The following is a 72,089-nucleotide window of genomic DNA, read 5'->3' as shown; positions in this document are numbered from 1 at the left end:
TTTTTGAATGGCATTGAATTCTTACATCAACTATATCCATACCGGGTACTGGTCCAGAATCTATGTTTTTGTCTCTTGTGACTCACAAGAAGTTAAAACAGAAAAAAAGAGAGCAACATCTGTGTGGTTATTTCCAGAACTATAGATATTTCAGGAAGTCTTATAAGAAGCCTAAAGATACACTGGTGTAATGCTTTTCTTTCTCTTACTGTGCCTGAAAAGTCAATAAATGCTTTTTAAATTATGTAAACTTTTAACTAAGTTACCAGCTGAGACAGCATCTTGAAGATTGTGATGATCTAGCCTCTAAACCAGAGGCAGGAACCACAAGGTGAAGATGGGTGGGGAGACGCAGGAGGCTGTGACACATCTCATGTTTTTACCTAATGATCCACTCACAAATGTTTCCTGTCCTCACACCGTTAAGCTCCACTGATCTCAAGGTTTTAGCGCCCAAGTGACCCAAAAAAGTTCTTAAGGAAACTGAGAATGCCACCTGACCCCACTGTCATTTCCTTACACAATTAGAGAAATGGTGAACAAAAGAAAGAATTTTTTAAAAAATACATACAAATATATATATTCTGGAAGAGTATATATCACATATGAAACGTAGGGGAATGTTTTATGCATCACCTTATACTGTTATACCCAAAAGTAGGAATTAACAGAAACTACCCCAGTCCTATACAGACAGATCTGTGGATGTCTCAAGGGACTGAGGAATGACAGACTGGGCCACCTCAAAGGACTCCATCCATGCAGGTGGTGGCCACAGGAAAGGGAACCTGAAATAGTAGTGGAGGACGGGGGTCTTAAAAACCAGCTGCAAAAATATGTATTGTCCCTGCCTGTAGTTCTCGTCCCTCTTTACTTCTCCCAGTATTGTGTATGAGTTACATTGGTTATGGTTAAGTTTAACATTTGGTTCATAGGTTACAGATTATCAGTTGGGCTTAAGCGAAACCCCAATAGAAACTCACATCACTGGGAGAGCACAGGCTTGGATGACAGTGAACTCAAGTACTCATTTCTAGATGCAGCAGTTGTTGATCACTTTAGGCTCTTCTCCAAAACACACATTAACATACATAATTTTACATTTGTGGGATCATATTATACATGCACATCTGAGGGTATCTTTTTCTTTGTAGTACAGATTTTTGTTTCTCTCCTTTTTTTCCTAAGATGGTCTTTCCATCTCCACTCTTTCCTCTTCTGATATCCCCCAAGTCTCACAAATGACCCATGGTTTCTGTCCTAATGTACCATATCCATACACAGTTGTTTGGGTTTTTCTTTTTTTGCCATTGTTTACAATACACAGTACACTGTTCTTTGCATCTTACTTTTGAATCCCATAATACTTTGTGGAAATTCTTCCTAATCAGCCAGTTTGGCTCTAATTCCTTCTTTTTAATTGCATAATAATATTCTAGGGCACGGATAGGCCATAATTTATTGAACCTTTCTAGTATTCAGAATTAATGGCTTTTCAAAATTTTTCTTTTTTACTTACATATCCTTACATGCCAGTCACTGGTACTTTTATTTCTATGGCATTGGTTCCCAGGCATGGGATTGGTGGGGCACAAGATATGTGTTTTAAATTTGAAAGAACCTGGCAGATTATTTTATAAAACAGTAACAGTAATTTACTTTTTCATAGACAGCATATGAGGAAACCTCTCACTCCTCCTTACTCTTCAACTCATTATACCAGGCACTTCCACTCTTCCTAATGTGTTCTGTATGGTGGACGTAAAGTGATTTTTCACTTTGAGTGTAATTTCTGTGTTTGTGCATATTTGTATATTTTTCAGTCACTTGGATTTGCTCTTCTATGAGCTGCACATTCATTAGATAAGAGAGGAGACACACTCACAAAGACGGGAGGGATGAACAATTATAGATGAATTCTACATACAGCACTATGGCAACTCACTGGAAAACCTTGAAGAAATGGGAGGATGCCTAGAAAATTTTTATGTATCAAAATTCACCCAAAAAGAAGTAGAAAATACAAATGGGCTGATTAACGCAGAAAAATTAGAAAGGTAAATTAATATCTACTTTTTAAAAGATACCAGAACCGGATATTTTCATAGCTAAGTTCTACCTAAACTTTAAAGAAGAGATAATTTCTATGATATTTAAATTATTGTAGCTCATAGAAAACTATGGAAAAATTCCCATTTAATTTTGTGAAGTCAGTCTATTTTTAAAGATAGAGTGCAATTCTCACTTATAAATATATCAATCTCACTTATACATTTGTAAGTAAAAGTCAAAATATTGGGGAATAAAATCTAGCAGTACATCAAAAGAATAATAAACTGTGGTCAAGTGATGGTATCTAAACATGAAAAGATGGTCTGAATCAGGAAATCTATTCTCTTAATGCATTAGATTAACAAATGGCAAAAACCAAATGACTGCATTAATAGATACTGAAAAATTATTTGATAAAAGCTCAGCAATTGGACTTCCCTGGTGGTGTGGTGGTTAAGAATCCGCCTGCCAATGCCAGGGACACGGGTTCAATCCTTGGTCCAGGAAGATCCCACATGCCACAGAGCAACTAAGCCCATGCGCCACAAGTACTGAGCCTGCGCTCTACAGCCCATAAGCCACAACTACTGAGCCCATGTGCCACAACTACTAAAGCCCACGTGCCTAGGGCCCATGCTCTGCAACAAGAGAAGCCACCGCAATGAGAAGCCCGTGCACCGCAACGAAGAGTAGCCCCTGCTCTCTGCAACTAGAGAAAGCCCGCATGCAGCAGTGAAGACCCAACGCAGCCAAAAATAAATAAATAATAAATTTTTTAAAAAAGAAAAAAGCTCAGCAATTATCTCCAAAATGAGGGAAACTGTCATGAAATCTGTTACCAGAAATCCTCAAAAAAAAAAAAAAATCACCCCAAATAGTGAAATATTAAAACTAAGCCAAGGGGGCTTCCCTGGTGGCGCAGTGGTTGAGAATCTGCCTGCCAATGCAGGGGACACGGGTTCGAGCCCTGGTCTGGGAAGATCCCACATGCCGCGGAGCAACTGGGCCCGTGAGCCACAATTACTGAGCCTGCGCATCTGGAGCCTGTGCTCCACAACAAGAGAGGCCGCGATAGTGAGAGGCCTGCGCACCGTGATGAAGAGTGGCCCCCGCTTGCCACAACTAGAGAAAGCCCTCGCACAGAAACGAGGACCAAACACAGCCATAAATAAATAAATTAATAAAAAAATTAAAAGAAAAAAAAACTAAGCCAAGGGCTTCCTGGTGGCGCAGTGGTTGAGAGTCCGCCTGCCGATGCAGGGGACACAGGTTCGTGCCCCGGTCTGGGAGGATCCCACATGCCGGGGAGTGGCTGGGCCCGTGAGCCATGGCCGCTGAGCCTGCACGTCCGGAGCCTGTGCTCCGCAACGGGAGAGGCCACAGCAGTGAGAGGCCCGTGTAACGCAAAAAAAAAAAAAAAAAAAAAAAACCTAAGCCAAATAAGTCAGGCATCATGTATCAATGCCTGCCACCACCATTATAATTTAATATTTTTCAGAGGGTCTAAAAAAACACGAAGAAAAAAGTTGATAAAACTTTGCATGTTCATATACCTAGAAAATCAAAGAGAAAGAAACTTCTGGAACACACAAAAATCAATAGCTTTTCCTTATATTAGTGATATGGCACAAGAATCCAGAAGCTATAAAAGAACAGGTAAACAGGTCTTCCCTGGTGGCGCAGTGGTTGAGAGTCCGCCTGCCGATGCAGGGGACACGGGTTCGTGCCCCGGTCCGGGAAGATCCCACATGCCGCGGAGCGGCTCGGCCCGCGAGCCATGGCCGCTGAGCCTGCGTGTCCGGAGCCTGTGCCCCGCAGCGGGAGAGGCCACAACAGTGAGAGGCCCGCGTACCGCAAAAAAAAAAAAAATTGTTTGGAGAAAATACGTTTGCAACAAAGATGATCAATAAAGTATTGATATCTATAATACACAGAGTTCTTACACATTTGCAAGAAAAAGACAAACAACCCACTAGAAACAAGTGTTGAAAGTCACACCTTGATGAGATAAGGAACTAGACATTATACCACAGAGAGCAGGTTTCCCCTCAAAACTGTTGCTTCTAGCAAAGCAAAGCGTGCCAGGTTAACAATCAGATTGCAACTCTGCTTTCAGCACACTTTAAAAAATAATAATATAAAGGAGAAAGCATATGTACCACCTTTCAAATCCCCTCGCACCACCACCACCTAAAATCGTATGCCCTCAAAATCTAGTCTTATACTTCCTACCAGTCTGTCTTGGTTGTGGAGGAAATAGAAACACAGGCACCCTTTAAGTCTCTGGAGGTGATTTCTGACTCTGGCTTAATAGTACCCCTGTGAATTCCAGTTCACATATGTGGGGACCTGAAATCCTGCTGAGCTGCAGAAGAGGTTCCCCCTGGCCCTGGATGTCCTCAGCACTCTTTATACTCCCGATCTGTAGTGTAGCCCTGAAGGACAGATCACCTGCATTTTGGATGCAGATTTAGGTGGTGTCTGTAGTTTTACCACCAGGCCCCACCCACTAGACTGGGCTGTTTGGATGGAATCAGGACCCTGGGTCAGGACACCCCATTATACCCTGTGTAGAATGCACCACAGGACACTTCTTCAGGTGCAAAACAGCAGCCCAGCCACTCCCCTGTCCAGGCCACTCGCCACTCCCTCCTGTTATGAGTTGATCCACATGTGTTATGACAACTTGGACATTGCCCAGTGACCTGGGCTGAGGTGAACAGCACTGAGTGAAATGTTCAGAGCCCACCAGTTTCTGAGCTGCCTCTTGGTCCCAGCCCATGTATACAGCCTCCATGACCTGTGACTCATACCCTTTCTCCCGGAGGTTGTGTGTGTCTTCTACAGAAAGCACAGCAATCCAAGAGCGACAGTGGAGGGAATGTGTGGAAACAACCAAGAAGCGTTGGTGTGGATGGCTGAGGCATCAACAGTGTCTCTGCCCCAGAGAGAAGGTGGATGTGACAAAAGCAAGGTGGGGAGTCTCTCAGGGAAACTGACAAAGCAACTGTGACACATCCCAGGAGTGAGTGGGCTTGGACGTTAGCAGGGGACAGGGAGATGCAGACTTTCAAAAAGCATGGGGAGAGATGAGCCATGCAGATAATTCAAAACCTGCAAGAAGGAAACTACACTAAACACTTAAAATCAAAGGTTGTTAGTTTCAATCCTTCTATACAAGTTAAGACAAAAAGGCAAAAAAAAAAAAAAAAAAAGGAACAGGTAAGGAGAGGGGATTTCAACACAGGAATCAAAACTGAGGCAGCCGGGGGCTGAGAGAAGGGCAAAGATGTTTTCTGCTAATGGTGCATGATCCTAGCTCCAATCCATGAAGAATCAGGTGGGTTTTTGCGATTTTCTCATAGCTCTCATGGTGCCCACACCAAACATTTAGGAAGCAGTGCTCATGGATGGAGTGCTGAGCTAAGCATCATGGTAGGTACAGGCGAAATGTAAGACCTACTCTCTGCATGAACTACTGGAAGGCACTAAACAGCAGTGCTGACTGGTTTTATGTAGGACCTTTGCTCTTCAGCATGGTGGTCCAGCAACATCCACATCACCTGGGAGTTTATCAGAAAGGCCCAATCTCAAGTCCCACTCCATTCCTTACTGACTCAGAATTTGCATTTTTAGCAAGATTGAGTATGGATGCCGAGTGGACTGAGAAGTGCTGGGGTGGAAGAACTGAAGGTATCCTCAGGGCCCATTTCAAATGCTTCACACATATGAACTCAGGAGGATACATCCACCCTGCCTGTCCTCTCCCCAGCAAACTTCCCTGGGATGTTTTAACTCAGGAAATGGCCCTGGTTGTCAGGTGTGAACTGACCCAGTCAAAGAAACTGGCCTGGGCTACCAAGGCCATTCTGCCATTCAGCTTTTTGGCTGCACTCCAGAAGTGGGCCTGGGGTTTCTGCAAGGGGCCCCAGAATGACCTCACCACACCAGGCCTTTCTTTCCCTTACTCACGTGACCTTCCTGTTGGGGTAAGTATGTGTTTAGGTACAAGTAACATACTTCCCATTAAAGTGCCTGGGACTGTTACTTTTGCTTTTAGGAAACCCATAAAAGGGAAACTTCAACTCAATCCAAAAGAAAGGAATAGCTCATATGTTAAGAATGGCCCTAATCCCTCAGCAAGGGGCTGTTCTCTATGTCCAGAAAGGGGAGATTAATCCATGCACACTTACTGGATGCTCTGTATGAGGCAGATGCAGCCCTCCACACCCCACTCCTCCCACCACCACCCCCGCCCCCAAGAACACCTCTTCCTGAACTTTGCTTCTGCAACTGACCTACACTGAAGAGTGTTTCACTTTAAAATGGCTCTTTGAAGCGCTCTGCTGTATCTAGTCCATGGATCTTATTAAAGAAATTGATTACATTGCCCTAGTAGCTGCCATCATGAGCTCCATGATACACCAGTCAACAGCTACAAAAGAAAATTAGGAGCAAGAGGAAGAAGAAGTTGAAGATACTCTTCTGTGCTCCAGAAGCTCTGGAAGCCAGTCTGTCCACTGTGAAATTTACAGGGACTTTAATTCACTGATGTGGGACTCTCCAAGAAGGAGGTCTGATAGATGGGGCTTTCCAAACTTATTTAACCACCTTTTTCAAGATGGTTTTGTGTAAAACATTTTAGTACAGACTTCACCATGTCCATGTCTTCTCAAATAAGACCTGTGGAAGATACTTCTCTCCTCGAATCCAATACCAAGAATGGCTATGTGTCTCCTGTGGAACTACCCTGCCTGAGAATTTGAAATGAAATGTGTTTTACTCTTCATTGGCTGCTGGGGCTGAGGGCAAGATGTCGGAAGGCCTCCAGCAAGTGTACCGAAACTTGGAGCATACCCTCTGTGGCCTGACTCACTGGTGTCCACTTGTTTTCCTCCATTTCCTCAACAATTTATCTGAAATGTTTCTCTTGGCCTAGCTCCATTTGTAAGTTGCATTAAATCTTTTTCCAAACAAAAATTCAGAGAGGCTAAGCGACTTGCACAAGGTCACACAGCTTATCAGAGAGGAATCCAAGGTTCAGTCTCAGTTCCGCCTATCTTTGAGGCCTAAGCTCTCCTAGGCCACCTTCCTAGTCCTGTGTGGGCCCATTAAAGTTCTGGGTGTGTTGGTGACACTGGGGGCTGGTAGGAAATGACCGTTATTGAACAGCAATGATTTGGCTTAATCTTTCCTTCTGCCTTTGCTTGTTTCTTACTGCCTAGCCTCCTCCACACCCACCCTTTAGGACCCCTTCCCTACTTTCCAAGACTTTTCATCAGCTCCCCAAGTCCAAGACCCCTAATCTATGACTCACAGCTCCAGCCCACGTACTTCTAGATAACCAGATATAGGAGAACAATGTACTGAGTGGTCAGCACAGACACCAGCCATAATAACAGGGTGACCATTCCAGCTAAGTCTCCCCCACCTTGCACACAACAGAAACCCAGCCACAGGGGTGGCTTGACTAATTATGGCCTTGTCTGACTCACACAAACACCCCAGCTGCTTCATCCAGCTCTCTACTCTGCATCCCTGGAGTGACGTTTTCATCCCCCTGGTTGCCACATGGGCTCCAGATGGCTGGCCTACTGCCAGCCTCATATTTGCATTCTAAACAGGAAGAGAAAAGAAGAATAAATTAAGAGGAGGGGGAAGGGACAGCAAGAATATGAAGGAAGAACAATTTCCCAGGAATCCCTAGCAGATTTCCCCTTTAGTTTCATTGGCCAGGATGGTGCCACACGATCACCTCTAGCTAGAAGGGAGGCTGACCTGAACGTAATCACAGTTAGAAAGGAAGGAAGAGCATGAGGTTGGGGCAGTCAGCTGGTGTGATCTTCCACACCAGAGGCCCCCCCAAATGCTTGAGCTGAGTACAAGATGCAGAAAGCAGGCAGCAGGAACTAGAAGGGGAACCCCAGGGCTGAGAGGGTTGGCAGAGTCATCTAGGGGGTGCATCCAGGGTCACTGTGCTGCACCCCAGGCTCCCCTTCAGATCTGAAGGGCTCATTCCCCCTGGTGCTGGGAGTGCTGCTAACACAGCCACAGCTGTCAGCCTCCTTTGGGCATCACCTCTGCTGAAAAGAGTCACATTCCCTTTCCAGGACAGCCTTCACCCATTGCCTCATCTCTTCATATCTATGAAGGGTCCTTCCAGCTCCAGAGCTCCCCAGGGAGTCAGCTGAGGCCTTTGTTGAGATTGCCCTCTTCTCATCCTACTTCCTGCCTTTCCCTCCCACCTGAGTTATTCCTAGGCACTCCTAATAAACATGTGGCAGGCTAATTTCCCAGGGGCACAGCCTGCACCAGGGAATAAGCCACTTCTTTCTTTTTCAAGTTCAACCTAACAGGTGTGTCTAACAGGTGTGTCTGGTGAATGTGAGTATGGCTGAAGCCCTGAGCCAGGTGCTGGGAATACAGGGGGGCAGTGAATCCAAACAGGAAAAAGCATCAGTCCCCGCCTTTAAGGAGCTCACAGGCTTGTGCAATGGAGCTGGGAAAACAAGCAGCTAAGACACAGGACAAAACAGAGTAAGGCAAATATAAAGTACAATGGATGTTCAGAGGAGGAAGATGTTATCAACGGTCTGGACCGGAGTAGTAAGCGACTAGGAAATCTGTAGGAGCTGCACAGGAGAGGGAGCCTTTGAAATGACCTCTGAGGATGACAGGGCAGAGCCCATGGCAGAGAAGCACTCCAGGCAGGGCCAGCATAAGCAAATGTCCAGAGGGTAGTAACACATCCAGTTTGGCCAGAATGAGAAGTGAAATTGAGCACTAGTTCCAAGTCAGACAGCCGGGACTTGACTCCCAGGTCTGCCTTCTCTGAAAGAGGGGATCAGGCATATTGCTTAACCTCTCACAACCCCGACTTTCTCATCTGCACAATAGTAATTATACATCCCCTTTCCCCAAAGGGCTTTCATGGGGATTGAGTAGCTAAGACATGTAGACCACTACACAGACACCTGGAGAAGCCGGAGGCTCAACTGATACTCTAGTTGTTATCACACAAGCAGAGATATTGAGGAGGCTGTTGTTTAAGCCAGTGGTGCTCAAAGTTAGGTCCCCAGACCAGCAGCATCAGTAACGTATTGTTAGAAAAGCAGTCTGGGGCCCCACTCACCCCAGGCCTACTGAGCCAGAAACTCTCTTGGTGGGCCTGTCAATCTGTGCTTCAGCAAGGACGAGTTGGAGAACCACTGTCAGGAAGGGCTTGGAAACAATGCAAAAAGCCCATTTGGTGAGAGAGACGAATCATTTCCGTAACCTTGCCTTTCACTCCACTTCCTCAGATTCATAATGACATATGCAAAAGAGACACCAGAAGAAGAAACATCCAGGGCAGTGGCCCCCCTTTACTCTTCGTCCCTTAATGTGCAGTACAGAGCAAGAGACAACTTCCCAAATTCCACAGACCGTTAGATCTGGGATGGAGCCCGACATTCTTTTCTTTACTTTTGGAGAAACTGAGGTCCTGAAGGGTCACAAGCCATGGCCAGTGTCTCAGATTCATTGGCAGAGTCAGGACTGAAGCTCAGGCTTCCCAGCTTCAAACTATGATGGTGAAAAAATGGAACTGTTCTGGTCAAAGAGGAAAGTAAATGAGAAAGTAGATCAAAATGATGCCATAGGAGACCTGGGTGAATAATCAAGAGCAACTCAAAACCAGCTAGTGGAGTTAGGAAGCAAAAGGGTTGCATCTACAGTATCATTTTGCAGAATCCCCAACCAAAATTATCAACCCAACATCCACTGTTAAGCCCCATATTCCACCATTATAATTAAGAGCTTTTCATACACGACAAACCAGGCAAGCCAAACCCACTGCTACCTCAAAATAAGAATACATCCATAAGGCTTTAATTATAAAAGGAAGGAAGAGGAGGAGAGGGAAGAAAGAAGCAAGAGACATTTTACAGAGCCATTCAAAAGAAAACTACAGCTCCTAAGTTCTTATATTTAAATGGATCTGTGATGGGGGAAATAACTAAATTGCATAGAGTTGTAAAAACTATCTACTATAAGTTTGAACTTTGTGAAACTACAAAAAAGAAAGATATTCTTGGCAGTTAATGTGTCAGCCTTAATGAAAGGAAGTGGCGAGTCCAGCCTGAGTTAGGGTGGGTCAATGTGCCCTCACTATGTGGCATGCAGAAAGAAGTGAGCAGACAACAACAAAAAATTAAGAATTTAAAAAGAGGAGCCAGACTGAATCAAAGAGATCTTTGGTTGCTCTTAGCTCTGGGTTTTACCAAGATGTGACTGGAGGAGGGGTGAGCAAGGACAGTTTTGTATCTTGTGCCCTAAACAAGCCTGCTGCTCCTACCCACGGGGCAGGCGACAACTGAAATCCACGTGGTGCTCTGCTCACCCAGCCATGATCAGACCAGCACAGGGTGGCACATGTTCTTAACCTCATAAGACCAAATGACAGAATCATGCTGCTGGGTTGCCTTTTAATATTTGTAATTAAGTCTGTTCAAAGTAACTGCTTGGCAACCCATACCTTTAAACAAATGATGGGTTATTTTCAGATAATTTCCTTATTTTCTTTGTAAAGTCCCAAACTCAGAGATCCAACCAACCATTCAGAGTCCCTATCTTGGCGTTGAGACAGAGCAAAGTGAGAATCTCCCCTCGGAGAACAACGTGAGCAGATCTACTTTCAGGAAGAGGCACCAACTACAGTGCAGTCCTTCATAACTCCCCTCATTATTTTTAAAATTTTTATCTTGTTTGTTTCTGCAGCGACTCTTCTCAAGATCTTAGTGATTTTGATGATATATTTGGGGATCTGCTTTCTTGCTTCATTCCATGACACCTCCATGCTCTACGTGACTAGAAACTGTCAGACCGATTCACTTATAGAAACCCTTCCCCAACACTCTTTAAAGGGTGAGCTCTTTAAAGGGTCAAAATTAAACAAGGAGGAATAGTAGTGGCCTCCTCACTTTCACAAGGAATGGGAAAGAAGTGCTGCTCTCTGGGGGAGGAACTGGATTCTAAGAAGTACTAACGAAAGGGAGTTGACTTGTTTGCTGCTGGAAGATTTCTAACCCACACAACTGGACAGTGTGTGGGGGTGAGGCCGGTGCTACATGTGTGCTCAGCATCAGTCACATGGCCCCGGGCTATTCAGGATCTGACCATTCATCTCCACCCCCACTGCTCCCATCCTTAACAAGCCTCGTCATCGTGGGAACTTCGCCTAACTTGTTTCCCTGCCTGTGTCTGCCTTAACAAGCTGTGCTCAATGCAGCGCCAGAGTGATGTGATCCTGTTGAAACATCTGTCCCTCTGCCACCCAGGGCCCTCCAACAGCTCCCCAGCTGATGCCCACTAAAGGGCAAAGCCACACCCCGCCAAGGCCTGCCAGCCCTACACAACATGGCTCCCAACTGTCTCTCTGCCATGGGTCCCTACACACTGCCCTCCCCCTCCCTCTGCTCCAGCTACTCTGGTCCCCTTGCTGTTCCTTTGTGCAAAAGTACTGAAATTTCTTCAGGTCGGACATATATCTAAAAATGGAACTGCTGAATCAGAGCATCTCTACATTTTCTAGATATTGCCAAATTGCTCTACAAATTGGTTTGCCAATTTACATTCCAACCCACATTATGGAAGAGGGCTGGTTTCTCCACATCCTCAGCAACATTGGCATTTTCATCTTTACTAATCAGATAGGTGGGAACGGTTAGCCCAATACTGTTTCAGTTTGCATTTTCTTGATTAGGATGGAAATTTAGCATATTTTCCTGTTTACTGGCCATTTGTATTTCTTATTCTGAAAAGCTGATGGGGGAGACAGGAGATTTTAATAACTCAATTTCTTAGAAAAGTTTATTCGGTTTTTCTATTTTTCATGAGTCAATTTCACCAATGTATAATTTCGAGGAAATTATGCATTTTGTCCAAATTTCCAAATGTATTGGCATAAAGTTGCTCCAGGAGTTCTCTTATGACGGTTATTCTCTGTTCTACTTAGTTTAGTCTTTTGTTGCTGTTGTTGCTAATATTGCTTATTTGTGCCTCTTCTCGTTTTTTTTCCTTCATCCATTTTGCTGGAGGTGGGATCACTTGAGACTGTGAATGGTCTCAGGTCAGGTTTTGCCACCAAATGAGTTATGAACAAAAGTTTTCAGTTTTCAGAATCTTTCGGATTTCAGACCTGTGGACTACAGATTATGGATTGATGCTTTCATTTTCATTCAGCTCTAATTTCTTTGTAATCTTTGTTCTGCTTTCATAATTAACTCATAAGGCATTTAGAAAAGTATTTTTGGTTTTCAAAAACTTGTTTTTTATAATTTATGCAAAGACGGTTTTTAATTTAACAAATTGTGGTCAGAGAATGTGGTCTGTGTGATACCATTTCGTTCTTATTTGCTAATAACTCTATTATGAACTTGGATCTGGTCAGTGTTTATCAAAGTTCTCTATATAGTCTCAGTTCCAGAGCTTCTCTGCTGGTGACTCATGAATGGACTGTGGGTGTTGTAACATATTGATTTCTTCAGCCCTCACGACAGTTGAGCAGGGCCTTCTCATAAGCAACCTTATCTGGGTTTCCTGGAGGGCAGCCCCTTGCCCAGGAAGCTCACGCAGTAGCCTCCACGGGCAGTAAACTCATGACCTCCTTCCAGCCCTTGTGCTCTATGGTAATGTGCTAAGAGCCCAGACAAGGTGACATTCACATCACCAGCCAGCTGCAGAGCTCATGGCTGCCCAGCAAGGACAAGGGGTCTGTGGAACTGATGTTCATATTCCAGGTGCCCAGGAGATGGAGCACAGCCAAGGCCTCTGGTAGAGACTGGGGCCCGGGGAGGCTCAGTGGGGCTCCCAGCTGATGTAGCTGCAGGCAGCAGCGTCAACTCTCTGCTTTACGTATTTCAGTCACTTCTGGCCATTTGTGCCTGATGTACCCTTTTAGTGGCATCCAAACCAGCTGCAGGGGTGACTGTTTTAACAACGTTATGTGTGCTTTGTAAAGTAGAGCTACATCATCTTTTAAACTCTTTACATAACACATTTGATTGCCTTTGATATTCATTTGTATTCCAACATTATAAGAAATTTCAACATTACATTTGTTAATGAAAGAGAACTATTAGATTCTTCACATATAATTAAAACTGTTGCAAAATTTTGTATGGTTGTAAATATTGTGTTTTAATTTTGACTAAAAAATTATTATTTATGTGAATAAAGTTTCTCATTTATTGTGATTATCAAGAATTTGAAATTATTGTCATCAGAAATCTTGATCTGGAATGTGTCCAGCAGTTTCACACATAAAATATGATAATGGCTTATGTTTGTGGGAGCAACTTTATTTCTTATTTAAAAAATGGGAAAATAGGGCTTCCCTGGTGGCGCAGTGGTTGAGAGTCCGCCTGCTGATGCAGGGGATACGGGTTCGTGCCCTGGTCCGGGAAGATCCCATATGCCGCGGAGCGGCTGGGCCCGTGAGCCATGGCCGCTGAGCCTGCACGTCCGGAGCCTGTGCTCCGCAACGGGAGAGGCCACAACAGTGAGAGGCCCGCGTACCGCAAAAAAAAAAAAAAAAGGGAAAATATTTTATTTGTAAAATTTATTTAAAAACCAATGTTAATATTATATATTATGAATTTTACACCTTATTATAATTATAATACTAATAAAATGAAAGTTACTTTCTTAATAGATCATTCCTTTAATAGTATGTAGTCTTCTTCTTTCCCAAATTGAGGATTTTGCCTTAAATTCTATTTTGATATTATATCTCAGTGTTCTTTTGACTAACTGTTTTACAGAATAACTCTTTCCAACCCCTTTATTTTCAGTCTACATGGTGTTCTTATAGGAGTTCTTGTATAAGCAGTGAGTGATAATTTGCTTTCAACAAATGATCTTAATCCATTTACTTTTTACTTCTTTTGCGGCTACTGATATAATCTGACTTACTTTAGCCATTCTGCTTTATTTTCTCTTTACCAACTTTCTTCCTTTATTTCTTTCTTAAATCTCTTTCCCTGTCTTTAGTCCCCTGCTACTTTGGAGCCTATAGATTATAGTCAATTCTCTTCACAGTTACTCTTTATTTTTTTAAGCATCCATATTTAATTATAGATTTTTCTAACAGATTCTGAAGTTATTTAATATTTCTATCTTCCTCCTAAACACAACGTGGAGTTTTGCTCGCTTTACCCATTGGACATCACCTCCCTACTACCTAGTCATTCCTGCTTGGAGGCTTGTTTTTGGTTTTTTCACATTTTTAAACAACAAAAACAAAAACTTTTCTTCCATCAGTCTTGAAATTTACCAATATATTTTTATCAGTTTCTATCTTACAGCAGTTTTTTTATATCCCATGGTTTCCTTCCAAGTTCACTTCTCTTCTTGTTAGAGCATATTTTGGGGAGATAGTTCTTTTATTGAGTGTCTATAGACAATGGAATTCCCTAATCCTTGTATGTCTTAAGATCTTTTTCATTTGTCTTCATTCTTGAATGACAAATTAGCAGGCTATAAAATCTCTAGGTTGACAGTCATTTTCCTTAAATACTTTGATGACAGTACTTTGTCATCTGGCATAAAAACAGTCTTTTCTCTTTGACATCTTTGAAGTTTCTCTGTAACACTGATGTGCTGCAGTTTCACAATAATATATTTAAGCATATCTTGGCTCCATCTCCATTCAAGATATGCCTAGCCATATGACTGTGAACCACTTAATATATTTATTTTAAAGTACTTTTTCAATTAATTAATAATTAATTTCATCTGGAGTAAATTTGAATCAGTATGATTCAGGACACAACTAACAGAAAAGACAGCCAAAAGAATGGCTTAAACAATTAGGAGAGTTATTATTTCACATAACAAGAGGTCGAGAGGTAAGATAATGTCATGACAATGATCAGTCATACACAATGTTTTAAGATAAAAAATCTACCTGCATCATTAGTTTATTTTACCTTATTCATTCTTATAGCTAATTAAGAAATCATACATGCCCTTTTCATCACAAGTATTTACACTTGCAGAAATCAGAAAAAAAAAGGCTTATTATTACCAAGGGCAACAAATTATCAAGCAAGAGAACCAATTTCACAAACCAGACTTTGATACCTAAAGTTGCATTTCACAGCAGTTATAGTAACATCAAAAGTCCAAGTGTCTTGAAAATCTGTTACAAATGTACTGCAAGGATTATTTTGTATGATAAAAGAAAAAGGTGCTCACAGTTAACAAATTTTCTCACCCTGTTCCTTAACAGACAAAGGAGTAAGACCAATATTCTTAACATATTAAGTGAACGTTTTCAGCTTAATATGTTATTAGAACTGACTCTTGAATGCCTTTATGGTTCAGAACTTCGTCTACCCTCTGCAGCTGCTGCGAGGTAGGGTTGTTGATAGAAAAAGAGAAAGGGAGAGAGACTCTCTTACTTTTGATCTTCCTTAGACAATTTTCAATAGCACTGAGAACTGAAAGGACTGAAAATCTCAAGGTTAAGGACAGGAATTTCATTACGTAAATTTTTGAGCAGGAAAATTTTATGTATATAAAACAGCATTTTACATTAAAAACCATTACATTTTTGGTCCATTATTCCAAGTTGTTACATTTTTGAATTCTGTACCTGTCTTTTAAATCATCTGCTGTCACTCCCAACTTTGTGTCAAATGCTATTCTAATAAAGCATGCTTCTTTACTTTCATATCCCCAATCACATACTGCAATTACCCATTTATTTGTGTGTGTGCTTTTAATTAAAGTTAACTGTAGATTCACATACTTTTAGTTATAAGAAATAATACAGAAAAATCTTATGTACCCCTTACCAGTTTCCTTCATGGGAACATCTTAGAAAGGTATAATACAACATCACAGCCATGATATTGACATCAATACAGTTGAGATACAGAACAATTCCATCTCCAGAAGGAACCCTGGGTTGCTTTTTTTAGAGCCATACCACTCCCCTCCCTAGCCCTCCTCATCCCTGGCAACTGCTAATCTAATATTCATTTCTAAAATTTTGTAATTTCAAGAATGTTATGTAAATTGAATCATACAGTATGTAACATTTTGAAATGGCTTCTTTCAGTATAATTTCCTTGAGATTCATCTGTGTTGTGGTAACAATAACTTGTTCCTATTTATTACTGAGTAGTATTCTGTGGTGTGGATGTGCCTCAACTTGTTTTAACCAGTCAGCCACTGACAGCCATCTCAGTGGTTTCCAGTTTTTGACTATTATGAATAAAGCCACTATAAACATTCATGTACAGGTTTCTGTTATGAACCTAAGTTTTCATTTCTCTGGAAATCAATGCTTAGAAATTCAGTAGCTGTGTCATACGGTATTTGCATGTTTAATTTTAAGAGACTGCCAACTTATTTTCTGGGATGGCTGTCAAGTTTTACATTCTCACCAGCAATGCAATACGTAAGCACTCTTCTGCATTGTCACCAGCATGTGATTTTAGCCAACCTGATAGATATTTAGTGATAGCTCATCATGACTTAATTTGCATTTCCCTAGTGGAAAGTGATGTTGAACATTTTTTCATGTGCTTTTTGGCCATTTCCACTTTGGTAAAATGTCTGTTCATGTTTTTTTGTCCTTTTTAGGTGGGTTGTTTGTTGGATTTTTAACTGGTGAGTTGAGAGTTCTTTATACGTTCCCTTTGTTGGATATGTGGGTTGCAAATATTTTCTCCACTCTGTAGCTTGCCTTTTTACCTTCTTAAGAGAATATTTTGCAAACTAAAAGCTTTTACCTTGAAGTGCAACTTACCAATTTTTTTCTTTTATGGATCATGTTTTTTGTGTCAAGTCTAAGATCTCTGCCTAATGCTAGATCCCTAAGTTTGTTGTTGTTTTTTTTACAAAAGATGTAAAAAACATTTAAGTCCATGATCCACTTTGAGTTGATTTTTGTATTTTTTTTCTTTCCTAGGATGACTATTTGCTTGAGCACCATTTGTTGAAGAGTTTATTCTTCCTCCAATGAATTACTTTTGTCAACAGTTGGCCATATTTACGTGGGTCTATTTCTGGATTCTCTATTCTGTTCCATTTATCTATGTGAATATATCTCCACTAATTTCACATATTGATTACTGTAGCTATATAATGTCTTAAAATCTAGAATACTAATTCCTCTCCCTTTGTTCTTCATTTTCAAGATTGTTATAGCTATTCTAGTTCCTTTGCCTTTCCATATATAAACTACAGAATAATCTTGCTTATATCTACAAATAATCTTGCTGAGATTTTGAAATGAACTGCATTAAACCTGTATATTAGTTTGGGGATAACTGACAACATTACTATGTTGAGCCTTCTAATTCATGAACATAGTAAGTCTCTGCATTTAGAAAGATCTTTGATTTCTTTAATCAGTGTTTTGTAGTTTTCAGCATAGTCATCCAGTACATGTTTTGTTGGAGCTATACCTAAAGTATTTCATTTTTTGAGCAACTGTAAATTGTGTTGCATTTTTAACTTCTGTGTCCATGTTCACTGCTAGTACATAGAAACACAATTGCTTTTTATTTGCTTATCTTGCATCTCCAACTTTATTGAACTCATTATTTCTGGGAGTTTTCTTTGTAGATTCCTTGAAATTTCCCAGGTAGACAATTATATTATCTGCAAATAGGGACAGTTTATTTCTTACTTTTGGATCTGTATATTTTTGTTTTCTTTTCTTCCCTATTGCACTGGGCAAAAGACTCATTATGATGGTGAATAAGAGTGGTAAAAGTGCACATTCTTGCCTTGTTCCTGACTTTATGAAGAAAGAATTAAGTCATTCACCATTAAGCATAACCCTACCTGTAGGTTTTTTGTAGCAGAAAGTTATGCTTTATTTCTGGTTTTCTGAGATTTTTTTCATAGATGCATGTTGAATTCTGTTAAACGCTTTTCTGCATCAATTGATACAATCATGTGATTTTCTTCTTTAGCCTTTTAATGTAGTGGATTACATTAACTGATTTTCAAATATTAAGCCAGCCTTGCATCCCTGGAACAAACCTCCCTGGGTCATGTTATATAATTGTTTTTAAATATTGGTGAATTCTATTCATTAATATTTTCTTAAGGATTTTTATGTGTGTAATCATGCGAGATATTGGTCTATAGTTATCTTTTTTTTTTTTTTAGAAGATGTTGGGGGTAGGAGTTTATTAATTAATTTATTTATTTTTGCTGTGCTGGGTCTTCGTATCTATGCAAGGGCTTTCTCTAGTTGTGGCAAGCGGGGGCCACTCTTCATCGCGGTGCGCGGGCCTCTCACTATCGCGGCCTCTCTTGTTGCGGAGCAGAGATCCAGACGCGCGGGCTCAGTAGTTGTGGCTCACGGGCCCAGTTGCTCCGTGGCATGTGGGATCCTCCCAGACCAGGATTCGAACCCATGTTCCCTGCATTAGCAGGCAGATTCTCAACCACTGCGCCACCAGGGAAGCCCCTATCTTTTACTGTATTAACTTTTCCTGATTTTGGTAAAAAGGTAGTTCTAGCTATATTAAATTGTAAGTGTTCCCTCCACTTCTACTTTCTGGGAGCTACTGCATAGAATTGGTTTTAATTCTCCACCGAAACCATACAGACCTGGAAATTTCTTTTTTGGGAATGTTTTAAATTATTAATTTAATTTCCTTAATAGTTGTAAGAATATTCAAATTATCTATTTCGTACTGGGTGAGTTTTGATAGTATGTGCTTTTGAAGAAATCAGTGCATTTCATCTAAGTTATGAAATTTCGGTTTGTAGAACTGTATTATTTTTCCTCTTTGTTGTCAATGTTATTAATCTTTTAGAAGTATCTTTTGTTTCAATGATTTCCTTTATTGTTTTTCTCTTTTCAATTTCATTGATTTCTGCCCTTATTTTTAGTGTTTTCTTACTTTTTCTTGCTTTGGGTTTATTTAACTCTTCTTTTTCTAGCTTTTGGCAGTGGGAGCTTAAATAATTGATATGAAATTTCTATTCTTTTCTAATGTAAGCATTTAGTGCCATAAATTTCTCTCTTGGCACTGCGTTAGCAGTGTCCCACAGATATCGTATTCTCTTTTTAATTTAATTTAATGTATTTTTATTTATTTATTTATTTTAATTTATTTTAGTTTTGGCTACATTGGGTCTTTGTTGCTGCGTGTGGGTTTTCTCTAGTTGTGGCGAGCGGGGGCTACTCGGCTACTCTTCACTACAGTGCACAGGCTTCTCATTGCGGTGGCTTCTCTTGCTGAGGAGCACGGCCTCTAGGCACGCGGCTTCAGCAGTTGTGGCACGCGGGCTCAGTAGTTGTGGCTCGCCGGCTCAGTAGCTGTAGCTTGTGGGCTCTAGAGCGCAAGCTCAGTAGTTGTAGCACAGGAGCTTAGCTGCTTTGCAGCATGTGGGATCTTCCTGGACCAGAGCTTGAACCCATGTCCCCTGAATTGGCAGGCAGATTCTTAACCACTGCGCCACCAGGGAAGCCCCTGAATGTATTTTTTATTTCCTTTAAGACTTCCTTTTTGATGCATGGGATTATTTAGAAGTATGTTGCTTAATTTCCAAATGTTTAGTTTTCCTGTTATCTATTATTAATTTCTATTTGATTCCACTGTGGTCTGAGAACACACTCTGTATTATTTCAACTCTTAAATTTGTTGAGGTTTGTTTTATGGCCTAGGACATAGTCTACCTTCATCTGTGCCCTGTGGTGCTTAAAAAGAATGTGTGTTCTACCTCTGTACAGTGGAGTGTTCTTTAAATGTCAGATCCTGTTAATTGGTGGAGTTATTAAGCTCTTCTATAACCTTGATGATTTGCTGTCTGATTGTTCTATCAGTTGTTCACAGTAGGATGCTGAGGTCTCCGACTCAGCATCTCCGATAGATAATTGTAAATCTGTCTGTTTCTCCTTTCAGTTCTTTCAGTCTTTGCTTCACTTACTTTGCAGTTCTGATGTTTGGTGCACACACATTTAGGATCTGTATGTCTTCTTGGTAGAGTGTCCCTTTTATCATTATGTCCTCTCTGTCCCTTTCTATCCTGGTTAATGTCCCTCTCTGTCCCTGTTAATTTTCTTTGCTCTGAATTCTGATATTAAGAGCCACTATTGTTTCTTTTGACTGCTGTTGGCATGATATATATATTTCCATTTTTTAACTTTCAATCTACATGTGTTATTATATTTGAATTGAGATTCTTGTAGACAGGATACAGTTGGGTCATTTTAAAATAATCCATCCTGCCTATATTTGTGTTTTAAAAGGTATATTTAGACCATTTATATTTAATGTTACTATTGACCGTATCAGGGCTTACTTTTTTTTTTTTTGTGGTACGCGGGCCTCTCCCTGTTGTGGCCTCTCCCGTTGCAGAGCACAGGCTCCGGACACGCAGGCTCAGTGGCCATGGCTCACGGGCCTTGCCGCTCCACGGCATGTGGGATCTTCCTGGACTGGGGCACAAACCCGTGTCCCCTGCATCAGCAGGCGGACTCCCAACCACTGCGCCACCAGGGAAGCCCTGCCATTTACTTTTTAATCTCTATTTGTTCTGTTTTTCATTTCTCAATCTTCTTTTCCTGCCTTTCTGTGGGTTATTTCAACATTTTTTTTTTAGAATTCAATTTTGATCTATCCATTGTGTTTTTGAGTGTATCTCTTTGTACACTTTTTCGTTTTTTGTTTTTGTGTTTTTTTGGTGGTGGTCATTCTAGATATTACATGATATATAAACATCACAGTTTACTGGTATTGACATTTCACCAGTTCAAATGACATACAGAAACCCTACCTCCTTCTACTTCCCTTTATCCTTCCTCATTTATACTTTAATTCTCTTAAAATATTTCCTTTACATATATCTCAAACCACATCAAACAGTATTACAAGTTCTGCTTCAATCATCGAAAATCATTTATGAAAAAACTCGATATCAGCAGGAAGATGTGTTGTTCTGACCCATATTTTTACTCTTTCCATTGTTCTTGCCCTCTTCCTGATGTTCTAAGAATTCTTAATCTTATTATTTCCTTTCTGTTTAGGGAATTTCCTTTAGCCATCCCCTTATGAGAAAAGAGAGGTAGCAAATGCTCTCTTCTTTTCTCTCATCTGATGTCTTGATTTTCCCTTCACTCCTGCTGGATATTTTCACTGGATATAGGTTTCTGGATCAAATAGTTCTTTTTTTCAGCACTTAAAATATTGTGCCACTAACTTTGAGCCTTTATGATTTCTGATGAGAAATTCACTGTCATACTATTTTTGTTTGCCCTCTATAGGTAATGTGTTTCAAACTGCTTTCAAGATTTTTAAATTTGTCTTCAGTTTTCCAAAGTTTGACAATGATGTGTCTTGATTATATCTTTTGCTAAGTTTATAAAGTTTCATCCATTATTTGTTTGAGTACTTTTTCAGACTCATTCTCTTTCTCCTCCCCTTCTGGAAGTCTGACGAATGAATGCTGGATTCTTTTGTTATAGTCCCTCAGATTCCTGAGGCTCTGTTCTTTTCTTTTTCCTCAGTCTTTTTTCTTTCTGTTATTTCTATTGTTCAAATTTTAAGTTCACTGATTTTGTTTTTCTCTGTCACTTCCACTTCTGCTGTTGAGCCCATGCAGCAATTTTTTGTTGTTTTTATTGTTGTATTTTTCAGTTCTATAATCTCCATGTGGTTCTTCTTTATATCCTCTATGTCTTTCCTGAGACTTTCTATTTCTTTGCTGAGATGTTCAATTTATTCATGTTTCAAGTGTGTTTATAATTGCTCATTGAAGCCTTTTATATGATGGCTGCTTTTAATTGTATTTCTAACATCTGTGTCATCTCGGTGTTGGAAGCTGTTGATTGTCTCTATTCTTTCAAGTTGAGATTTTATTGCTTCTTGGTACGACAAGTGACTTTCTATTGAAACCTGGACATTTTGAGTAGCGTAATATAGGACTCTGGATCTTATTTAAACCCTCTGTTTTAGTTGGCTTCCTTTAACACTGCTCTAGCAGGGGAAAGGGTGGTACTGCCTTGTTAGTGCCATGTAGGGGTAAATGTCTGGGTTTTCCCACTTGTTCTTCATTGACACCCAAGGGGGAGGAGGGGCTCTTGTTACTGCTAGGTGGAAATGAGAGTACCCACTAGGTTTCCACTAATACCATTCTGGAAGGGAGGGGTGAGAGTGCCTCATTATTGTTCCTCCATGTGGCCTCCACTGACACCACACTACCACTGGACCTTGTTAATGAGTGGTGGTAAAAGTCCTGTCTTCCCACTAGCTTTCCTCTGACACCACCCCACTGGGGAGTGGGAGGAATCCTTTTTTACTGCTGGGTGGGAACTGAAATCCAGGCTCCTCACATAGTCTCCACTGACACTGAAGGGTGGTGGGGATGAGCCTCATTCCCTGGTGGGGATGACAGTCCCTACTCCCCACCTGGCTTTCTTGACACCATTCTGCCATGAGAGGAGGGGAGAAGTCTGGGCAGTCTCATTAAAGCCTATGCTCACCACTGGTCTTTGACAGCCTGGGTGAGCTTGGGGTCACAGTCCTCTGTGAGGCATTTGGCTGGAATAGAGTGTATAATGTCTGAAAGTTTTCTGTCTTTCTAGTCCTTGGGCCAGAGAGAGTAGAAATTCATTGGAGCTATTTTTTGTCTGTATCTGTTGTCAGTTCTAGGTTCCTAGCTTTTCCAGCACCCAGCCTGGGATATATGAGATGCAAAGAAAACCTAATGAACTCATCACCGTGTTGCACCTTGGGTACTGAGGTCTCTAGCTGGTTTGCCTTCTTTTCTCCACCTTTCAGAGTTTTCTTTTTTTTTATTAAACTTATGATTATTTATTTATTTATTATTTTTGGCTGTGTTGGGGTCTTCATTGCTGTGCAGCCTTTCTCTAGTTGTGGCGAGCAGGGGCTACTCTTCAGTGCAGTGCATGGGCTTCTCATTACAGTGGCTTCTCTTGCTGCAGAGCACAGGCTCTAGGCGCATGGGCTTTAGTAGTTGTGGCACACAGGCTCAGCAGTTGTGGCTCACGGACTCTAGAGCACAGGCTCAGTAGTTGTGGCACACAGGCTTAGTTGCTCTGAGGCATGTGGGATCTTCCCGGACCAGGGATTGAATCCGTGTCCCCTGCATTGGTTGGCAGGCGGATTCTTAACCACTGCACCACCAGGGAAGTCCCTCAGAGTTTTCTTATGTTTCTTTTATATACGATGATCAGGGGTTTTAGTTGTATTCAGTGGGAAGAATAGGGAAAAGTACTTTTACTCCATCTTCCTGGAAATTCCTATTTGTTTAATTTTATGTCCTTGTCCCACAGCTAGACTGTAAGAGCCGTGTCTGTTTTGTCTACCATAGCAATTCCAGGAACCGGTACAATGTCCAGGTGATTGTGGGTGTTTGATAATGAATGCATGAAAAGTACTAAAAGGAAATAGAATTAAATCTTTACACTGTAGACTTTTTTTTAGCATCTTTATTGGAGTATAATTGCTTTACAATGGTGTGTTAGTTTCTCCTTTATAACAAAGTGAATCAGTTATACATATACATATGTTCCCATATCTCTTCCCTCTTGTGTCTCCCTCCCTCCCATCCTCCCTATCCCACCCCTCTAGGTGGTCACAAACCACCAAGCTGATCTCCTACAGTGCAGACTTTTGATGGTAGAACAATAGTGACTTTCCCCCTCTCTCTCTATACATCGAACAATTTTTCTAAAATTAGCATGTATCACCTTTATAATGGAAGAAATGAGCTTTTTTTTTTTTTTGCGGTATGCGGGCCTCTCACTGTTGTGGCCTCTCCTGTTGCGGAGCACAGGCTCCGGACGCGCAGGCTCAGCGGCCATGGCTCACGGGCCCAGCCGCTCCGCGGCATGTGGGATCTTCCCGGACCGGGGCACAAACCCGTGTCCCCTGCATCAGCAGGCGGACTCTCAACCACTGTGCCACCAGGGAAGCCCAAGAAATGAGCTTTTTAACAGAAGAAATTGAAGCCCAAGATAGGTGAAGATATATTGAGAGCATCCATTTTTTCCAAAAGAGATTTATTCTCCAGATTCAGATAAGTCACATTAGAGGTATGGAAAGAATTTGCAGGTATAACTAGAAAACTACTGTCAATAATACTCAGAGAGTAAGAGAGGAGGCAAAAGACTGGATGGAGTTGGGAAGATATCCTTACTTCACTTATATAAAAGGAGAGATTGTTGAGTATTTACTTAAGTGAGATGGTACTGAAACTTCACAAATGCTGGGCAGAATAATTAAATGCTAGCTCATAGATACTAAAAGACACTAAATATGAGGAGCCTGCCAAGGGAAGGTGGTAAGGTTAAGCCCCCAGACATGACAGGAATGAGAGGCAGGGGTGGAGAAATGGAGGGGAATTTACAAAACAAATACTTACTCATTCCCTCTGGTAAACTCAATGTCCAAATTTCATGAACTTCTTGAATATCACTCTTTCATTTCCACCACCAACTTCTGACCTAAATTTCCCTGCAGTTAGTCCACCATGCTTACGAACTTCTGGTTTAGCCCCTCCTGTGCATGCTTAAGCAACACTTCTCAGTTCCACCCTACTTGCCCACCCTGTCATTTTCTGTTGCTTAATCCCTTGGCCTAGCGCCACCCTACCCCCCTGGCAGAGCAACCAAATCTTCCACTATAGGACAACATACATCCACTAATAACAATTCATGCCATACCAACTACATTTCCCTTTTCAATGAAGTTACTCAATTGGTAAATCCAGGAATGCCAATGAACCCCACTGACAACAAGATATTTGGCAGGCTCTCTACTGCCTAGTACATATCTTGGCATTTGGAGTTCAAATAGTGAGAAACAGATTTAATTGGATTGGACTGGACTGAATTGAGACCTATGGCATAGCTCAGTCAAAGGAGAAATGAAGACCAGTTCAATAATGGTATCTAACAAGAGTTGATTAATGGATTAATATTACCCTCAAAGAATATCTTTAGGGGTAAGCTAAATCTATCACAGTGAACTATTTTCTAGTCAATGATTTAGCAGTTACTCGAATGAGGGCACTAAAGCTGTGGCTTACTGGAATGACAACTGGCACAAAGTTGGGAATGACAGCTAATGAAATAACAGAACCAGATTTCAAAAACATCTTGACAGCTGGTGCTTGGTTAAAACTAAGAGGATAAAATTTAATAGGAATAAGTATAAAGTCTCATTTTTAGATGCATTAAAAACTAACCTCTCGAAAATGTCAAATAATGATAATAGCTAAAGTATGTAAGTTTATAGTGAACATGATCCATTTGTATTTTGTAAACTGTCATAATATTGTTGGAAAGTAATGGGGCAGATGTTTCAATAGTCATAAACTATTTTTTTCTCTTTGACACAGTAATTCCATTCCTCGGGATTTATACTGAAAACAGTAATCTAAAAAGAAGAAAATGCCAAATGCAAAAAGCAGCTCATTACAGCACTACTTATAATAGCAAAAACCTGGAGACAAATGTACAATAATAGTGATAATGCTTAGTAATTTGATATATATCAACCACATTATGTACCTTAAAAAAGGGAGGAGATTTTTAAAGGAAGAGGTGTTATTCTAAAGACAATACAGCAGAAGAAATAAATCTTACAGTATGTGATTAAAACAAAATTATTTCCCATTCTATGAATACAATTGCAAAATTATATGTGCTTATGTATATTTTCAACAAGAATTATGAACAAGAACTGCATAAAAACAGAAAATGAAAGCGATCTGTTAGAATACTGTGATTTTTTTTCTCCTCTAATATCTATTATTTCAGTAGCATATAAATTAATGAATTTTTAGCTGCACAAGACATGATGAGAGATCTAACCTGTTATCAGTTTATGCTCATAAGATACCTAATAGTTTTTATTAGGGGCAAAGCACATGTTTGTTGGTTTGTTCTTTTCTCTTTAAAAGGTGTTTATTGATCATATACAAAATAAAGAAAACCTTATATATCACAAACATACACTACGTACAGCAATAAATACCCAGGGCCCGGCCCAGTGCTGCCCCTCGTGGACAATAACTTAGCAATAAATGCTGCACCGGGCAGGGAGGGCACGAGGCCGCCGCCACCCAGGTCAGCCAGGGTGCTCCAGTGAGGCCCCTCCCCACCTGGATCCTCAACAACCCTCACCCACCCCGGCCCACCCCGGCAGATCCCAGCGTACCCACCCCACCTCCTGTCTTCAGCCCTAGGCAGGGCAGGCAGGGTCTGATCAACTCTGCTCTGCCCACCTCTCGGCGCTAAAGCACATGTTAAGTGGAAGAAGAGTTATGTCCCCAAAGAAAGAGTTAACCAGAAATCTACACAGAGATCAGAACTCTGAGCAAATGAGGTAAAAAAAATCTCCTTCTACTGGAATGTCTGGAATATTTTATGGAAGTCTAGGGGTCATCATAAGATGGAGCACATCTCTACAGGACTAATCCTTGAAGACATTCCATAATAGGTGTGGCTTCTCTCTTCTGCCCACTCTGGAACCAGAATCTGACTGCCAGGACCAGTTCAGTCCACCCCAAATTAAAACAGTACAAGGGTATTTTTCTACTTTATATCGAAACACCACAGTTATTTTTTTTAAACTGTGGTGCTGGTACAAAAGTGGACAAATATATCAATAGAACAGAATACAAAGTATAGTAACAAATTCATAAATATAAGAAAATTTAATATATGATAAACGTGGCATTGCAAAGCAGTGGGGGAAAGACGGATACTTTCTTGGAATGAGGCTCTTAACTAAAGTCTTCTCAAGTTAACTAACTAACCCCAGGAGGGTATATTCTTTTTTTTTTTTTAACATCTTTATTGGAGTAGAATTGCTTTACAATGGTGTGTTAGTTTCTGCTTTATAACAAAGTTAATCAGCTATACATATTCATATGTCCCCATATCTCCTCCCTCTTGCGTCTCCCTCCTACCCTTCCTATCCCATCCCTCTAGGTGGTCACAAAGCACGGAGCTGATCTCCCTGTGCTATGTGGTTGCTTCCCACTAGCTATCTATCTTACATTTGGTAGTATTTGTAAGTCCATGCCACCCTCTCACTTCGTCATATAGGAGGGTATATTCTCGATTGAGGTATTTCAAATGTGCCCCCAGGATATGGATTAAAACTAAATAACACCTCTATATTACATGTTTAAAACTGAAGTGTTTTAAATTAAATTCCAGATAACACAACAGCATTTTATTACAGGTGACCACAGGTGGTACTTCCATTAGCTGTTTCAAAAGCCCATACCTTAATACCAGCTGGATTTTCATCAGCTTTAGCCGCAACCAGGCCAGGGAATCAATCCCAGTCCCCTCATTTCCCTGAGGGTCTGTGGTCGGTGCTCCTCTAGAAACCAACTTCTACTTGGTCAAGGTTCTTAGTGTGAGCAATAGAAACAATTCTAATTGATATAGGAGCAAATAATTTTATTGGAAGGGTATCAGTAGCTGCCACAATTGATGAGGAGACTAAGGATCTAGGTTTGGGCATAAACTAAGGCACATCCATTATCCTGGTGACATAAATGTTCTACTTCTGCTATTGCTGAAGACCCTGCCACCCAACACTGGTCAATCAACGACACCACAGCCACTGTGAATGAGCTCTAACCTGACCACCACTCCCTCCAGATGAAAATTTCCAGAGGGCAGCAAATCGTCAGGCCTAGATCTCATGCTCAGCCACAAGGTGTCAGAAAGTGAGACGGGGGAATTTCTCCCCTGCTTTGGCTTCCAAAGCGGAAAGCAGAGCTGCCCCCTCCTTATCTGGGTTATTTCTGAAAATAGGAAGTGTTTTCATACCGGGCAGCCAAAATAATACACGCTCATTTTACCCCACCAATTACACATTCTCCTTTCTCTTAAAGGCTCAAATGAGGTCACATTCTCTTCTTTCTCTCCAGATCAAAACCTACATTCAGGAAAGTATCTGATTAATATTTTTAGTATGAAGAAATGACTGATAATGCAAAGTGTATTGGTACCTTGCTTCTAATAGTATTTGGCCTCAGACCAATTACATAAACGATTTGAGCCTTGAGTTCCTCATCTTTAAAATGGGAATACCATCACTTAACCTCATAGGGTTGTTGCAAAAACTCAAAATGCCACAGTGTATCTGAAACGCTTCCTACATGAAGGACACAAAACAGGGCTTGAGTAAGTGTAGAGTCCTAACACCTTCCCGGATAGAGAGACTACTGTTGTAAAGATGCCCATTTTCCTCAAGTTAAACTAGAAATTCAGTACAATTTAATAGTTTTTTTTTAAACTGGACGAAGTGATTCCAAGTTTACAAAGAAAATGTGAGACCCCAAACAATATCTGAAACAGAAGAATAAAGTCTCATCCATTCAGAGATCAAAACATATTATGAAGCAACTGTAATTAAAATGTGGGATACTGGTGCAGAGGTAGGGAAACGAATGAAATGAAATAGTCAAAACCAATTCATGTGTATATAGGGATTTAGTATATAATAAAGGTGGCATTTCAGATCAGGTGAGAAAAGATGGGTTATTCAATAAATGCTGTTGGAAAAATTGGTTCTACATTGGAAAAAAATAAACTCTTCACACTATATATAAAAAATAGACTCCAGATGGATTAAATATATAAATGCAAAAAGAACCCAAAAAACAAAACAAAAAACCTCCATACGGACTAGAAGAAAATATAGGAGAATATTTTTATTCCTTTGGGATAGGGAAGCCCTTACTAAATAAAACACAAAATCACAGCAATAAATGAAAACAGCTGGACACAATAAACCAAGTTAAAAAACACAGGCAACAAAGCAGAAGTAAATAGTTACTACATTTTACAGGCCAAAGATTATCATTTAGCCTCATATGATAAGAGCACCTCCACATAAGGATATCTCTTTGACACCACATGGCTCCTCAAAGCAAGACAAATACTCCATCTTAGGCCAACCTAAGACAAACAAACAAACCGCTGACCTGTTCCAATAGTGAAGGGAAACACTGCCGGAGCAGCTACAGGGCACCTTCAGAAAAATGAGAAAAATGTACTCCTTCTAAGGAGCCACATGTGGCATATTCAGTTAGAGCAGAGGCTGGGCTGCATCTCAGCACCCAAGAGCACCCCAATCACACCATTCTCACGGGTCCTGAATGGCTGTGCTGTACTTACCAACAAGTCGTCAGTCTCCTACGTTTGTCTTCCACAATATTGTGATATGATGAGAATATATATATTGATGATTGGTTGATGTGGGGAAAACTCCCACATTATTTGGTGTCAGAAGTATTCTGTGGGGGGAGGAAACAGGGTTTTCCTTTACTTGAAGTGTCATGAGCAGAGTACAGGAAAAACAGGAGTTTTTCTTTTTAGTCTTTCTAAGGATTTTCAATAATATTTTTTTGCTTTTATTTAGATTTTGCTTTGCTCTACATTGCAATCTATTTGTGGGATGCAGCTAACAATGCTTAAAGGGAAGGTGACAGCCCTAAACTCCTATATTAAAAAAGAAAAAAGTCACAAATCAATGACTTCAGCTTACACTTTAAAAAACTAGAAAAAGTAGGACAACCTAAACCCAAAGTAAACATAAGAAAATAATAAAAATAAGAGCATAAATCAATACAACAAAAAACAACAAACTAAAAAAATAGAGAAAAATCAATGAAAAGCTAGTTCTTGGAGATCAATAAAATCCATAAAATCTAGCCAGACTGTCAAAAAGTCAAAAAAAGGAAGAAGACACAAATTACCAAAAGTGAGGAAGATAACATCACCACAAATCCTAAAGATACTAAGCGAATATTATGAACAATTTTATACAAATAAATTAGGTAGTTAAAATAAAACAAACTACTTGAAAGACACAACCAAGATCACCCCCAAAAGAAACAGATAAACTGAATAGCCCAAGAGCTATCAGAGAAATTGAAATTGTAGGTTAAAAAAAAAAAAAAACCATAAAGCAAACTCCAGATGGCTTCAATTCTACTAGACATTTAAAGAAGAAACAATACCATTTCTAACAAACTCTTTTATAAAATTGGAAAAAAAGTTGAAAGGAAAAAATACTTCCCAGCTCATTTTATGAGACTAGCATTATCCTGACACCAAAATCATACAAAGACAGTGTAAGAAAACAACAGGTCCATATCCTCCATGAACATAAATGAGATACAAGCTACCCCATGCATAAATTAAGACTTCACACTGTCCTACAAATACAAGCAATTCAGCATTGTTGGCTGCCCTTCCAGGTCTGTTAAGTCCTGCCTTTTTCATCAGAAGGCATCCTTCTTGAGGACAGAAGCCTCAACATTTGTCTCCTCACAGCACCTCTCACGGTCCTCAGCACTTGCTGACCCATCACTACACAGATAAGACATTGAGTACATCCACAAATTATTTTAGAGAAAAAGCAAGAGGAGAAAGGGATTTTTGTACAGAGAAGAGAGAGGAAATTCTTGTGGGTTTTGTACAGATGGGGCCAAGGGAAAATTACACGTGAAAAGAAGGAGTATGTGAAATAGTGTCGTTGGAACACACAAATGCAATAATTTCATTCTTTTTTTGAAAATGACAACTATTCTAATTTTTAATGGTAATGCTTTATTGAATGCAAACTATATACTGGTTCCTCATGCCTAAGGCTGGAGATGATAATTTCCTCTTTTCATTTGATTATATTTGGTGAAACAATTCAAAGGCTGAGATGCAAACACATTCTATTTCAGGTGCATGACCTTCCTCCTGGGCTCAACACAAGAGTGATTACAGCTGAAGACACCAGGTCCTACCAGCAGAACTTTTCTCACAGTCTTGACTTTGCCTTTGTAGTTCTGGACCTTAACATCAAAGCAGAGGGAGGCCAGAGGAAGTGACTCATTTCTGCTTGACGCAAGTTGCAGGCTTCTAATGAGGAAAAAGCAAGATGCACATCTCCCTTTCCTAGTATGTAAAGTCTGTGTAATTTAGGACTTAGGACCTATATGGATTTGAAATATCAAGCATTGGAGCTGGGGTGGTTGGGGACAACACTGGTGGTGTGGTAGGCCATGGAATGTCAAAAGGTGAAACCCGGGTGAGATTAAACATCAAAATCCTCCCCTCTTCCAGTTTCCTGTGGGATGTGGATTACAATCATTGATGGAGCATAACTGGGATGGAGCTGGAGAAAATATTATCAACTAGGCATTTAAAAATGTTTGTGAGGGGCTTCCCTGGTGGTGCAGTGGTTGAGAGTCCGCCTGCCGATGCAGGGGACACAGGTTCGTGCCCCGGTCCGGGAAGATCCCACATGCCGCGGAGAGGCTGGGCCCGCGAACCATGGCCACTGAGCCTGTGCGTCCGGAGCCCGTGCTCCGCAATGGGAGAGGCCACAACAGTGAGAGGCCCGCGTACTGAAAAAAAAAAAACTTGTGAGAGCTAGCTTCTCTGAATGAGAACCCATCCTATTTCCATGGTGACCCACTGGGTATTGATTCTAAAAATCCATGAGTCAGAAGAGTCCTTGTCTTCTCCAAATTATTGTCCAGGACTCCAAGGAACCCCAACACATCAACCTTTCTGGATTCCTTTTTGTGCCACTAGCCTAGGAGTTTCCGGAAGGGGGTGGGGGGTGGGGTGGCAAGACTCTGTCCTATTCATTCTGTAACCTTAGCAACTGACCTGGAAGAGCTGTTCCCTCAAGGTCTGGTGAATTATAAACATGCATGTCTCATCCTACTTCTTCCAGAGTATAAGCTCCAGGTACGGATAACAGTATTCCTATGATCTGTTGAGCACCTGTCTCCCTCACTGAACTGTGAACTTCCTGAGAGTGAAATCCGTGTCTGACTAATCTTGGTCCCCCCTGCTCCCTGTATTCAAAACAGAGTAAGCACTCAGTATGAGTCTGCTGAATGACCTGAATGCACATGTGCATGAATGAACAACAAGAGCCTCCCTAAATTTTATTTATCAATTATACCTCAATAAAGCTGGGGAGTGGGGGGAATGAGCCTCCCTGTTTCTGACAGTGGATCAGTTGCTTTGCTATTTTCCTGCAGCCTAGAGCTCAACGCCTGGGGCATCTAAAGTTATCTATTAGTGCGGTGGTTCTCAAATTGGTGTGTATCAGAATCACCTAGAGGCCCAGGTTCTTTGATGTACCATAGGGCCTAGGCCTTTGTAGTTTTACTAAGTTAGGCCCTTGTAGTTTTACTAAGTTCCCCAGGTGATTCTAATACCAACCGAAACTGGAGAACTAACGCTTCTGTGCAGTGCTTATCAACCTTTTTCATGTTGAACCATCATAGAGCATGATACGTATTGAGCATATTGGAGTAAACAAGATGAAGCTACTTGTAGTCAGGGGACTCAAACTCTTGGCCCACCGATGATCTTTTCATTCACTGGAAACACCAGTTGTAACACTCTGCAGAACCCTGATATTCAAACAGCCGTCTGGGGACAAACAGCTTCAGCATCAACCAAGAGCTTGTTAAAAATGCATATCTCAGGCCCTCCCCAGACCCCTGAAGCAGCATTCTAACAAGATCTCCAGAAGATCTGTGTGCCAATGAAAGACTGAGAAACACTGGTTTTAACAACCCTAACCTTGAACTCCAACTCCTCTCTGACCTAAACAAAACCTATGTGTCCAGGAAAAGGCATGACTCTTCCCTCCCTGTGGTTGACTCAGAGAAGCAGGGGAAGTAGGGCAGAAACCTGCTGAGCTCAGCTACAACCACTATTTACACTTGAGGACAGCGGGCGGCGGGGGGTGGGGGGGTAGTGCACATGTTGTTCCATTCCTGTCGGAGCACCACTGAGCCAGAGCGTAATGGATGGTATCTGAGACGTTTAAGAAAAATAGTCAAAATTCTAAAAGATGCTGAAGGAAATTTTGTACTGACCCTTGACCTCACTCTCCGCAGCTGAGATACATCTAGGACAGTTTTCTGCTCCATTCCTGCTATCATGACTCTAGTTCATTCATTCACTCATTCATTCACTGAGCATCGATTTTGTAGCAGGCACCACAAATACAAATGTGAAACAACACTTCAGATTGTTGCTCAAGCCTCTGCCCACAGCCTCTCGTCCTCCCAGTTCACACTGCCTACCATACCAGACTAACCTCAGAATATGTATTTCAGTGTCACTCCCTTGGACCAGATGCTCTCAGGGTGCCAACCTTCTTTATTTGCTGGCCTATCTCCCAGAATTTTCCTATATAGACCTACCAATCCCTGAAGCTGGACTGTCCTTTAAATGTGCCAAGTGCTTTGCTGCTGGAATCTGTTTCAGCAGGTCTAGGAAGAGGCCTGAGCAACGTAGTTTTGTAAAGCTGATGCACAGCCATGACTGAGAAACGCTTGTTAACAAGATCAGAGATGTGACCCCTGTCTTCTGGACACTCATGGCCCAGCCAAGCAGGGTGTGAAGGCAATGACAGCATGAGGTGGGAGCTGCGGTACTCAGTAGAGTGTTGACATCAACATGGGTGGGCTGACCCTGGACAGGACATCCAGGAGGCTGGCTGGAGGAGAAAACGGCTGAAATGTTTTGTAGGTAGATGAGAGGAAGAAAGATACGCGGGCAGGAGACACGGTGTGAAGCTTCATAACACCTTCGGGGAACGAGAGTGAATTTAGTGTGGCTGGAGCTCGTGCAGGGCGGCATCAGGAGGAGAGGATGGTGAGGCAGAGGGCCAGATTTCAGCAATCAGCTATGCTACACTAGAGAAGTTGGTCTTAATCACATAAAGGGGTGCAGGAGGGCGGTATGGAGATTTTAATTGGGAATGCAGATCTGAACTTGAGTCTCAAATGAGGAGTCTGGACGTTTTGCAGAGGATGTGTGGTAAGATGGGGGTGGGGCTGAGGGCATGAGAGTCGAGTGCAAGAAGGCTAGTTAGAGAAGCCTTATGCAGAGTGACAGAAAGACAACTGTCATGACTTGGTTCTGCTGCTCATTGCTATGCAGCCTCCATTGAGTCATGCCATTTCCCAGGGCCTCAGTCTCTTCATCTGTAACATGGGCGGGTTGCACTGTATAACCAGAAAGATCATTCTCAGCGCTACAAGCTCATGATGTGGTGAAATTTAGTCTTACTTTTTTTAAATTGTGGTAAAATACACATAACGTAAAATTTACCATTTTAACCATTTTTAAGTATACAGTTCAGTGTTATGAAGTACATCCACATTGTTGTGCAACCATCACCGCCACGATCCATCTTCAGAACATTTTTATCTTCCTCAGCTGAAACTCTGCACCCATTAAACACTAACTCCCCATTTCCTCCTCCTCCGAGACCCTGGCAACCACTATTCTGCTTTCTGGCTCTATGAATTTCACTATTCTAGTACCTCATACAAGTGGAATCAGAGTATTTATTCGTTTGTGACTGGCTTATTTCACTTAACATAATGCCTTCAAGGTTCATCCTTACTGAAGCTTGTGTCAGAATTTCCTTCTATTGAATGTATATACCACATTTTGTTCATCTATTCATCTCCTGACAAACACCTGGGTTGCTTCTACCTTTGGCTACTGAGAATAATGCTACTATAAAGATGAGTGTACAAACATATATTTAGGGAAAGTCCTGCTTTCAATTCTTTTGAGAATATACCTAGAAGTGGAACCACTGGATCATATGGTAATTCTATATTTAATTTTTTGAGGCACTGCCAAAACTGTTTTCCATAGTGGCTACTACAGCATTTTACATTCCCACAAGCAATGCACAAGGGTTCCAATTTCCCCAAACTTCATCAACACCTGTTATTTTCTGACGTGTTGATAATACCATCCTAATGGGTGTGGAGTGGTATCTCATTGTGATTTTGATTTATATTTCCCTAATGATTAGTAATGTAGAACAGCTTTTCATGTGCTTATTGGCCATTTTCTTCTTTGGACTTTTAAGCTATTCAAGCCCTTTGCCCATTTTTGAATTGGGTTGTTTGCTTTTTCATTGTTCAGCTGTAGGAGTTCTTTATGTATTTTAGATATTAATGCCTTATCAGATATATGATTTACAAATTGTTTTCCATTCAGTGGGGTGCTTTTTCATTCTGTTGATAGTTTCCTTTGATAAACAGATGTTTTCAATTTTGATGAAGTCTAATCTGTCTATTTTTACTTCTGTCGCCTGTTTCTTTGGTGTCAGATCCAAGAAGTCACTGCCAAATCCAATGTCATGAGGCTTTCCCCCTAATGTTTTCCTCTAAGATTTTTACAGTTTTAGCTCTTACATTTGGGTCTTTGATCCATTTTGAGCTAATCTTTGTATATGGGGTACCATAGGGTCCAACTTAATTCTTTTGCATTTGGATATCCAGTTTTCCCAACACCATGCTGAAAATAGTGTCCTTTCCCTATTGAATGATCTTGGAGCCCTTGTCAAAAATCATTTGACCACATATGTGAGGGTTTATTTTTGAGCTCTCTGTTTTATTCCATTTATTTGTCTTTATGCCAGAACCGCTGTTTTGATTACTGTAGCTTTATGTAAGTTTGAAATCAGGAAATGTGAGACCTTTAATTTTGTTCTCTTTTAAGATTGACTATTTAGGATCCTCTGTAAGTCCATATGAATTTTAGGATGGATTTTTCTTTTTCTGCAAAAAAAAAAAATGTTGCTTGGATTTTTATGAGGATTGCATTGAATCTGCAGATCACTTTAGTAAATACTGACATCTTAACAAAATTAAGTCGTCCAATCCATGAATACAGAATCTTTCATTTATTTTTGTCTTCTTTAACTTCTTTCAGCAGTGTTTTGTACTTTCAGTGTACAAGTTTTTCACCTCCTTGGTTAAGTTCACTCCTAAGTATTTTATTCTTTCTGATGCTATTTTAAATGGAATTATTTTCTTAATTTCCTTTCTGGTTTCCTCATTGTTAGTGTATAGAAATGCAACCGATTTTCATGTATTGATTTTGTATCCTGCAACTCTGCTGAATTCATTTATTAGTTCCAACAGATTTTCTGTAGAATCTTTGGGATTTTCCACATATAAGATCATGTCATCTGCAAACAGAGATAATTTTACTTCTTTCTTTCCAGTTTTGATGCTTTTATTTCTTTTCCTTGTCTAATTTCCCTGGCTAGGTCTTCCACTACATGTTGAATAGAAGTGGTGAAAACAGGCATCCTTGTCTCATCCCTGATCCTGGAGGGAAAGATTTTGGTCTTTCATGGTCTGAAAGAGTTTTTTTTTAGCTGCGTTGGGTCTTCGTTGCTGCGCGCAGGCTTCTTCTAGTTGCGGCGAGTGCGGGCTACTCTTTGTTGTGGTGCGCGGGCTCCTCATTGCAGTGGCTTCTCTTGTTGCGGAGCACCGTCTCTAGGCGTGCGGGCTTCAGTAGTTGTGGCTCGCGGGCTGTAGAGTGCAGGCTCAGTAGTTGTGGCACAGGGGCTTAGTTGCTCCGCGGCATGTGGGATCTTCCCAGACCAGGGCTCAAACCCGTGTCCCCTTCATTGGCAGGCAGATTCTTACCCACTGCGCCACTGCCCTTAATCTATTCTTGGGGTTAAAGAACTTCAAAAGTTTGCTAAGGAAGAGACCGCTTTATTAACCCAATGAGCAACAATGCTGAGAGATCAGAAAATAAAGAGAAGGTGTGAGAAGTATCTGGTAGTATAAAGGGTTGAGTGGGCTGCATATACTTCTAATTTTCCATAGGTATTAAACAGATTGCAAAAGAAACAATGAAAAATGAAGCAACGTAGTAGGAGAGGCAAAAGTCTTAAAGTTGACTAAGCATCACTAAATGAAATGGCTTTGCCTTTATTTCCATGAATGACTTCCCAAGAAGACTCCAGCCTTGATTGTAAGCTAAACAAACAAACAGACAACAACAACAAACCCAGCACCTAAAACCAGAAGCCTTGAAAGAATGAAGAAGGAATTGGGAGACCACTCCATGTCTATTCCAGAAGGGCCAGAAGGGGTCTCCCTCTGGGGTCCTGGCCCCTAACAAGCTATGCATAAACAACCCCAGCCACATTTACTGACAGATGGTAAGTTTGTCTAAAAATATGAGAGGGAACTGAAACATTTCAGAGAAGGCAGGGCTCAGGAGCAAGAAACAAAAAGAGGAAGGTAAAATTCTACTTACAAAAAAAGAGGAATGGAAATTGAATTTTTCTTACAAAGAAAGTCCAGAAGCTTCCCCCTCTTCCCTGACTACTCCATCAAAAAAGGGGAAAAAATAGTCAATGGGAAACAGCTCTGAGAAAAATAAGCCTCTGCACCATTACAGCTGAGAATTCAAACAACCTGAACTGAAGAGTTAGGCAATTTCTTGACTCAAGGTGTGTTTGAACTGAAAGAGCTTTTCTTAAAAACATCCATCCCTCCGACCTCAGAGAAGGAACTGAGGCTGAGAAGCCTCTGATCTCTCCCAGGGTCACAGAGCTAACTAACTAGGGTCAGAGACAGGCTGGAAAGTCATTTTCTGACATTGTCCTGTGCTCTTTTCTCTGGACACCCATAGCAATTTGATGTACTCATTGAACTGGAATCTCTCCCTTGACCTTTCCTCAGGACCAGGTTTACATCTAAGTCCGTGGTGCTCAGAGTAGGGTCCCCTGTCAGCAGCATCACCTGAGAACTTGTCAGAAATGAACATTCTCAGCCTCAATCCAGACCTATGGAATCAGAAACTCTGGGTGTGGGGACCAGTCTCAACAAGCCCAATGCGAATTTCTGATGCATTAAAGTTTGAGAACCGCTGGTCCAAGAAATAAATCACTTTTATTCATTATAATAACATGCATAATAATGAACATGTACTTCACAATTGACAGAAGAGCTTTAACATGCATTCTTTCTTATTTTGGTTTTCGGGAAAGATCGGCCTCTTAAAAATCTCTGTGACAATAGAAAGTTAGGTACTGACACACCTATTTTATGATCTCAAAGGTGAAGTTAAAGGAGGGTAAGTGATGCTGAGATGGCTGGTCTAGAGAGGATAGGGCCAAAACTGCAAGGGAGTCTTCTGCCTTGAAAAATCAGCATAGTTGCCCCAAGGCACTCCTAGATAAAACTTACTACTTATCACTTCTAGATAAAATGGTGTCAACTACGGCCAGGTTTCAGTACATTCTCAGAAGCACAGAATGCTAGGTCAATTGTGTCATGGTACAGATGAGGAAATGATAATACTAAGTGCTCCCATTTTCTGAGGCCTTATATAGGATCCTGTCAGGTAGGAAGCAGAGTCTCAGAGAGACAACACTGTCCACTCGGATCACCAGGTGGGCCTGGAAGAGCTGGTATCAGAATGTAGGTGTTTGTCTCTAGAGCCTGCCTGCCCACATATGCCACATGGATTGTACTTGGTCATCCAGAGAATTAGGGGGCAGCACTGGCCCCACACTCAATGCTCCCAACTGCATATACAGTGCCCTGTCTACCTACAGAAAACCTCTTCTCCCTAGACCAATGGCTTTCAAACGTAACGTCCATCAGAAGAATCACCTGTGAGGCTGCTTTAAACACAGATTACTCCACCTCAAGAGCTTCTGACTACATAGGCTGGAGTGGGGCCAATGGATCTGCACTTCTAACAAGCTCCCAGGTAATGCTGATGCTGCCAGTCTGTGGACCACACTTTGAGTAGAGAGGCTCTAGACACCTTAACTTGAAGGGTGATCAGGCTGATGCAGCAAATGAATAAGAACCAAAGTTCTGAGTCTAATATCTTCACTGCCAGTGCTAATCAGTAACATACACACAATCCCATGCATTTTCCCTTTAGCTTCTCATCTACATCCATCCCTCCTTTCCCTTCCATTGCCTTCTGTCCAGTTACCTCACACCAGGTAACTCTTATAATGGCCTCCTAGCTCACCAACGAGTAGGTTTCTTTGGCCTCGATCCATACTGCCCACCTCCATCAGATTTACCTTGTCAGAGCACCAATCAATTCATGTAAGGCCTAAAACTCCTGAACTTATAATTTAAGGTTTTCCATGACTTCCATGAGTCAACCTAACATTTTAGCTTTATCTCCAGTGACATGTCTTCACCACATACTTTGTCACTCTTTCTCTCTCTGTAACTTTGTTTATGCCATCTCCTCTACTTGAAATGTTCTCCCTCACCATCTCCCCAGATTTTTAAATTCTTCAGAGCTCATCTCAAATGACCTCCCTTTTATGAAGTCTTTCGTGGAAACCCCCAGCGGGAGGTTCTTCCTCCTCTGAGATCTCCAAAACACAGAGCTCTACATTGGTGGCCATTATCTTATGTTGCCTTGTATTAAAATTTCTCCATCTTGCCACATTGTCATTCGCTTAAGGGCAGACACCTTATTATGCTTTATGCATCTTTGTATTTCATCAGCACAGTACCCAAAACACTTCCGGCGCTCAGTCAGCATTTGATGAATGAACGCATATGTTCTGTTTCTAGTCATATTTGTGTATATTTCAAGTGAACCATCAGTTTCCCCTCACAGGGATCTAAAGAATAAATAATAAAGGTCAGTGCAAATTCATTAACAAACATTAAGGGCAACTTATTGAAAAATTCTAAGGGCTAATCATTACACATTGCAATGCTCATCTACCTGAAGCCAGCTAAATATTGGCCAAGTTAATGAGTCTAGAGGAAAAGACAGTAAAATATAATGAAAAGCCCCCACAACCCCTAGAGCCCCAGGTGATAAACTGAGGCCCTATGACAATATTTCATGAACAGTAAAAGTGCTTGACAGTAAAGCAAGAAATGAGAGAGAAGCCTGAATAACCCTTATATCTGGCTACCACAAACTTCTGAGAATAATGGCCTTTCCTCCCTTCTGCCTTCCAAACCATAGGTAAATTCTTCTCACTGGAGACCTCTAACCATATAGAGAAGGGAAGCCATGTAAAGTCCATACAAGGAGAGGGATTCTGGAAAATGTAATTTCTTGCTTCCCTTCTATACGCTCCTGATGCAAAGCCTTTACTATCTTATATTATACTTAAACTCCTTAACAAAGCATTATACAGTCTGGTTGCTTCTAACCCCGTAAACATTCACACATACTCTACCAGACTGACTGTGCTCTGGCCACACTGGCCTTCTTTCAGTTCCTTGAAAACACTGATTTTTCATCTATGGCTTAGTAACTTCATCTTTGGTTTTGCTGTTTCTATTGTGAAGATATGGCAGTGGTTAAAAAAAAAAAAAAAGAAACAAAAGAAAAATATATATATATGACAAATCCCAGTTCTAAAACAAGCATCTTGGAACCAGAAGTGGAGCAGAAAACCAATGCTCAGGTGAGTAGAGCTAAACCATGAGCCCAGGTCCAAAAGTGGGTGATGGCAGCCAGGAGTATGGCATCTGATGGGTAATAGGTACTAAAAAAATGCATGCTTGAGATGGAGATTGGAGCCAGGCTGAGTCTTAAAATCAAAGGCAGGATGAGTTTCTACAACTCCTGAACGAAGGCTGGCAGCTGTTGCTGCCCTTTCCCAGGCGCACAGCTTATACAGAGCGGCAGGCCTACGGAGGCAAGAGGACCCAGACATCACTTGGAAACTGGGCACGAACCACGTCACCTGCTGTTATAGCCCCAATATCCTCTCAGGGCAAGCACTCTGAACCAACGCATGAAGCCTGGTTCTGGCTTGGTTCGGGAACTAGACAAAGACAACCACAAAATAGCTGGATAGGGAGAGAGAAGCATAAAAGGAGGAAGAAGACCAAATGTTCTTTTATTCAAAATGAGACTACAAGTCAAAATTCCACAGTTTGTAAAGAAATCAAATGGTAATTAACACACCCAATGCTCAAAGCTTAAAGTCAGAGGATTCTCTGTCTTAAGAGTCTCTTAAGTCAGAGGACAGCGTTCTACCATGCCTGATAGAAGGATGGGGGAGGAGGTAGAAATACATCCAAATGTCTGACTCTAATAGAGACTATTGGTTGCCTTCTAATAGCTCTTCTTTCATAGTAACCCTATCTTACTGAGTAACAAAATCCTGCACAAGGCAATTATAGCCAGTCAAAAGATGACTTTTCTCAGCTTCCCTTGCTACTAAGTATCACTGAGTTTTGGCCAATGAGAAGTGAACAGAAGTGTTGCGAAGAACTTCTGCAAATTAACCTGAAAAGCCAAGGGATGAGTTCCTATTTTTTCCTTCCTCACTTGCTCTTTTCTGCAGTCTGAATGTAGGCAAGATGGCTGGGGTCATTTTAGACCACCAACTGACCTTGAGGATAGCAGTTCTGTACTAGAGATGGTGTGGTAGCAAAAACAGAGGTAATAATAAACCTCGATATTGTTAAGATGGCAATATTCCCCAAACTGATCTACAGATTCAACTCAATCCCTATTAAATTCCAGCTGGTTTTTGCAGAAACTGACACACTGATCATAAAATCGATATGGAAATGCAAGGGACCCAGAATGGCCAAAACAATCTTGAAAAGAATAAACAAAGTTGGAAGATTCATACTTGCTGATTTCAAAACTTATTTCAAAGCTACAGTAATCAAGACAGTGAGCTACTGGTATAAGAATAGACATATAGATCTTATATCATATAGATATAAGAATGGAATTGAGAGTCTAGAAATAAAACTTTTTATTTATGGTCAATTCATTTTCAACAAGGGTGCCAAGATCACTCAGTGGGGGAAAGAATAGTCTCTGCAACAAATGCTGCTGGGATAACTCAATAGCCACATGCAAAAGAGTGAATCTGAGCCCCAACCTGCAGCTAACTGGGCTGTGGGTCCAGTGAGACTACTGATGCTCTGTCACCCAGGGCTGTGCCAGCAATGTGACAGTTTACAAATCTCCCCTCAAAAATCAAATAAATTTGAATGCTTATCTCATACTATATGCAAAAATTAACCCAAACTAAATGTAACACCTAAAACTATAAAACTCCTAGAAGAAAACAGGAGTAAATCTTCATGACCTTGGGTTAGGCAATGGCTTCTTAGATATGACACCAAAAGCACCAAGAACAAAAGAAAAAACAGATGAACTGGACTTCATCAAAATTAAAAGAACCTTTGTGCTGCAAATGATACCATCAAGAAAGTGAAAAAACAATCCACAGAATGGGAGAAAATATTAGCAGAAAATATATCTAATAAGAGACTTATATCCAGAATACACAAAGAATGCTTACAACTCAATACTGAAAACATAAATAACCCAACCAAAAAGTAGGCCAAGGATATGAATAGATATTCCTCCAAAGAAGATATAAAGATGGCCAATAAGCACATGAAAAGATGCTCAACATCATTATCTATTGGGGAAATGCAAATCACAACCACAATGTGATGCCAATTCACACTTACCCGTGTGGTTATAATCAAAAACACAGATAACTATTGTCGGCAAGGATGCAGAGAAATTGAAACTCTAATACATTGCTGGTAGGAATGTAACATGTACAGCAGCAGCTTTGAAAACAGTTGGGCAGATTCTCAAAAACTTAAACACACGGGCTTCCCTGGTGGTGCAGTGGTTGAGGGTCCGCCTGACGATGCAGGGGACACGGGTTCGTGCCCCGGTCCAGGAAGATCCCACATGCCGCGGAGCAGCTGGGCCCGTGAGCCATAGCCGCTGAGCCTGCGCGTCCGGAGCCTGTGCTCCGCAACAGGAGAGGCCACAGCAGTGAGAGGCCTGCGTATCGCAAAAAAAAAATAACAAAAAACTTAATCACAGAGTTGCTCTATGAGCTAGCCATCCAACTCCTAGGTATATATGCAAGGGAAATGAAAACGTATGTCCACACAAAAACTTGCATACAAATGTTCATAACGCTTTATTCATAATAGCCAAAAAGTGAAAACAACCCAAATATGTCAACTAATGAGTGGATAAATAAAATGTGGTTTCTCTACACAATACTATTCAGTCACAAAAGGTATGAAGTACTGATACATACTAGACCATGGATGAAGCTTGAAAACATTATGCTATGTGAAAGAAGCCAGTCATGAAAAACCACATATTGTATGATTCCATTCATATGAAATGTCCAGAAGAGAGAAATTTATAGAAACAGAAGTAGAATAGTGTTTGCCTAGTTCTGGGCATGGCAAAGGGACAGGGAGTGGGAGAGCTAATGGAGAGTGACTGATAATGGGTACAGGGCTTCTTTTTGGAATGATGAAAATATTTTAAAATTAGCTTATGGTGATGGTTGCACAACTGTGAATATACTAAAAAAAAACCATTAAATTTACACTTTAAATGGGTAGATTTTACGAATTATATCTCAATAAAACTGTTTTTAAAAATCAGGGGAAATGGACTATTCACTAATGACACAGTTAACTGATTAGCATACAAGAAAATATTAGATCCTTACTGCACACTATATACAAAAATAAATTTCAGGAACTTTCCTGGCAGTCCAGTGGTTAAGACTCTGTGCTGCCAACACAGGGGTTGCCAGTTCGATCCCTGGTCTGGGGAACTAAGATCCCACACACCGCGTGGCGTAAAGTTACGTAAAGTAAAAGTATAGTAAAGTAAAGTAAAATAAATAAAATAAATTTCAGGTGAATCATATATCTAAATGTGAAAAGCAAAAATTTAATGCTTTTCGAAGATAAGCTTTATGACTTTAAGGTAGAAAAGGATTTTTCTGACAAGATACCAAAAAACACTACTCACCAAGAAATATTTTAATAAGTTGCATTACAATAAAAACCTCTGTCCATTGAAAGACACCATGAATAAAATTAAAACAAACCACAAACTGTAAGAATATATTTGCCACTGATAATAAGAAACAAAAAGATTAGTATCCAGAATTTGTAAACATCTCCAACAAACTTTATTAGTAATCTGGGAAATGCAAATAAAAACCACAGTGAAACACTATGGCCCATCAGATTGGCAAGTACATTTAAGTCTGATAACACCTGGTACTGAGCTGGCCCAACAATTCCATTCCTGGGCATGTTGCCTAGAGAATTCTGCTAAATATCCAAAGAGGGTTCATTGCTGTATTGCTTGAATAGTGAAAAACTGAAATCAGTTAATATATCCAACAGCAGGAGAAGATTTTTTTTTAATTGTGGTTTATTCATGCAATGGAATATTTCATGAATTGGTGTTTTATTTCACCAGATGAAAACCTTCTGCACTACAATCATTCCAACCATGGTCTGAATACTGAGTTTCTCTATTACGCACGAAAATTTAAAGTGAACATGTTCTTTGATCTCATAACCCTACTTTTGGCAATTTGCCCGAAAGAGACAATTATACAAGTGAGATAAATCTTAAAATCATAAAGTAAGCTGCAGACAATACAAGCAGTAAATCATTTTTAAATTTTAAAATGTATAAAACAATACTACATATATAGTAAAAATAAATAAATTATGCACGAGAATAATAATCACCCAATTCAGAACAGTGTTGACACTGGGAAAGGAAAGAGAGAGAAAGATAAATGGGGACTATGGGAAGATAAAGTAATTTCAGTTGTAGCTCTAAATTTTTACTTTTTAAAAGCAGACTGAATATGGCCAAATAAGATTTGTTAAATTTGGGCAGTAAGTACACAAGCTTTCTATCATTTTTTGAATACTTCTGTATATTTAAAGTCCATTTAAAAAATAAGAACACACGTAATTTTTTTTAACTAGCTCTTTTCTACTTTCTGGCCTTTACCAGTATGGCTCCCTCTGCCTGAATTCTTTATGCAGTGGTTGAGAGTGGGGGAAAGAGTCAGATTGCCTGGGCTTGAGTTCCAGTGCTGAGTTGATTTAGGGAGATTCTTAACCTCTTAGTTCCTCAATTTCTCTTTTGAAAATTGGGTATAATAATAGTATTGACCTCATAGGGTTGTTACAAGGATTAAATGTGGCCAGTATATGTAAAGCACTATAACAGTGCCTACAAGCATTTAATAAATGTCTGCCATTACCATCACCACCATCACCATCATTACTATCATCATCACCATCATCACCACCATCACTATTAAATGTCTTTGTCTAGTCAATTCCCATTCGTCCTTCATATTTTAGGTATCAGTTAAAATATTACTTTTCAAAGAAGTCTACCCTGACTCTACAATATAAATTAGATTTCATAGGACCCTGTCCTCTTTTGTCCATGCACTTATTAGAATTTATAATTACATATTTATACGTGTTTTAATTTGTTTAACATCTCTACCACATTTGAACACAAAAGTTCTTGAGGGCCAAGGCTGGGTATGTTTTATTCACTTTTTTATATACATTGTCCAGTCTAGGCTGGACAATGAATAATAACGGTATAGATTCTGACTACTTGTTACATGAATAAATACACGAATCATTTTATCATCTGACCAGTACGCAGCCATTGAAATTATGTTTATGAAGGATTTACAACACGGAAAAACTTTTGGCTTGCTTAGTGGAAAAACTAAAAGGTACAAAATTATAAATATGATGAGTACAATGCCATACAAGTAACAACAAAACCAAACCTATAAATTGGGGAAAAACAGGGGAGATGTACATTCACTTTGTTGTGAAATCACCACCTTTATCTACTTTCAAAACATTTTCAACACCACCAAATAAAACCCTGTGCCCATTAGGTTGTTACTCCTAATTCTCCCCTCCCCCAGCCCCAGCCACCACCAATTTGTTTTCTGTCTCTATGGATTTACTTATCCTGGACATTCCATATAAATGAAGTCACACAATATGGGACTTGTTATGTCTGGTTTCCTTCACTTAGGATGATGCTAGTGAGGTCCATCTACATTGTAACATGTATCAGTACTTCATTCCTTTTATGGATAATTATATGTATACGCCACAATTTATTTATCTATTCATCCTTTGATGACTATTTGGGTTGTTTCCATCTTTTGGTTATTGTAAATAGTGCTGCTATGAACATTCATGTACTAGCATTTGATTATGTTTTCATTTGGGGGGTGGGGTATATATCTAGGACTGGAATCACAGGGTCATATGGTAATTCCATGTTTAGGTTTTTTTCTTAGGAATTGTCAAACTGCTTTCCAAATCTGGTATGTATCATTACACATTCACAACAGCAACGTTAAGAGTTCCAACTTCTCCACATCCTCACCAACACATATTATTTCCTTTAAACAAAAAATTATAGCCATCTTAGTAGGTGTACAGTGGTATCTCAGTGTAGTTTTGATTTGCATTTCCTTCGTGACTAATGATATTGAGTACCTTTTCATGTGCTTGTTGAGCATTTGTATATCTTTGGAGAAATGTGTCTTCAAGTGCTTTGTCCATTTTTAAATTGGGCTGTTTGCCTCTTTGTTGTTGAGATGTAGGCACTTTTTATATTTTCTGGACACTAGACCCTTAACAGATACATGATTTGCAAATATTTTCTCTTTTTCTATAGGCTGTCTTTTCACTTTATTGGTAATGTCTTTTTGACACACAAATGTTTTCAATTTTGATGAAGTCCAATGTACCTATTTTTTTCATTTGTTACTCTTGCTTTTGGTGTCATATCTAAGATTTCATTCAAAATCAAAGGTCATAAAGATTTACCTCTATATTTTCTTCTAAGAATTTTATTGTTTTAGCTTATATTTACATTATTGATTCATTTAATTTTTATAAATGAAGAGCAGAAGAGGTCCAACTTCATTCTTCTGCATGTGGATATACAGTTGTCCCAGCACCATTTGTTGAAGAGAATATTCTTTCTCCATTCCATGGTCTTGGCACCTTTGTTGAAAATCAGCTGGCAATAGGTGCAGAAGTTTATTTCTAGACTCTCAATTATAGTCCATTGATCTATATGTTTATTCTTATGCCAGGATGAACTGGCATAAATTACTGTAGCTTTGCAGTAAGTTATGAAATTGGGAAGGTGCCAAGTCCTCCAAAGTTGCTTTGTTGTTGCTGCTGCTGTTTCGATTGTTTTGACTATTCAGCGTCCCTTGCAATTTCATATGAATCTGAGGATCAGTTTTTCCATTTCTGCAAAATGCCACTGGAATTTTGACAGGGACTGCGTTAAATCTTTAGATAGCTTTGGGCAATACTGCCATCTCAACAATTTAAGTCTTCCAATACATGGACATGTGCCATCCTTCCATTTATTTAGATCTTCTTTAATTTCTTTCAACAGTGCTTTGTAGTTAGGGTGTACAAATCTTTCACCTCCTTAGTTACATTTATTCCCAGGTATTTTATTCTTTTTTATGCTATTATAAGTAGAACTGTTTTCTTAATTTCCTTTTTGGATTGTTCACTGCTGGTGTATAAAAACATAACTGATTTTGTGCACTGATTTTGTTTCCCGCAACTTTGTTAAATTTGTTTATTAGACCTAGCAGGGTTTTTGTGAATTCTTCAGGGTTTTCTGTATATAGGATCATGTCATCTGTGAACAGAGATAGTTTTACTTCTTTCTTTCCAATTTGGATTACTTTTATTTCCTTTTCTTGCCTGATTGCTCTGGCTAGAACTTTCAGTATAGTGCTGAATAGCAGTGGTGAAAATGGGTATTCTTGTCTTGTTTTTGACCTTAGAGAGAAAGCTTTTAGTCTTTTACCACTGAGTATGATACTACCTCTGAGGTTTCACATATGCCCTTTATCACGTTGAGGAAGTTTCCTCATTATTTGTACTTTTTTGAGTGTTTTTGTTATGAAAGGGCATTGGATTTTGTCAAATGCATTTTCTGTGTTAACTGAGATGACCGTATTTTTTTCTCTCATTCTGTTAATGTTGTGTATTACACTGGTTGATTTTCTTTTATTGAACCATGCTTGCATTCTTTGGATAAATCCCAGTTGACAAGAGAGTACAATCTTTTTAATGTGCTGTTGAATTCAGTTTGCTAGTACTTCGTTGTGAGTTTTGCATTTGTATTCATAAGGGATATTGACTCGCAGTTTCCTTGTGGTGTCTCTGTCTGGCTTTGCTATCACGGTAATACTGGTTTCACAGTATAAATTAGAAAATGTTCCCTCCTCTTCTATTTTTAGGAAGAGTTTGAGAAGGACTGATGTTAATTTTTCTTGAAACGTTTGGTAGAAATCACCAGTGAAGCCACCTGGTCCTGGATGTTTTCTGTTGGGAGGTTTTTGATTTCTGATTCAATCTCTTTATTTTTTAAAAGATCTTTTCAGATTTTCTATTTCTTCTTGAGTCAGTCCTGGGTAATTTATGTGTTTCTAGAAATTTTTCCATTTTATCTAGGTTATTTATTGGTGGACGTTGCTCATAGTTTTCTCTTATAATCTTTTTTTATTTCTGTAAATTTGGTAGTAATAAACACTTTCACCTGATTTTAGTTATTTGTATCTTTTCTTTTTAATCAGTGTTGCTAGAGGTTTGTCAACTTTGTTGATCTTTTCAAAGAACCAACTTTTGCTTTCAGCATGCTATATATATATATACATATGTGTGTGTGTATATATATATATATGCATATACATATATATATATATATATATATATATATATATATATATAGCATGCTGAAAGCATGGATATGTATATATCTCCAACAAGCCCACACTTGATCAGGGTCTCTCTTACTATCTTCCATCACCCACTGCCCACCCAGCAACCCAGGATGAGGCCTCAGTCATGTCCTCCAATCAGAATCTGCCACGTCAAGCTTCATGGGTTTCTTCTCATGCCACTTGTGCCGGCAAAGAGCATTATCTGGGTTTCTTGCAGTTGGGTACAGCATAATGCCCTTCCCTGGGACACCTCAGAAGACATAGGCAAATAGATGATGTCAGCGGTAGGAGAGGAGTAGCTATGGCCCTTAATGCCATGTATGAAACCTCATTCTGTAGGTACTTGCCCCATCCTCCTACTACTCACCATGCCTTGGGGTGGGGGGCAGGTAATGGTGGTGAGAGTGAATTCTAGCTTCTCATTCCCTAGAACCAGCCCCCAACCCACTGCTGTCATGTACTGAGAGGCAGCTAAAAATGCCTTCTAAGTACTCTGTTCTGACCCATCCCCAGCCAAGGCTTCCTCCCCAGAGCAGGCCACTTCTGAGGCATCTAGACTAAGATCTGATTCTAGTCACAGAGTAGTTCCAAGTACCTGGGCTACAGAAGAACACAGCATTATCTCCCTACTACACAGTTCAAGTGACATCACCTTAAGTCACCTGAGGGGGCTTCATAGCAAGTGAATGTATTCAAGATTCTGACTTCACATCTATTGCCCCAAAGTTTATTTGGCCTGAAGGTATGGAAACATCCAATCTGCTACCCTTACACTCTTAAATTAATAAATACTTAAATTACCATTTTTGATGACATTTTTATTTCTATTTTTCATCACATGTTCTAGTCTGTTCTTGGTTCACTTGGAGATGGTAGTGAACTTGGACAACGAAGGAGAAATTCATGTCTCACCTCTATTACTTGACACTTTTCCAAAAATCAGGTGTAGTTTCTGGGCTTTCCTGCTGTGACTATATGCCCTGTTGTGTTGCTTTGTAACTTGGAACAAAAACAGTAGGAAAAGTTTGCACAATTTTTATTATGAAGACATGACCAGAACATGTAGGAACATATAACTGTGCTGCTTCTATGGTTATTAGTCCAGATCATTGTTTTTAACCAAAACTGACAATGTAAAATCCTAGAACTCACTAATCTATTTTAGTAGGTCACAGGAAGCAGGCAAACTATAGAAACCACAATCAACCAAAACCATCGTTGTTGAAAAACCAGCAACAGTTTATCTTCTAAATGTGTCAACTGAACAAATCCAACTGACGATGTCAAGGGGGCATCTTCAAAGTTCCCTCAGGTTGTTGATAAACCTTTCCTATCTCCTTGCCCCAGCAGCATTCTCTCCAGCCATGCTTTTCCCCATGTTTTCATTTGGTTGAGTAATGCCATCCATGGAGGGGCAGAGAGGTTCTTGGAACACACCTAACTTTCAGCTTCAATGGTCTAACCCCCAACTCAGCTGCTGACCTTCAGAGTATGAATAAACAAGAATCTTAAACTTCTCATGGCCAGTGTTGGTCTGGTTCTTCCCTCTTCGTTCAGGGAGCATGAACTTTTTTTTTTTTAATAAATTTATTTATTTATTTTTGGTTGCATTGGGTCTTTGTTGCTGCACATGGGCTTTCTCTAGTTGCTGCGAGCGGGGGCTACTCTTCATTGCAGAGCACGGGCTCTAGGCACGCAGGCTCCGTAGTTATGGCTTGTGGGCTCCAGAGTGCAGGCTCAGTCGTTGTGGTGCACAGGCTTAGTTGCTCCATGGCATGCGGGATCTTCCCGGACCAGGGATAGAACCCATGTCCCCTGCACTGGCAGGTGGATTCTTAACCACTGTGCCACCAGGAAAGTCCCAAACTATTTTTATTTCATTGGTTTACAGAAGAATTGAGCAGCTCTTCATTGCTGGCCCAGGTCACCTTGAGATGACCACGGCCATGCCTTCCATGTGACCCTGCTTAGTCAGCAGTCACACTAGAGACAGGAGGCTGGTGGTGTGTTTTCCTCGAAGTCTGCTCAAAAGGTCATACTCCTTTGCCAGACTGAGAATTTCAGAAACCATGAACCCAGTGCCAACAAGCAGATGTGGGGTTCTCAAGCTCAAGGAAAAGTATCTTTCCTAATTCTTTCCACGTGCATAAAGAATTCTAAGGTGTACTTACTTCAGTTTCCAGTTTTACGACTGTCTATATGGACCATGTGAAAACAAAGTGACAAGAAAAAAAATGTTTGACTCGATAGCTGTGTGGGTATTTGCCATTCTCCCCAGATCCACTGAGCCCTGGGAAGCTGACTTCTATGGGTTACATCACCTAGACTCCCTGCTGCTCCCTCTTCTAGCTGGGTTCAATCACCAGGAAGCACTGGCAGGAGATCAGAGTGGGAGCAGGAGGTTAGGGTACTTTCTGATCCTGCTCTCCTGCCTGGCGTAACTTCTAGTAGTGCCTGTATCCTTCAATCTTCAGCTAGCAACAGGGTTCAGGTGACACTGTTTTTTCTTTTGACTCTTAACAGCTCCCACTTTTGCTAGCATCTCTGGGCACCTCAACACCCCTACACCCCTGCTGGTCCTTTTAACCCCGCCAACCCCTCTGTACACATTCTCATCCTTATCAAGTCTTCAAAATCTCAGCTGAGTGTGTCTTCTGTTCCCTGCCCTAGAGATAAGACAAAGATTTGAATCCTGGCTCTACCACTAACTACCTCTATACATCTCTCTGTTTATAAAATTACAGAGCTGGAATCAACGATGTCTTGTATGTAGACAGAAATAGTAATAGAGTAGTCGTAATCAGCAACAGCAAAATTCCTGGGTCTTGACCTTCCCCATCACAGTCTGACTCAAAGGAACTAGCAGCGAGATGCTGGAATCAGGAGATTCCCTAAGTGGAAGTGGACCCAGTAACGCTGGGGTGAGTATCACCCATTTTGTTATTGAAACCTCAGAAAGACCCTTCTGATCCCTGCCCAGAGACCGCATTAGGAGATAACTGGGGAACTTCCCTGTTCCTGTTCACGCAAGGAATTGCTTCTAAGGAACAACCTGAGGCCCTTTTGCTTAGCACGAAAAACAGGTCTTATGCAGGATACGTGGTCACAACTTATTGAAATCTAGAAAGGACACCTGAACTTCCCTGAGTGTTTTATTGTTATTCACTACGATTTACTGAGAGCCTACTACACACTAGGCACTGTATTAGCCGCTTTACATTTATTTAAACCTCACAGACCCCAGAGGCCTTATTATTTGTTTCATAGCTAGGGAAATCAAAGCTTAGAAATTTGTCTAGCCTACAGCATGAGATCCTTCTTTCTATATGGCCTATCCTGGAAATGTCCCGTGTGCATTTGGGAAGAACACATATGCTGTTGTTTGGTAGAGCTGTGTATATACATCTGTTAAATCTGGTTGGTTCATTGTGTTGTTCAAGTGCTCTATTTCCTTACTTCTATATGGTTGTTTTATCCATTACTGAAAGTGGGGTATTGAAGTTGCCAATGATTACTGTACAACTGTCTTTAGTTCTGTCAGTTTTGGCTTCATATATTTTGATGATCTGTCATTAGGTGTAAATGTTTATAATTGTTATATCTTCTTGCTGTATGGAACCTTTTATTAATATATAGTGTCCTTCTTCATTATCTCTTGCAAACATTATCTCTTGCAAACTTAATGTCTATTTTGTCTGATATTAGCATAGCTACCTCTGCTCTCTTTTGGTTAAGATTTGCACGGAATATCCTTCACTGTCAATCTATTTTTGTCTTTGGATCTAAAGTCTCTTATTGACAGTTAGACCATGTTTTTGTTTTGTCAATTCATTCTATCATTCTCTATCTTTTGATTGGAGCATTTAATCCACTTACATTTCAAGTAGTTACTGATAAGGCAGGACTTCATTCTGTCATTTTGCTATTTGTTTTCTATGTGCCTTACAGCTTTTTTGTCCTTCATTTCCTGCTTTACTGTCTTTGTGTTTAGTTGACTTTTTTTTGTAGTGGAATGTTTATATCGTTTTTTATTTTCTTTTGTATATGTTCTATAGCTATTTTCTTTGTGGGTACAATGAGGGTCACATTTAACCTCCCAAAGTTTTAATTTAAATATATAGCTTAACTTCAATAACATACAAAAACTCTTTTATCTGGGAATGTCCTAATTTCTCCCTCACTCTTGAAGGATAGTTTTGCCGGCTATAGGAAAAACATTTATCTTATTGAGAATCCCTCGTATGTGACAATTTGCTTCTCTTTTAGTGTTTTCTTTTAGCAAAACTTCTTTCTGAGGAGTGGAACCTATAACAGCTAAGCACCTTCTTACTAAGGACATCTCTGACACAAGAGACCACTTAGCCTTCCCTTTTCATTAAGAAGCTGTATCTAAATAACATTTCTAACGAAGTCCCAAATCCTTGATGCCACTGAAATCAGTGCATATGGTCACACAAAACGTAATTATATTTCCTCCACCATCACCAACAGCCCCCATTAGCATTCATCTTCTTGGGAAATGAAATTCTGATGTGCTCGTTTCATGCAAATTATTACTGGCAGAAGAGAGTGGAAGATTTCCAGATATAGAGACCCACAAGATAAAGAAGCCCAGAGCTGTTAGACCCAGGAGCAGACACAGGGTGTGCCTAACTTACCCTCAAGGTTGCATAAGCAAGATTTCAAAATTAATTCTACTCTGGAGACTTCAACCTAGTATACAATGTTCCTGGCTGGAAAAGAAGAACTATATCATTCTTTTTTTCAAATCTTTACCATTACTTGCCCTTGTATCTCCGCCTTCTCTTTCTGCAGGAAACTTTATTTCCTACTTCTGCACACCAAGTTTCTACCTCCAGATCTGTTTGGTTCAGTTGCTGAGAAGCCTGACACACCAGTGCCACTTGGAAGAAGCCATCTACCGGTGAGCTGGGGGTGTTTTTTCTATCACTTTCTGAACCAAAGGCTCGAAGCACCTCAGTGCTAGAGATGCAGGGACTGGGAGCACCCTGGGGGTCTCCACAGCCCAGGAACTTGGGAGATGATCAAGAAAGGAGAAACGGGTGGAGGGCAGCATCGGTACCAGGAATGTCAGAGAGACCCCAATGGCAGTGAGGAACCGCAAAGTGGAGACCCCCCTCAGGGCTCAGGCGGTAGGATAGAGTGGGCTAAAAGAAGACAATTAAGAAAGTAGGACAATCAGGTTTCTCAACTACTGCTCCTCTCACTCTGCCCCTCCCAGCCGCCAAGGACTGTGAAGAGCTGGAGCTTTCTACCTCATATTTTCCCCCCTCCAGTCCATATACGTGATAGTCCAGGCCCTGCACCAAAATGCACCTCCTGCCTCAATTCAGAGGCTGAAGTGAGGGATTCACTTTTCTGGGAGGCAGCTTTTAATCAGTTCTGGATGATGTGTCTTGACACTTGAAAGTGAAACATTAACCAGTACCCTTCAGCTCGCTGGCTACATGTCGGCTGTGGTAGGAGCTAGGTGTACTGGGGTGACATGGGAATAGGGAATAAAAAGGAGAAGGTGGCTGGCACTTGAGAGGCCAGGGCAGGTGAAGAGCAAAGCATAGGAAACACATGGTGGATGTGGCTGGGGCAGTTCACCCACAATCTGAATCACCAGAGTGAGGGTCTGGGCTGTATATTTGTGACTGACAGGCTTCCTGTATGATACTTAAAGCCAGCATTTCAGAGTCACTGATCCAGTCCACACCTTCCTGTACAGATGAGGAGACTAACCTACAGAACAGCCCAGGGGGCCTGCTGCAGCTAAAAGGCTGTGTGCAAGGATCTCCAATATTTTAGTCTTTGTAAGATCTCCCACTGGATTACCTGGGAGTCTAGTCCACAGGGTAGCCCTTTGTTTCTCAGAAGCTTGTAGCCTGCTAGTTCGCTGTTATTCACTTTTTCAATTGATATTTATTTAGCAGCTTCTATGTGCTAGCCTGGGTTCTAGGGCACCAAGATAGCTCATTGCTAAACAAATCTCTCTGCCCTCATGGAGCTCATCTTCTGGCGGAAATGTCTCTGAGGGTGTGTGTGCGCGCGTGTGTGTGTGTGTGTTTGTGTGTGTGTGTGCGCTTGTGTATGTATGGGTGGGGCACGCTTGTATGGGAAAGTGTGTGGATTTTAAGGCTAAAATGCCAAAGAAGTTCTGTTCAAGGCATGGAAGAATAACTAGAAAATCTGTTACTTGTTCTTCTACATCCATCTCTGCTCTCAGAGCCTGAAGATGAAAACCCCTGAGGGCCTTTGAAATTGTATAGTCCAAGGTTCAAATTCCAGCTCCGCCATTACTTGCTTTGTGAGTTTGGGAAAAATCATTTAATCCACCCATGCTTCTATTTCTTCACTTGTAAAATGTATACTGATCTCACAAAACGGTTGCAAGGATTAAATTAATTAATGTACGCAAAGTATTTAGCATAGCACTGGGAGCTTAAGGAACACTCAATTAATTACTATAGTTTTAATTCTTTAGGTGGATACATTTTTTTCCCCCGAGTTTGATGAGAGGTATTATTTAGTTGCTGCTGATTTAAAGAATCTAGTTCAGTGCTGTGAAATTCAAAATCTGTGAAATGTATCAATCACAAGAGAAACTGAAGAATAAGGTGTATACACAGATAAAAACAAAGTCACAGTCATTGCCAGGAAAAAATGAATATTCTTGAGAACCAATTCTAATGATGTTAGTTGTCACACTTATTACGAGTTTTGTGTATTTTGTCCATGAACATTTATTGGTGCCTCCTTTAGCCAGGTGCCATCATAAGAGCTGAAGACAGAAACATGACCTAGTCCTTGCTCTCAAGCAGCACACAATGTGTAGAAGATAATGTGCTTATTTAGAGGCACACACAATGTTATGAGATAAGAATGATTTGACAGAGGAGGTGGGTTGGGCTTCACGGAGAACGGGAATTTGAGCAGGATGTATTGCAGGATGAATAGGAGCTCACTAGCCATTTTAAGCAGAGGGGCAAGCATGTGCACAACCACTAAAGCCTGAAGGAAATGATGAGTCTGGGGGAAATGGAAAAAAGATGGGTATGGCTGGAGCACAGGATCTGGGATTTGAGAAGTCATTAGAGATGAAGCTGAGAAGAAGTGAGCTTAGAAAAGCCATGATGAGTAGTCTGGGCATTGCCTTTGAGGCCCCACCACATACAAATCGTGGGGCTACTCCAGTTTTAAACTGAGAAGTGCATGATCCAATTTCAGCTTCAGAGAAGACAGACTGAATGGGAGCATGGCTAAGAATAAGGCATGAACAAATGAAAAAGCTCAGCAAAGCCACAAGTGAGAAGTATAGGAGGCAAGAGAGTGGCAGTTGAAAGAGATGCAGAGGGGAGGACTCAGAGGTGTTTACGAGGGAGAATTCATAAGACTTAGTTGCAATAATACAAAGCATTTCTCTGTATCAGATGCTGCACTACGTCTTTGTTTCCATAGCAACTCAGCTTAGTTATTATTTTATACATGAAGAAGCTGATAGTTCAAGAAGTAATTAGCCCCGAATTACACAACTGTAGTTTGGAAGCAGGAGTCAAATCTAGGTCTTTTTGGCTCCAAAGCCCTGGCTCCTAATCTTCTGAAGAAGAGGGGACCCAGGACAATGTCAAATCTTACTTCTTAAGTAATGGAGTAAATGACAATAGCCAAGATAAGGAATCTACGAGTTGAAGCAACTTTCCAGGGGCGTTCAGTTTTGGGGTGGGCTGAATTTGAGGTGGCTATATGATACCCACTTTGCTCTCTGCTGTATCTCCAGTGCCTAAAATAGAGTATGGCTCCTGGCAGGTGCTCAATAAATATTGGTTAAATGAATAAATCCATGGGGAGATATGCAGTCGGCAATGGAAAATTCAACTCTGAGGTGGGACTGGAAGGCAGAGCTTTGGGAAGCATTAGCCTACAGGAAACTTAGAACCTTGAGATTAGACAACACAATTCAGGAAGAACTTTGGAGCAAGGGTAAAGAGGTAAATGGTAAAGAAGTGGGAGCCAAGGATGGTGCCTGGGACTCTTACAGTGTGGTCAGAGGAAAGAGACACCAACAAAGAAAATGAAAAAGAAGTGGTGAGCCACTTTTTCTCCTGGAAGCCAAAAGTTTTTTTGTTAGTTTGTTTTTTAACTTTTTTGGGGGGGGGGCCTTGATATTCACTGTAATATCAAGATATTTTGATCCTAGTTCCCTGACCAGGGATCGAACCCACGCCCTCAACAGTGAAAGCATGGAGTCCTAACCACTGGACAGCCAGGGAATTCCCAAGCCAAAAGTTTTAAATGGAAGAAGTGAGCAGAAGGATCAAATGCTTGATGAAAAAGAAACTGAAAGCCAGCGTGTTTAAAAATTGGGTTGTCATTGCAACCCTGGCAAGAGAAGTTTTCTGATGGAGACAGAAAGTTGAGAGAGATATCAGAACACTCTGGGTGGCAGGTAACAGAAAATGCAAATCACAGTGGCTCATTATGAGCATCCCCAGAAGCCCCCAGTGGAGTCCCCTTAAATACTATCATCCAGGAATGGGTCACAGGCCTTGTACCACTGCAGAGGAGCTAGAGAAAGCAAGCGTCCAATATGGTCAGCCTTATCACGAGAGTCAGGCTCTCTGGGAAGGCCAAGGGTGTTGGGAAATGGCTGTGAGGAGATGACTGGTGTCTGCAACCAGGAATAAGGGGAAGTGATGAACTAGCACACACGTTTCAAGGAGATGGCTGTGAAGCAAAGACAAAGCCTAGGACGTTGCTTAAGTGGAGCAGGGACCTTGGTAAGATTGGGGATCGCAGCCGTTGTGTTGTGTGTCATCATCTAGTCCTCTTGTTTACAGGACAAAGGAAGATGGATGGCAATGATACGTTTCCCCAGTTCAGCCACGATGTGCTTTCCACATCTCATTCTCTGTTTACAACAAATATCAAGGAGAACGATGAAGAACCCACCACCAGTTATGACTATGATTACAGTGAGCCCTGCCAAAAGACCACTGTGGGACAAATTGAAGCCCGGCTCCTACCCCCACTCTACTCGCTGGTGTTCATCTTTGGTTTTGTGGGCAACTTGCTGGTCGTCCTCATCCTGATCAACTGCAAAAAGCTGAAAAGCATGACTGACATCTACCTGCTCAACTTGGCCGTCTCTGACCTGCTGTTCCTCCTCACCATCCCGTTCTGGGCTCACTATGCTGCAGACCAGTGGGTCTTTGGGAACGTGATGTGTAAATTTTTCACAGGGCTGTATCACATTGGTTATTTTGGTGGAATCTTCTTCATCATCCTCTTGACAATCGACAGGTACCTGGCTATCGTTCATGCTGTGTTTGCTTTAAAAGCCAGGACGGTCACCTTTGGGGTGGTGACAAGTGGGGTCACCTGGGTGGTGGCTGTGTTTGCCTCTCTCCCAGGAATCATCTTTATCAAATCCCAAGAAGAACATTCTGGTTATGCCTGCGCCCCTTATTTTCCACTAGTATGGAAGAATTTCCATACAATAATGAGAAGTGTCTTGGGCCTGGTGCTGCCACTGCTTGTCATGATCGTCTGCTACTCGGGAATCCTAAAAACCCTGCTTCGGTGTCGCAACGAGAAGAAGAAGCACAAGGCTGTGAGGCTCATCTTCGTGATCATGATTGTCTACTTTCTCTTCTGGGCTCCCTACAACATCGTCCTTCTCCTAAGCACCTTCCAGGTATTCTTTGGCCTGAGTAACTGTAAGAACAGCAGTCAGCTGGACCAAGCAATGCAGGTGACCGAGACCCTGGGGCTGATGCACTGCTGCATCAACCCCATCATCTATGCCTTCGTCGGGGAGAAGTTCAGAAGGTATCTCTCTGTGTTTTTCCGAAAGCACATTGCCAAACACCTCTGCAAACAATGCCCAGTTTTCTACGGGGAGACAGGAGATCGAGTGAGTTCAACATATACCCCTTCCACTGGGGAGCAGGAAGTCTCGGCTGTTTTGTAGAGGAGTAGCAGTTCGCTTGTTATTTCCAAAGGGAGACAGAAATCTATATACGATGATAAGCCTCCACAGTTTGTTGAAGAATAGAGGACTCTAAGTCTCTAAAGCAAGTGCCCAGGAACCTCAGGGTTGTGTGAACCAAGACAGACTTGTGTCATTCCTTGTAGAGCCAACATGTGCTCAGGGAATATTCCAGAACAACTGTGGGCAGAGACCTGGACTCTCCAACGAGCTCATCGCAGTTCCTGGAAAATGTCACTTTGCCTTGTGCTTTTGCTCTTTCCCCCCTCATCACCACTTTGCTCACTCTCTGATTCTATCAATCTCTTTAATCAGCTGGAGGTGGGGAAGAGAACGAGACAGGCACAGGTGAATGGAACAAGGGGGAGTGGGGTCAGGACCAAGGAGAAGGAGGAGGAAGTGTCAACAAGGCTGAGCCTGGACGAGGATGCAGGTAAGGGCTTTGCTCTCCCTTAGCACCATCTCCTACTGTATTTAACTTTGGCAGCTTCCCCAGCTCATGGAGAGCTTAGGAACTGTAAGAACTTTCTAGAAGCTTTGGTTGGGTCCATGATCCCCCTTCTGCTAAATGCATGACACATTTCTGCTTTATTATGGTTTAGCTATGACAACCACGCACCCTACATTTGAAATCTATTCAGTATCTTGCCCCATTGTTCATGTGCTTCTTAGGCCTCATTCCCCTATACAAAAATTTACTAAAGGACTTCCCTGGTGGCACAGTGGTTAAGAATCCGCCTGCCAATGCAGGGGACACGGGGTTCAAGCCCTGGTCCGGGAAGATCCCACATGCCGTGGAGCAACTAAGCCCGTGTGCCACAACTACTGAAGCCCGCGCGCCTAGAGCCCACGCTCTGCAACAAGAGAAGCCACCGTGATGTGAAGTCCACACACTGCAACGAAAAGTAGCCCCTGCTCACCGCAACTATAGAAGGCCCATGTGCAGCAACAAAGACCCAATGCAGCAATAAAATATAAAATGAATAAATAAATCTTTAATATTTACTAAAGTGTTTGTTTATAAAAATATGCATAATCTTTAATGAGATGAAAAAATAAAAGCCCTCGCTTGGAAACGGGAGGGTTGGAGGTCGTGATTTTGAGAAAGGGGTAGGCACTAGTGAGTTCCTCCATCAGGAGTGGAGGGGTAAGCTCGCAGCAGGATGTGCAGGAATGTTTCCAGAATCAGCTAAGAGCAGAAGCCAGGAAGGATGCGTTAGAACACTTAATAGGCCTCATGTCTCTGGATCTGATGGTGTCTGTTTCCTTGAGGCTCTTCCTGCTTTCCTGCTGCCGCTGCCCACCTGTCCTCCTGCAGCCTTTATCACATAACTCTGCCTGGAGGATTACCCTACTCCAAAAGCCGGTTTGTAGCGGTCCAGGAGAGCAGCTTTGGGGAGAATGTGAAGGAAACTGTGCAACAAGAACCCCCTGTTGGGCCCTGGAGAGGGAAGACAATTGGTGAGGATACTGGGGTATGTGCTCAGAGCAGAGAAGGGGCCTGTCTTGGAAATCAAACATCGGCCTGTAACCTCAGGGTCTATTACCAGGCAGGGCAGGCCTAGATGAGGAAGACGCTAGATAGGGTGGAAAAAAATGTCTTCCGAATTACCTTCCAGCACCTCATTTTTGCATACAGGCAAAGAATTCAGATATACACACACACACATTTTTTTCAATGTAAAGTAAAAATTAAAGCTGAAAACTGCAACTTGCAATTGTGGTAAAGTACCACTTTAAGAGTTACTATTATGCCATGCCTAAAAATACTGTATTAGTCATAGAGACAATTCTGGTGTTGGTGGAGCACGTGGTATGTTTGGGAGACCACCGGTTCATAAATAAATGTTGATTAGGGAGTTGGAGGTCTCTGATCTGTGGATTTACTAGCTTATGGTGATGTAGCATCTAAATAATCTCAGTCGGATCACAGCACACACTCCACAACTGTCATCTCAACTGTCTTTATTCTCTCTGACTTGCTACCAAAAATCTCTTTTGCCTTGTTAGGAAGTCTAGGAAGTCGTGGATTTAATCCTATTTGAAGGCTTCATGCCTTGCCAGTGTCCTTATTGATGCTCAAATGGTCCCCTCTTTGGCTGGTGGGAACTTCTAATTCAAGCTGACTCCTAATCAAAGCTTTTAAATCCTATTTGTAAAGGAGAGGAATTGGAGAAGCTCACTTAAATAAGCAGAGATTTTCATCTTGGCTGAGCTAAGAATACAAATATATGTTAGTGCATTTCCTATCTGATGCAGGCAAGAAACACAAGGCTCCTGGAACCTGGCAACTGGGGAGCTGGAAGTTACTATGGTTTTACTTTCTTGCCTCATGGCTAAAGAAGGTTTCAGAAAGATGTGTGTGTGTTGCAAGGGAGGGGGGCGGTGCTTCACCTGCAGATATTTATATTATCCTAATGAATGCATTAAATTTTGTTTTGATGATGATGAAACATAAATATTGTTTTAAAAAACTATGACTTGGGGCTTCCCTGGTGGCGCAGTGGCTGGGGGTCTGCCTGCCGATGCAGGGGACGCGGGTTCATGCCCCAGTCCAGGGGTATCCCGCATGCCGCGGAGCGGCTGGGCCCGTGAGCCATGGCCGCTGGGCCTGCGCGTCCGGAGCCTCTGCTCTGCAACGGGAGAGGCCACAGCAGTGAGAGGCCCGCGTACTGCAAAAAAAAAAAAAAAAAAAAAAAAAACTATGACTTGGAAAATGAATCAATACTCTTAACTATATTGTTTTAAAAGAAAAACTGTCTGATTGCCAACTACCCTGTCCTTCTTCTCCCAAAACTCTGACAACCACCATCCTATTCTTTCCATCTATGAGTATGATGATTTTAGATTCCTCATATAAGTGGAATTATGCAGTTCTTATCTTTCTGTGATTGACTTATTTCACTTGGCATCCTGTCCTCCAGGTACATCCATGTTGTTGCATATTGCAGGATTTCTCTTTCTTAAGGTGAAATAAGATTCCTTAGATGTATTAACCATATTTTCTTTATCCATTTATCAACATGCATAGAATTTCAGTTATACAGGATGAGTAAGTTCTAAATATCTGTTTTACAACAGTGTGCCTACAATACTGTATTGTACACTTAAAGATCTGTTAAAAGGGTAAATCTCATACTGTATTCCTACCACAATAAAAGTCTTTAAACTGCCTGCTTTGTTATGCTGTGGTACGACAGACTGTCTTATGGTTCACAGCTTTTCACTCCCTTCCCCCCGTCATTACACATGCTAGTCCTTGCCGTGTGACTTGCAGCGCGCCCTTCAAGAGGGACCCGCACCCCCAAGCCTCAGCCGGCTCAGCCAACAGAAAGTGAGCAGAACTGACAGTGTCGAGTGACTGGGTGGAGCCTCTGGCTCTCCCTGCTCAGCCACAGGAAGGCCCGTCCCAGAACACAAGTTCAGCCCAGGTGCCTGGTGAGTGAGCGGGAAGAGCAGAGCCAGGGCCCCAGCCACAAAGCGGCCCCAGGTCACAGGAGTAAGAGGTCCATGTTCACTGTGGTACGCCCCTGACTCGTGGGGGTTGCCTGCTAAGAAGCAGAAAAGGTAACAGATGCATAAGGCAGCTGGTGCCCTCAGAGGTAAAATTTGGAAAAGTGTCTATTTGTTTTTCCATCATGAGATTCACTGTGACAAGCACACCTGAGGATCTACCGTGTGCCAGACTGGCGCGGGTTCATAACGACGGATATGTTATTCCCATGCTCTTAGACTTCCTAGTCCAGGGATGGCTGATGGGGAGGCGCGGGGGAGAACAGAGTATTAATAATCACAATGCACTGTGCAAAGCACAGAAACAGAGGTGCACGTGTAGTTTGTTGACAGCCCCGAGGAGAAGGTGACTAACCCGGTGACAGTCCTGCATCACAGTTATAATAGCTACAGTAGGATTCTATTGCCACCGAAGAAACTGCCACTTGAAAGTTGCCAACTATCTCCATATCTAGAAGTGGAAGAAACCTCAAGTCTCCTTTATTCTAGGGAGAACGTTCGAAGTGGGCTGAGTTAAGCAAATGTCAGGAAAGATGATCATTCCAGGTGATGGGTATCTTAAGACTTTTGGTGGAGCTGGGGCTTGACACAGTCCACCCCATACCAACCTCTTCGATCTGTGGCAACTGGGGCAGTTGGAGCACTTTTTCAGAGAGGCCCTGCAGCCTCCTGGGAGTAAGCCATCAAGACCCTATCTTTCCACTTTCACTTTTTCTCATTATTAAAATTTCCCTGGGAATTCCCTGGTGGCACAGTGGTTAAGACTCCGCGCTCCCAAGGCAGGGGGCCTGGGTTCGATCCCTGGTCCGGGGACTAGATCCCACATGCATGCCACAACTAAGAGTTTGCATGCCCAACTAAGGAGCTCGCAAGCCACAACTAAGGAGCCCTCGAGCTGCAACTAAGGAGCCCGCCTGCTGCAACTAAGACCTGATGCAACCAAATAAATATTAAAAAAAAAATTTTTTTAATTTCCCTGACGGGGCTTCCCTGGTGGCACAGTGGTTGGGAATCTGCCTGCCAATGCAGGGGACACGGGTTCGAGCCCTGGTCTGGGAAGATCCCACATGCCGCGGAGCAACTAGGCCTGTGAGCCACAACTACTGAGCCTGCGCGTCTGGAGCTTGTGCTCCACAAGAAGAGAGGCCACGACAGTGAGAGGCCCACGCACCGCAATGAAGAGTGGCCCCCGCTCACCGCAACTAGAGAAAGCCCACGCACAGAAATGAAGACCCAACACAGCCAAAAATAAATAAATAAATAAAATTAAAAAAAAAAAATTTCCCTAACAAACTGAAATGGCCTCAGGTGAGATTAGCCAGCAGCAAAGGCCACCAAGGGCTGCCAAGAGGAAACTCAACACGAGCGAAGAGGTGTCTGGGCTGGTGAGCTGACCTCTACAAGGCAGCCCATGAATTCAGGGGAAGGCTGGCCCTGGGTGTGGTGACTGAGATTGGAAATTTCTCCAGACGCCACCCGTCTAGCACCATGTTTATAACTTGACATCCTTGGGATATCCTTGCTGCCTCACGGCCACACCATCTCCACCATCACCTGTCTCCAATCTCCTCTTCCCGGCTCAGCTGGTTTGCTGCCCAGTGGATGCCCCAACCAGGAATGAGGCACTGGCCTCCCCTTCCCGCAAGCCCCCATTCCTCACATGGTTCTTTCAGAGGCCCCTCCTTTGGCTTTGGGGAGAGGAACCCCACCCTCCTTCCCATCAACCCCACCCACTTCTATAACCCTTTCCTGCCCAAACTTGTCTCCTTACACAGGATGGGGTGAGAAGGGTTGTCATGGTGACTAGGGGCACAGGGCTGATTCTGTTACTCTTAGTAAGGCCTGGGGGAGGTGTGTGATCCTAGGTGTCAGTGGTTTTTTTGTAGAACTTCCGGGTACTCAACACCTCTTTGCCCTCAGCCTCAGGCCATACATAGTTGCCAGCTCTGGGACAACAGGAAAAGTCCCACATATCATGTTATGTAGAGAGCCGAACACATAGCTGCAGGTATGACCTGACCCATTGAAGACCACAGAGGGTCTAGTATACACCTTAATCAGCACCTTAGACTTCTGTTACCGCACATAAGGTTACATCAGCACCATGTCTGGGCAGTGATCTGAAAGAAATACCCAAAATGCATACAGCAGACTTCCCAGCAGAGTTAAGGGGTTTCCACCAGGTCTGGACATATCTAATAAAGCGATGAGGTGGACAGCCTGTAAGTGTCTACTTGGTTTGATGATTTGCACAGGGTGAGGGGGACGTGGTGCATGGTCTGGGAAAAGGGGTCATACTGGGAAGGGTCTAGCGAACAGACATAGTGGGAGTGGAGAGAACAGCATGGTGGCCTCCCAGCCCCGCTTGCCACAAAGGGTGTCTGGGGTAGAAGGTGAAGGGACACTGGAAGTCATGAGACCCCAGCATCACTGCTGAGGCACATGAGTGCAAAATGTAACACTGGTTGGAGGGGGGGAGGGATTCTTCCTACTTCTTCGAGGACCGTGGGGATTCTCTGGCTCTCCTGGTGAAGGGGGCTTTGGGAACACTGGGAGCTTCCTCCTTGGTGGAGATACCAGAGCACTGACAGCAACACTCAAAACATGCTGTCCATGTGAGTGAACCAGGGAAAGGGCTCAACCGCCTATTAACAGAGCTCTGTCACATATAGTTACGGCATTCTGTTGAACGAAAGAAACCAGAAAGAGGACAGAGTCTGTGATGCCATTTATATGAAGTTAAAGAAGAGGCACATCTAATCCATGCACAGAAGTCAGAGTGGCCCCTGCCGCTGGGTGGGGTACAAGGGCACTTTCTGGGGTGACAAGGCTACTCCCTATCATCTGGCTACAGGGTGTATGCGTATCAAAACTTCACCAAGATGTACACCTGGGTCTAGTGCGCTTTGCTGCATGTAAGTTATACCTCAATAAAAATAATAATTAAAGAGCTGCATTTATAAAGAATTTTTAATAACATAAGGACATGCCTACACTGTAATCTTTAGCAAAAAAAAAGCAGCATAAAGAACTGGAATGTGTGTGAGAACAATTAATCAGAAAGTATGCATGGGAAAAGGTGTGGATTAAAACACATCATGTGTTAAGAGGGACTGTTTTGAGATTGTGAGAATGTCTAATTTTTTCCGTACTTTCTATTTTTCTGTTTTTCCTAACTTGATACAATAAGCATGTGTTGGTTTTAGAGTTAGACACCTGTTTTAAAAACGAAAAGATTCACTTGCTATTTTTTCAGTCCGTCTCACTGTTGACATTGACCTAGAGTCAGCGTGAGCCCCTGTCTGTTCGTGTGAGCTGCTGTGTCAGGGTTTCAGCTCATTGAGCTCATGCAGTTGGCCCTTTGAACCCAAGGAAGAAATTCAATGTCCTCCCCATCTTGTGGATGAAGCTCTGAGTCCAGAGAGAGAAGCAGCCCTCGGAACTCGGGTGTAATGACTCAAAGTGGAGCAGCTACTGGAAGCCTGGCCAGCACCCCACAAGGAGGGCTGGGCATCAAGTCCAGAGCAGCAAACCAGTCAAAAGATCATTTCTCATGGAGAGTCTGAAGGCCATACATAACAGAACCAGAGCCCTGCAAACTGGGAAACTGGGAGGGCCAAGGTAAAAAAAGAAGCGGAGATGGCAAAACTAAGTCACAGCATGATACACTGCTGGTTTACTGTTGCTATGGGACAACACGGGACAACAGGAAAAGTCCCACATATCATGTTATGCAGAGAGCCGAACGTAGAGAGAGACGTTCCCATGGGTCCTCCCTTCCTTGTGCATCCCTGGGATGAACCCCTACCCCAAGAGGTGACCTGAATGTCCCCCTAAAAGGGGGTCACGCACCCTGCTAAGCTGTGCTTCCTTGTTTCAGCCTGTGAATCCTCACCCTGTATTGCCCAAATGTGGTATTTTCCAAACCAACTTGGCCATGGAGTCATTTTGTATTTAAGGGGAGAGGTCCCTTGGGGACCCCAAGTCTAGCACATCATTTCACAGAATGGGGAAACAGAAGCTCAGAGAGGGGAAGTATCTTGCCAAGGGCACACAGCGAGCCAGCAGCCCAGTATGGGCAACTTCGAGCCTGCTCCACTACTCCACGCTGCCCTCTGGGGGTGAGTGTGCCCTCAACTCCACAGCCACCCAGATGACAAGACCCACAGAACACAGGGCAAAGCCCCAGCTCCACATGGTGAAGTATCAATAAAATACAAGGCAACCAATGCCACACACAGAAAAGCAACATTTGTCTGGCAGCATCTGAGAGTTCTACCCAGTGTATTACCACTGAACATAAGGCTTCTCTTCAACCAGCCAAAACTATATTCCCCATTTCCTGTGAAATTCTGTATTAATTTATTTGCTACACATTTTGTGAACGCTTTCTCAAGCATACTTTGTACGTCGCTGCTTAACTAGCCCACAGAGAGCCGGTACCTACAAAAGACTCTACAACTCGTTCTGTCATTTGATCTCAACCACAGATCTGTCGAGTAGGTTTGTGTTTGGGGCTTTTTTTCCCCCCATTTTACAGGTAAGAAAACTAAGGTCTGGAGAGTTTCAGTAACTTGTACAGATCAAGTAGTAAAGAGTGAAGCTGGGTGTTAAGTCCAGCCTCATGACTAGAGTCCAGTTCTCAACTGCTGCCTCTTGTATGAACTTGAACATCTTCTTCGTAACTCACTGTCCTGGTTGTGATTACCAGCTGCTGGGTCCTTCTGTGCTTTTCTGGCTTTTCCCAGCAGTCATATCCCTAATGGCACCAGTGGTTAGCTTCTCCCTTTCAGCTTCTATTTTGCTGATACTAATATGCTCTAGACAAGGACCCCACAGGGAACGAATTTTTTTAGAATTTTATATAATAAATCTCTCTAAGAAAGGATCACTGAATGAGTAACTAGGAGTCTGATGTTTATTGAGTGTATACTATGTGCTAAATTCTGGACATGGATGCCTCATGTAATCCTCCCAACAAACCCATGAAGCAACTACCATTATTCAGCCCACTCCACAGATAAGAAAGCTGAGGGTAGGGCGAGGCTTCGAGCTCAGGCAACCTGACTGTAGAGGCCACTTCCACAGGTTTGGGGTCTCCTCAGATCACAAGCCAGTGCTTCTTATTCTGTGGCGCTGACTCTCCACTATGTTCTTGGTTTTGTGGTCTACAATTAAGATTTATAGATAAGTAACCAACCACCAAGGAAGCCTGGGGTGACTGCATATAATATTGAAATCGAATCTTGAACTTGACCCTATTCTTCTGCCATTTGTTGCCTGTTTTGTGTTGAAAAATTCTCACAGAAATTCCAGATAGACTGTATCCTTGGAGTGAGGAACTCTGCTGCCTACATCCCTGGCAGAATACAGGCACTCACAAATGCCTGCTGGCTTGGAGGGCTGCAAAACAGTGGATAGGGAGAGTGAAAATTCATAATGACATGCTCCCAAGATGCTTGATCTGGAGAAAGATGGGCAACATGTTTAGCTCACAGGTAAAGGTAGAGTAAAAACCCTTAAGCAACCAGTTATTTTAGTTTGCAGAGGAAAACAGTATTGGGTGGTGAGCATATGTGTGTGAGTCGTGGCAGGCAAGGGGGGTGAGGGGAGAGCAGATAAAGGGGAGCACGGGGTTAAGGTGGGATGTTCCCTTCACTTCAGAGCTGGTTTCAGCTGGCTTTCACGGAAGACAAACGGCAAGGGGGTCAGAATCTCTCACCCGTTGAGCCTCCCCGTTGATAAGCCCTGCGGTCTTAAGTCCTCCTAATCATTTGCTTCTTGGCCAGCAGTTTCTTTCAGTAAAATGAGGGCTTTTGACTAGATGGACATGAATGTTCTTCTAGTTCTATTACCCTTCAATTCTTTCTGTTTTCCCTTCAATTCTTTCTGTTTTCTAACAGACTGTGTGGTTGGATGAACTGAGAACCAGAAAGAAACTGTGTAATCAGGGAAGCCCATGAATAAGCTTTCAGACCAGCTATCTATTTTCTAGTCTATTTCAAGCTCAATTTTTCTTTTTTTTAGAAAAAAAGACTGTTCTCTGATGATTTTCTGCACTGCCACATACTTATTCATTAAAACTCCGCCCCCAATTCAGAAGAAACTGTGCATTTCCTTCTTTTATGCTGTCTGTATGTTTGATTTGCACAGCTCAACTGGTCAGAGGAACTAAGACATCTGTCCCCCTGCGAGAATCTCTCTCGGTAAGTCACCTCTCAGCCACTTTGCCTATTACTTAGCTCAGCTTGTGTGATGAGTAAAAGCCTTTGCAGGAAACCATGGAAGACATTAGAAAAACACCAGGTGCTCGCTGAACTATCTTAAAATATTATCTTTAAGTAAAAAGTTAGATTTCAGAATGGTTTCAAACTGTGATAACATCAAAGATACAAAACATGATTATGAATGAAAAACTTTAAAGGGAGCAATATTATTTTTAAAAGCCCTCACCTTTCATAAGAAAGATTTTTCAGAGAGATGATGATTATTGGCCAAAACCTTGACAGAGATGATCTTCTGGTAAGGAGAACTAAAACCTCCTCATCAGGATGCCCTCTGAACAGACGCCTAACCAGAAGTTGCATCCAAGTCTTCTTTTTTTTTTTTGGCCAAGAAAAGAAGGAAGCCTGAAAATTGTCCAAATTAATAACAAGTTACAAATATCAAATGAAGTTTCATGGCATATTCAGTGTATGATTCTTTTTCTGGCTCAGAATTTAAAGGTGAGATTTTCTGTGTGCTTCTCTCAGCTGCCTAATCTGAGGTACCAGGAGTTTGAGACTCACAAGGACTAATTAGGGAAAACTCTCAATCAAGCAGTGGAACTTAAATAGACCAGGCAAGTCAGTGGGTCGTGAAGGGACTGAGCTAACCCAGGATGTATGATGGGAGATGAAACACTGTCCACTTGGTCATTTTTATGTATGTGTGGGAGCTCTTAACCATAGCAGCTCAGAAACTACAAACACAAACTTCAGAGAAAATGTGAGAATGGCAGTCTGGATTTCACAACTGGCTGCTGGTTCCTATGACCTTCTCAGGGGACTCAGGCATCAGCCTGTTTCATTTTGACTACACTGAGGCACCAGGCTGACAGTCCTGTTTTTAGTTCTCTCACCAAAGAGTGAAAGATAGGGGACCACGACGGATAAGAGTACAGGCTGCCTGCATTCAAAACTAGTTGCTTCCTCACTGTGTGTCTTTGGCGAAGTTACTCAACCTCTCTGTGCTCTGAGGCCCTTATTTGCAAAATGGGGACAATAACCTGACCCGCCTCACTGGGTCACCTTGAGGATTAACTGAATGAATGGAAGTGAAGCCTGGAACAATGTTTGGCAGGCAGGGCACCCTGGGGAACTGTTCATTACCACCAGCACGCTCGTAATGATGCTGTGTGTAAGCTAACTCCTGGGAATGGCAGCTTCAGAATAGATTGTAAGACAGTGTCGGACGGTGCCTGACCCGGTTTCTGGACATTGTTATCACAGCTTCATTCACTCCACATGGCTACGCAACATAAGATTTTATTTGGTGAGATGATACTCTCCATCTAGTAAGCAGAGAAGCAGGCAACAAACATCCCTTACTACAGAAGTTCACTGTTTGACCAAAAAAGGGACTTCAGTTAAATGTAGAAATCTATGTATCAACTTTTAAAATCTACTGGTGTTTAAGATAGTTTGCATTCATGACGGACTGTTAAGGACATTCTAGGACTTTAAAAAAGATCTCTTCTTTATTCACAGAGTCGAGCAAAATGGATTATCAAACATCAAGTCCCCTCTACGACATTGATTATGGGATGTCAGAGCCCTGCCAAAAAGTCAATGTGAGACAAACTGCAGCCCAGCTCCTGCCCCCGCTCTACTCGCTGGTGTTCATCTTTGGTTTTGTGGGTAACATTCTGGTCGTCCTCACCCTGATCAACTGCAAAAAGCTGAAAAGCATGACTGACATCTACCTGCTCAACTTGGCCGTCTCTGACCTGCTTTTCATCATCACCATCCCATTCTGGGCTCACTATGCTGCAGACCAGTGGGTCTTTGGAGATATAACGTGCCAGTTTTTCACGGGCTTCTATTTCATTGGCTTTTTCTCTGGAATCTTCTTCATCATCCTCTTGACAATTGATAGGTACCTGGCTATCGTCCATGCTGTGTTTGCTTTGAAAGCCAGGACAGTCACCTCTGGGGTGGTGACAAGTGGGGTCACCTGGGTGGTGGCTGTGTTTGCCTCTCTCCCAGGAATCATCTTTACCAAATCCCAGAAAGAGGGTTCTCGTTATACATGCAGCCCTCATTTTCCATCCAGTCGGTATCATTTCTGGAAGAACCTCCAAACTTTAAAGATAGTCATCTTGGGCCTGGTGCTGCCACTGCTTGTCATGATCGTCTGCTACTCGGGAATCCTAAAAACCCTGCTTCGGTGTCGCAACGAGAAGAAGAAGCACAAGGCCGTGAGGCTCATCTTTGCCGTCATGATTGTCTACTTTCTCTTCTGGGCTCCCTACAACATCGTCCTTCTTCTGAGCACCTTCCAGGAATTCTTTGGCCTGAATAACTGCAGTGACTCTAATAGGCTGGACCAAGCCATGCAGGTGACAGAGACCCTGGGGATGACACACTGCTGCATCAACCCCATCATCTACGCCTTCGTCGGGGAGAAGTTCCGAAGCTATCTCTTACAGTTCTTCCGAAAGCACGTTGCCAGATGCTTCTGCAAAGGCTGTCCAGTCTTCCAGGGAGACGCTCCAGAGAGAACGAGCTCCATTTACACACGATCCACAGGGGAGCAGGAAATCTCTGTTGGCTTGTGACCTGACTCAGTTTTTATATGCAGATTAGGGGCAGGAGCGGTTCTTTTAAAGAGGAAGTTACTGTCATAGAGGGTTTAAGTTTCATCCATTTATTTGGCATCAGCTCTAAGTATATTAGATATTTCAAGCTCATCAGTTCTAGAAAACCAAACCAAAACACGTGATGAAATAGCAACCTTCTCACCTCCCCTCCACATACATCAATTTATTGGCAAACTCTCCCTTCACTGCAAAAGTTCAATATAAAAAAAAAAAAATCCTCAGAGAATTGCTAATTCCTGAGTTCGGTTACCTGAACGGGAATAACAAAATGAACTGAGGAAAGTACTGTATAGTTTCTTATCGGAGTAGGGCAACATCCAGGTTGCAAATGTGCTTAAAATATATCTTTCTCTTGCCATGGGGAGAAAAGACATGCCCGTGATCAGTTAAGAAATGACAACTTCCATGTGGGATCTCCCCTCCAAGGTGTGGTTAACAAGTTCCACAGACATTCACACCAGGGGAGAGCCCTGTGGCCTGCTGAGAGCTGGGAAGGCTTCTTTGCAGAGAAGGGATTGGAGGTGGATGGTCTGTTGGTGAAGAGGGAAGATGAGCTGCAGGCACCGCACTGGCAAAGACTGGCTGTGGGGAGATGCGCTCTGGTTGGGGGAGCCCCAGGGGAGGAAGGATGAGGTGAGAGCATGAGGAACCTGGACAGCGCTGCTCATCAAAGTCCAAGAGCAGAGCAGGGAGCCCTTGCCAGTGTTGCACAAGGCTCATTCCACAGCCAAAGGATGGCCTGGAAAGGTGAGCATTCAGGGAAAGGAGACCAAAACAATCTGATCGAGTGAGGAGGCTCCACTTAGGTCGAGGCGCAAGAGATGGGAAGGAGGGGTGCATTCTCACAGCATTTAGGATGAGAGTCAGCAATAATAGTTGGGGCGGATTTGGCTTGGCGGTGAGGAGCAGAGAACAGTCAGAGTGAACCCCTAGATTCCATGCGAGCATCAGAGATGCCCTGAAAGAGACACCAAGAAGGAGGAGGAGGTTTAGGTCAAAACAGGAGTTGGTGGAAGAGAAAGTTGGTGGTCTGTGAGCTGACCAAAGCCCTAGGCACACAGACCCTGGGCTGCCTGTCACTGACTGCTCCGCCCCCAGAGCTGTCCGTCCCATCCAGGCTCGAATCATGAGGCATCTCCAGGGGGCTCTGAAACACCAGATTTACGAACGCACGAGCCTGAGGTCCAGGAACACTTTTAGGTCAGATATGACA

At 42.0% G+C, this 72,089-nt stretch overlaps 1 protein-coding gene across 3 annotated transcripts; it reads left to right on the top strand.

Moving 5' to 3' along the window:
* Positions 1-53,135: 53,135 nt before the first annotated feature.
* LOC101274157 (C-C chemokine receptor type 5) lies at positions 53,136-71,452 on the top strand. Of its 3 annotated transcripts, XM_049716306.1 has the most exons (3): positions 53,136-53,433; positions 57,353-58,343; positions 70,693-71,452. In XM_049716306.1, exons 2-3 carry the CDS (start codon positions 57,364-57,366, stop codon positions 70,832-70,834), a joined length of 1,122 nt encoding a protein of 373 aa, XP_049572263.1. In that variant the 5' UTR covers positions 53,136-53,433; positions 57,353-57,363; the 3' UTR covers positions 70,835-71,452. The 3 variants fall into 3 exon arrangements, with proteins under 3 accessions (XP_049572263.1, XP_004283897.1, XP_033268928.1); XM_004283849.4 differs by lacking the exon at positions 70,693-71,452 and having other exon boundaries at positions 53,142-53,433; positions 57,353-59,807; XM_033413037.2 differs by lacking the exons at positions 53,136-53,433; positions 57,353-58,343 and adding an exon at positions 67,433-68,222 and having other exon boundaries at positions 69,765-71,452.
* Positions 71,453-72,089: the final 637 nt, after the last annotated feature.

The sequence above is a fragment of the Orcinus orca genome, chromosome 10 (assembly GCF_937001465.1).
Source record: "Orcinus orca chromosome 10, mOrcOrc1.1, whole genome shotgun sequence".
Classification (NCBI taxonomy): domain Eukaryota; kingdom Metazoa; phylum Chordata; class Mammalia; order Artiodactyla; family Delphinidae; genus Orcinus; species Orcinus orca.
This window is presented reverse-complemented; position numbering and strand designations above follow the sequence as displayed.

What these genes read in the sequence shown, in the direction of transcription:
- LOC101274157 (XM_049716306.1), top strand. Translation starts at nt 57,364, where the DNA reads ATGGATGGCAATGATACGTTTCCCCAGTTCAGCCACGATGTGCTTTCC. An exon ending in GTCGGGGAGAAGTTCAGAAG is followed by an intron (nt 58,344 to 70,692) that starts GTATCTCTCTGT and finishes GAAGTTCCGAAG; the next exon opens with CTATCTCTTACAGTTCTTCC.